The sequence below is a fragment of the Dasypus novemcinctus genome, chromosome 25 (genome assembly GCF_030445035.2).
Source record: "Dasypus novemcinctus isolate mDasNov1 chromosome 25, mDasNov1.1.hap2, whole genome shotgun sequence".
NCBI lineage: Eukaryota > Metazoa > Chordata > Mammalia > Cingulata > Dasypodidae > Dasypus > Dasypus novemcinctus.
Window position 1 is genome coordinate 2,907,778 of NC_080697.1, and position 72,089 is coordinate 2,979,866.

The window sequence follows — 72,089 nt, forward strand, 5'->3', positions numbered from 1 at the left end:
CCCTCCTCACCCCTTACCCTCACGGACGTTCATGTATAGGCTCCTTTGGCCACATGGTACCCTTGGGTTGCTTAGATTGTTTCGCATCATCTTTTCTAGTGCACATCTGGGGCCATGCTAGGCTCAGATGATTACAACAAGCCCCATCCCTTCTTCTCTCCTTCTGCCCCCTGCTTCTCAGAGCTGGATTCAACCCTAAACTCCGGACGCCGACCAGGACTCGCCCTCTTGACTGAGCTAGTTGGTACTGCTCAGGGCTGCATCCAGCTCTAACTTTCTGTGTGACCTTAGACAAATCTGTGACTTCTCTGTTCACTGCTTATGTCTAAAGTGCTGATTTCAATGCTTGCTTTATAAAACTTAGAGAAATGCAATGAGAGTCAAAATAGTCTTAAAACACAACAAAGATAACAGCAACAAAACCCTCGGCACAGCACACTGCTGCTGCCGCCTGAGTGGGGGGGGGCCTTGTCACGTCGGCTCGAGATGAAAGTCACCGCACGTGCTTTGGTGGCGGCTCCCTGAAGGCTCAAGGCCCTGCCTCAAGACTTCCCAGTTTAAGGAAAACAAAAGCAGGAACAAAAACAGACACGGAAACTATCAGCGCTGCAATATGTCTAAGTTTTGATGCTACTTTGCTGCTAAAAAGCATTTCCTTTCTGAGCCTCTGCTGAACTTGTTTTTCTAACAACCTTGCTGGGTACATTTAATACACTCTCTTGCCAGCAGAGAAAACTGAGTCCCAGCAAAACGAAATATATTCCCTGAGTTAATAAGAGGCAAAACCAGGATCTGAACCCAGGGTTTTTTGTTTTTGCTCTTTTCTTGTTTTCTTGTTTTATTTTTATTCTGTTGTTATTGTTAAAGACTTTCTTTTGACCTCTTTTTTTTAAAATTAGAGAAGTTGTGGGTTTACAGAATGATCATGCATGAAATACAGAATTTCCATATTCCACCCTATTCTTAGCACCTTGCCTTGATGTGGAGCATTGGTTACAACTGATAAAAGCACATGTTAATAACTGCACTATTACCATAGTACATGGTTTAAGTTAGGGCTGGTTGAGTAGTCAGGTGCAAGGATTTTTAAAACTGTTTTATTTTGTTACCATGCATGCAACCTAACATTTCCCCTTTTAACCACATTCAGATACAATTTCAGTCCTGTTCCTTACAAGCACAATGTCGTGCTGCCGTCACCATCACCGTCAACAGAACATGTCTATCATTTCAAGGAGAAACTCTGTACTTCCCACCCCCCATCCCCATCCCCTGGTAACTTATATCTTGGACTCTGAGTCTATGAGTTTGCTTAAGCTAAATATGTTCCTGTTTTTCCACATCCTCTCCACAATTTTTAAATTTTCATTTTTAATATTAGTCATTCTAGTACGTGTGAAATTGTTTCCAATTGTGGTTTTGATTTGCATTTCCCTGATAGTTAAAGATGTTGAGCACCTCTTCGTGTATCTTCTGGCTATTGCTATTTGTATGTCTTCTTTGGAGAGATGTCCATTCAAATCTTTTGCCCATCTTTTAATTGATTGTTTTTGAGCCAGAGTCCTTGATGGATGTCTTTTTCCCCTTGGGCCGTTGTGTAGTCGACAAAGCAGCGTTTCTCAGAGCTGTCCGCTCTTGTCCATAAATTTCCTCCATGGTGTTGCCCGCTCTGCAAGCCTTGGTGCTGGTGGTCATTTCTCCAAAGAACGCTATTCACTGGGAGTACGTCCAACTCAAAGACCACATGTAGCCTCAACAGCCACTGCAGCACAGCTGCCAGCACTGGGCCAACAGCACTTGAGAGATGCATACTGATTATAAGATGCCAAAATATAAAAACGTGTGATTTAGAATGGTTATATTTAGAATGTATGGAATATAGAATATCTTTCTTTGCAAGAAATTTGTGTTTCTCTGGCTAACTTGTGATACCTTTTCAAAAATGGAGTCTTACATATCCATACTTGGCAACTAGGAAGCCAAAGAAAGGAAAAGGGAGCTAATATTTGACGTCTGCCATGTGCTGGGTATTGGGCTGCCCATTGTCACATAGGAGGGTTAGTTGAACAATCACAACAACCCAATGGTAAAGAGCACTTTCCACATTTTACAGAAAATGTTTAAAACCTTATTGAGTACATCTAGACTATCTTAAGATCCATAAAACACGCAGTAAATAAATGCTTGGGAAATAAATGAATGTAACTTTGTTACAGTTGGGCAGCTAGTAGGTATTGAATGACAAAGCCTATTCCTGCCTATGGCCCAAAGCGCATGCGGTTGGCAATCTGCTAGACTGGCTCTATGTGTGAGCTCATGGTCGGCCAACTAACAGGAGCCAAAACATTTTACCAAGGAAGTTAGAGAGCTATGTGGAGGGAGGGAGGCAAGGATGGAAAGAAAGGAGAGAAGGAAGGCATAGAGAAGAGAGGAAGAAAGACAAAAAGAAAAGATGAAAGCAAGAACAATAATAAGAAATAAAGGTAGAAATTAAAACAGAGAAAAGGAAGAGAATAAGAAAAGAAGGAGGAAGACATGAAGGCAGGAGGAAGGGAAGAGAGGAAAGAAAGAAAGATAAAGAAAAAGGAGGGTGGGGGAGAAAAGAGAAAGAGAAAGAAGAAAGAAACCAAGCAAGAAAGCTGGCGGTGATGGCTAAATATTAAGGATACAGATTGGAAATATACTGCTTACTGCTTACATTGGCAAGCCTCGCAGGCACAATTTATCCAGCCCACCAAACACACCAGCTCAAGCAGAACCCCATAGAGCAAGTGGGAAAGGTCCATTCAAGAGGAAGTCTACCTCTGGCCATTTTAACCAAGGCCCAGTGCGACAGGGTGGGGCGGGGCTATTGTGCTGGGCAATTTCTCTCTCCTGTACTCTTGTCTGTCTTGGTAATTTCTCTTGTCATTTCAGTTCTGACTGAAGATCCCATTCTTGACATGCCAACAATGGATTGGCAGGTACTGGGAGAGGAGACAGGAGACCTGGTTTCTAGTCCTCCGTTTGTACCTCAGAGTCCACAAGTCCACAAACTGGCAAGCTTGACGGTGCACAGGCTGCTGTGGAGAGTACGTTAGTGTAGGGTTTCTGATTTAACCCATGGCCAATGACAAAGGTCATCTCGTTTTCAAATAGCAAGTGTCAATTGAAAGTAACAGTAATACATGTTCCTCATTGAAAGTTAGAAAAATATGGACAACTATGGAAGAGAAGATGGAAAGGATAACTTGCTTGCAGATAGCCATTCTTGAAATTTTAATAGATTTACTTCCAGAACTTTTATGTACAGACATTTATAAGTATATTGAAGAGCATATTGCATGGGTTTTTTTGGTTGTTTTCATTTATTCGTTAAGCTACCTCCCATGTCATTAAGTTATCTTTGAAAAACCTGAGATTTCATAAGTGACTCATAGAACTCCATCAAATGGATTAACCATAATTTATTAGAACATTTTTCTAATGTCCTAATAAACATTGTTTATTGAAATGTTGTTTATTCAAATGCTATGTGAAATGAAATGTTTCAACGTTTCTTTCAGTTATTTTGATTATTTTGCTATTACAAAAAAAAAGCTGTTATGCACAATTATACACTAGAATATATGTATACATCTATACTTCTCCAAATAATAAACTACAGGTATTAAGATTACTAAGTCACAGGACTGCAATCAATTAAAAATGTCCTGCACAAAAAGTTGTAGCAAGAGTTTCCAAATGGAACAATGTTTGAAAGCTATTGTTTCAATTTCTGTACATCAGCTGCAGCAAATATAATATGAACATGTAAAAAGACCATTGCTGGGGAAAGGACAAAGGGTTTGATGTTGGATATGTAGTAGTACCATATATTGTATATGTGAATTACTGTGATCTAAAACTTATGTGAAGACAAACTTAATAATTAGAGGAAAAAAAAGAAAAGATGTAGACACTGAGGAAGAAATGGAAGAAATTGCTTGCCACTGTACATACAGGGCAACAACTATAGAACTGATGAAAGGCAAATGTCAAAAACGAAGCTTTTTCATTTTTTCATTTTTTGATACCCCAATTTATTTTTCCTTTATTTAATTTTTCTAAATTACTGTATATTCTATTCTAACCTTTAAACCCATCACTATATTCCATTTTACTATTAATGGAACCTGCCAATATATTAGGCTTCCTTTTTAAAGAAGTTTTGGGCTACAGGGAGGTTCAACTATGTCAGGGGAGGAACACTGGTGTGGGGTGTTATTGATAAGGGGCACATGTTTGGAAGGGAGTTCTCCAGGGCATGTATACAGGGTACATAAAAATGTTTGGATATTTTCATAGTGGTTTCAGTTAAAAACGACAACTGAGAGAGTGCTGAGATCCTAGCCAGGAGAGCTCTATCACATTCCCTAATGGAACAGCAACAATCCCCCAAATGCAATGGCAAAGAATAAAGACGGATGGTCCAACAATGAGCCCTTGATACTGATGGCTATTATGAGCCTGTGTGCCTGAAATATGATCTAGGCCTAGAGCTTCAGGGTGCCCAAGAGTTACCTCCTGAGAGCCTCCATTTTGCTCAAATATGGCCACTCTCTAAGCCAAACTCAGCATGTAAATGCATTACCTTTCCCCCAGGGTGGGACATGACTCCTGGGGATGTACCTCCCTGGCACCGAGGGATTACTACCAAGCACCAGCTGATGATGTAACTAGAAAAAGACCTTGAATAAAAGGGTCACATCAGACCATCAGAATATTTCAGCCTACATGTAATATCAGGTGTTAAAAATTGCTTTTTGACTTTGGATAAAAGGGGGAAATGGAAAGGATAAAAGAGTCAGGAGGTCATGAGAGGGGTAATGTTTATGCATGCCTCAGAAGAGTACCAGAGACAGCCAAAGTAAATAGAAACCCAGGTATTGGTTCTCCTGAGGGCTACGGAGACCCATAGGTTCTGTGGTCATGGCAGATGACTCTGAGTTCAGGGTCATGTCAATAGGCCCTACTTTGGAATTTGTGTTCCTGAGTATGATGGAGTTGGATTCAGATATGACCTTTCTACACATGCCTCTTCTGTTACTTTTACTGGACCTATGGTTGGCATTTGTGTTGGTGTACACTCAGGAGACCTGAATCTCTGGACTGTCCATGTGACAGCCAGGCCCTGAGTCTCAGCAGACTTGCAACTCCTACCTTCCGGTTTATTGGATTTACCCTGGCCAGCTAACAGGGAGGTGAAGAAGGTCAACCACCATACCAGGGAATCAAGAATGCCTACAACTGTAAGCAGGAGAATTGCATCCATCATCCATGTGGGATCTAAACCCCCTCCTGATGTAGAGGGGGACTGGACATAACCATCCCAGGGTCCACAGGATGGAGGAATAGAGTATGGATTAGAGTGGATTTACTGGTGTTCTGCTGGGGAATTATTGTGATTAGTAAAGGAAGAAATTGTAGTATTGATGTGGAGAAAGTGGCCACGGTAGCTGCTGATGGTAGGGAGAAGGAAGAAGAGATATGATGTGAGGGCATTTTCAGGATTTGGAGTTGTCCTGGGTGGTGCTGCCGGGTTAGATGCTGGACATTGTGTGTCCTGCCATGGCCCACTGGGTGGACTGGGGGAGAGTGTAGCCTACAATGTAGACCACTGTCTATGTGGGGCAGCAGTGCTCCAAGATGTATTCACCAGGTGCAGTGAATGTGCCATGGTGATGGAAGAGGTTGTTGATGTGGGAGGAGTGGGGTGGGGGGGTGAGGGGTATATGGGGGCCTCATATTTTTTGAGTGTAACATTTAAAAGAAAATAAAGAAGAAGAAGAAGAAGAAAGAGTTTATGAGTTTACAGAGTTCACTTACAACCTGTTTGTAAGAAAAAGTGGAAGCAGGAGTGAAAGCTCCACACTCACTCAGCCTGCTGGGAACAAATTTTGTTTTACTGATGTGTTAATATTCATTTCTTTGGTTGCTAATAAGGTTAATACTTGTCATATTCATTTTCAATTTACAAGTCTTATAAACTGCCTTTTGTATCCTTTGCACATTTTGTTATAGGGGAATGGAGAATGTTCACATTTTTAAATGGAAAGCATATAATACCTCGCCATGTCTGCTGAAAATATATTTTTTGCCATATTTTATTTTTAAGGTGTTTTCTTTTTTATATCTAAAGGTATATATTGAAGAAAGATGTCAAGGTTCCTAAAGACATGGAAAAAACCACTTCCTACCTAAACTACTTCTTTTTTTGGTATTAGCCCAGCACTTTTAAAACAATAACCATGAGATTCACCTCAGAATTGTCTCACGATTTTTTTTTTTTTGCAGTGAGGTTCAACAATAGGAAAACCTGTTGTTTCAGTTCTATAGACATATTTTTTTAATCCAAAGCCTGCAAAGGAGAAGCAGCGATCACCTCAGAAATGCTGTCTCCAGCCCCCCTCCTGTGTCAGTCGCCAAGAAGACAACTTTTCTCCTGGGAGGGAACAGCCCTGCTCGACGCCCAGCAGGACGTCGCCTGAGGGATGGAGTCTTGCCCAAAAGTGGCAGAGGAGGGGCGGGGGCCTCGGCTGAATCCAGGAAGCAGACCCTTCAGTGGTGCGGAGCGAGGGGCCCTGGGAGGGCCGGCAGCGCCGCCTCTGACCCTGCTCCTCCCCCCCCCCCCCCCCCGCTGGGGCGACCGCCAGGGGTGAGGCCACGCGGCCCCCGCTGGAGGCCGCCCCCTGGCCCTGCACCTGCGGCCTGGGATCCTGGAGCGCCGCCCCCCCGCTGCCCGCCCCTGGCTGCCTGCCCCCCCCCCCGCTGCCCACTCCCCCTGCCCGCACCCCTGCTGCCCACTTCTCCTGCCCGTCCCCCTTGTCCGTCCCCCGGCTGCCCGCTCGCCTGCGGCTCCTCTCGGCCACACGAAGCCCCTGATGCGCCGTCGTCCTGCGTCCCCTCGGCCCGTCTGTGTCCAGGTAGAAACACGACATGCTCCTCCGTTCCCACTCTTTCATTTCAAATTATGTTTTCTTCATTTCCCAAACTACGACTTTCAGAGGCTTATATGACAGCCGACGTAACTGGCCTCCGATAGCGACACTCAGGAAGCGTTCTATTCTTCCCTGCTTCTGGAAATGTCCCCTGAACTGCAGCATTCCTAGCCGGCGTTTGCCGCCAGTTACTTCCTTAGAACAAACGCCTAGTAGAAAAGATATGGAACTACACATGTTTTAGTATAAATGTTAAAAAACACAGCAACAGTAAAGGAAATTTTTCTTTAGAGATTTCTGCATTGAGGAGGGAGGCTATTTAGTAAATATAATATTCTGGCTGGTGTCCTTAGAATGTGTATCAGTATTTCCAATTTTTAAAAAGTCATAATTGTTCCATAATTCTTATAACAGGAATTTGAAGGGCAAGCACAGACGGGAGGAGTTGGCACACGTTTAACACAGACGCCCGAGGCTGTGCCTTAGGAGTGGCTCTGTTATTCTCATCCTACACTTCTGGGTCTTTCTGCTCTAGGAAAAGGGCAGGATCCCTCCATCTCCAAAGCGGGGGAGGCAGGCGGGGGTCCAGAGCTCAGGAGCAGTCCCTGTGGGCCCGGAGAGACTGCAGAGGCTGCTCCCGGTGCGAGCTCACGGCCGGCAGGGCGATCCGGGAGCGAAGCCCGGAGCTGGCCAGCTGTTGACTTCCAAGAGGCTTTCGCCTTAGGAGTCCAAACAGAGCATCTCTGCAAGCACTGCCTCCTTAATCCAAAAAATACCAGGACTGGCAAATTCCCCCCTATGAAACGGGCAACTCTGGTGTGAAACATGCAGAGGGCCCCAGCCTGTCACTTCCAGTTTACCCCTCCTCTCCCCGCTGCCTCCGGTTCCCATCCAGACCCTCTGCTCGGCTCAGCATTTCTGGACATGCTGTTCAGGCCTCAGTGCCTTGGTTAAGGCCCGCCCGGGCTGGCTCTCTCCGGGGGAATCCCCACCTTCCCTTCGAGACTCCCAAGTCACTTCCCCTCTTATTTCTCCCCAGGAACTGCTCTCTGATCTCCCGAGGGTGCCAGGCTCCGGCTCCCACCACAGCTGTCTCTCTGTATCGTAGTCTCTCTCGCTGGTATGTGAAGGGCAGATTGCATGATTTAGAATCATCCTTATAATCCCAAGGTCTGGGGCAGCAACCTGGCAACATGGAAAACAATACATAGTTTTTGAAGGAAGGAAAGGAGGATAAATGAAAAGAAAGAAAGAAGGCAGGCAGAGAGAGAAAAAAATGGATGCTAATGAGAGGCAGGCGGGATTGAATTTAAGCTGTTGTCTGTGTTTCGAGTGAAAGCACAGGGGTGGCTGAATTTGGGGTCTGAGACCTGAAGCTGTGCAGACACGTGAGCAATCGCACAGCTGCGGCTCACCCCAGCTCCGAGCAGGGCCCCCGTGAACACACACGGGGGGCACACCCGGCAGGCCCCCACCTCTCACGGCCTCAGACTTCACTTTTTTGCTTCATTTATCTGTCTCCTGCCCTGAGAAGTTAAGAGACAGTGTATTTCCAAGAGTATTGTATTAGTCAGGGCTCCCTTGGGAAGCAGGACTGACAGGAGATATCTGTAAATAGCGTGGGACTATAAAAAGCGTCTCATGCGACTACGGGGTGCACAAAGCCAAATTCCACAGAGCAGGCCACGAGCTGGGAACTCCGGCCAAGGGGTGCTGATGCAAATACCAGAAGCCTGTTGGCTTCTATGACGGGCATTTATTTGGGGTAAAAGCTTACAGTTACCAGGTCCTAAAGAGTCCCACTCAAGGTGACTTTCGCACCAAAGTCAGCGCCACAAACTGAAGCAAGACGGCCGCTGACCTCTGCCTGGGCTCTGCTTCCTGCGCTTCCTCTCCCTCCTGAGCGCTGTGGGCCCAGCTTCTTCTGGAAGTGGCCGCGGGCTGGCCCAGGTTTGTCCCTCAGGGCCTCCTGCATCAGCCCCCACCCTCTTCCCAAGGTCGCCTGCAAACCATCAGGCGAATGACTTCTCTCTCTTCCCAGGGCTTTAGTGGTTGGAGCCTTCTCCTTTCTGTCATGTGGCAGGATCAAAATGGCAAAGTTCTCTCCTCTGTGTGTCTTCTTGAGTGAGTGTCCATTTATATCTGCCCTCCAAGGGGGCAGGCACTCACTCAACCTGAGTTACCGCCTTGCTGACGTAGCCCCATCAGAAGCCCTAAAATTATTTTATCAAGCAAACTTAATCAGAGGCCCCTCACTGAATTTAATACAGTCAAAGGGTATCACACACAGAGGATCAGATTAGTTTACAAACAATCCTTCTCTTTTGGGAATTCATAATATAATTTCAAACTGCCACAAAGGTTTTCAATGAATTCCCTAGGAGAAACCTGGCTGCCTGAAGTGGAGATGGAAATCCTCTCTTCTGACTGCAGAAATCATCACTTCTCCTTTTAAGATTGCAGCTGATAGATGAGATGTCCTTCTTTGCTGAAGGCAACCTGCTTGTTGATTGTAGATGAAATCAGATGCAGTCAACTCACTGATGATTTAAGTCACAGTAACAGTTAGGCCAGTGCTTGCTTGACCCAGCAACTGGGCACTAGTACCTGGCCAAGTTGGCACATACGCCTAACCATCACAAGTCTATATATGTGTGTGTGTGTATGTGTGTGTGTGTGTGTGTGTATATATATATATATTTTAAAGTATTGTTATTTGAATCATTTACATAAAGGAGAGGATAGCATTTCATTTAAGACATGGCACTCCAATTCCCCACATGCTAACAGAGTAAGGCAGATTAAAATTCAGATTTAATACAGCATGCAGCTCCCCATCTGGGAGCACCAAGCTCCCCAAAGCCACCTGTAAATACTCGCTGTAGAGCAACAGGGTTCCGTGGACAGGGATGTGGTGACTCATCCTCCTGAATATTCTGTAGAAATGTCAATTGTTGGTGAGGTTTTCCTGTTGGAACTCCAATCAACAGCGCCACTGTGGATGGAAACCAGATAGCAAGACAAGGTCCACGTAGGCTCTGCACGAAGCCGTAGCCTGACAGCCTGCTCAGGATCCCATCTGCCCTGGGTTTGTGTCACTCACCACTCTGCAAAAATAACTACAAAGCTACATCTGTTCAATGAGGTGGATGTATTGGAGAGGAAGTGAAGAGGTCTAGTTTGGAGTTTGGCCTGCAAATATTTCTCTTTAATCTTAATTTTATTCATTTGTATTTTGAATACATATGAACAAGAGGAGTGAAGGACTACCATTTCTCTTCCCCTGCCACCCAGTTTTTTGTCTCCTATTGTCATCTATTGCTTGTGTGTCTTTTCAGAGATGTTGTATTCTCACACTAGAAAATGCCTATACATATGAATGCATATATGTATATATATATGAGTTTGCTTGTGTCTGTATATTAATTATAGATTTATGCAAATGCAACACATTGTATATAGTGTACATGTATATACAGTATACTTGTCACATGCATGCACAGAACCATGATTTTTTATTACAACACAAATGGTAGACACAGTACATACTCTTCTGTACTTTGCTTTTTTATTTCACAGTATACCTTTGAGGACGTTCCATTTCAGTATGTAATGAAGTTCTTCCTTCTTTGTTCTGGATACAGAGGATTTTCGTGCAAATAATAATCATTTCACTGGACCAATACTGAGGTACATTTAGGTTGTTTATATTTTTCTTTCTCTTGCAAGGTTTACTGCAATGAAAAAAAAGTGAATTTATGCTAGTCTGCACATATGCTGGTTTAGACATAAAGTAAATTTCTAGAGGCAAAATTGTTGAATCAAAAGGTAAGTGCATATGTAAGTTATTTTCATGGAATACATTTTATTTCATTTACTCTTGAATTAGTGATAAATGCACATGACATACAATTCAAAAGGAAAAACTGGGTAAAGATGAAAATAAGTCTCCATCATACCCTTTCCCCAATGACTAGTTGCTTATTCTTTCTCTTTAATTTTTGCATCACTGGTATATTTCCTGTGATAGTCAGTGAATCCATACATGTGTGATTATGTGTGTGTTTGTGTGTGTATACATAATACATATTTCCATGTGTGGGTTCTGAACGCTCTTAGAAAGATACTGGTTAATGATGGGCACTAGACATGAGGACTTTAGCCATTTGTATTAGTCAGCCAAAGGGGTGCTGATGCAAAATACCAAAAACAGGTTGATTTTTATAAAGGGTATTTATTTGGGGTAGGAGCTTACAGATACCAGGTCATGAAGCATAAGTAACTTTCCTCACCAAAGTCTATTTCCATGTGTTGGAGCAAGATGGCTGCCGACATCTGCCAGGGTTTAGGCTTCCTGGTTCCTCTGGGCTCAGCTCCTCTGTTTTCTCCACAAAGTCAGCTGTAGACTATGAGGCTCTCTAGGTTTTGCCTCTCTCCACAAGGTCAGCTGTGGACTATCAGATGAATGGCTCTGTCTCTTTCCCTGGGGCTCCCTCCAACATCAAAACCCTCAAATCTGTCCTTTGTCATGCCTTTTATCTGTGAGTCCCCACCCACCAAGGGGCAGGGTCTCAATGCCCTAATGACATGGCCAATTCAAAGCCCTAATCATAACTCAGTCATGCCCAGGCACAGACCAGGTTACAAACCTAATCCAATATCCATTTCTGGAATTCATAACCATATTAAAGTGCTACATCATTCATCTATGGACCATGTTTCCTTTCATCTCACCTTTCGGTCTCAGCCAAACTTGAGGATATCTAAGGCCCTGAGAGTGTGGGAGATGGATGGCCCACATGTTTTTGGTTGGATAATGGTTTGACAACATGTATCAAGATTTAAAATGCCCTGAGGCTTTGAGTTAGCAATGCCATATTAAGGAATTTACCTAACATTGATATTTGCAAATGCCCATCATGATATGTGTAGAAAAATTTTCATTGCAGTATTGTTTCCAAAAGTAAACAACAAGCAAACAAAAGCTGGAGAAATTAGGATATCAATCACTATAATGCTGCTTATATAAATTAGGGCACGTCTTTGACTATTGCAAATATGTCATAAAGAATGAATTCCAAATGTAATAAGACACCAAGATTTCAGGAATAAAACTATTATGATTAAAAAAGCCAATATGCAGAAGCATGGCCTACTGTGACTCACTGCTGTGGAAATGAAGAAGAATATACATATATGTATGCATGTTCAGGGAGATACACATACATTCATGCAGATATAGAATTTAGTGTTTTTCTTTTTTTCTGCACAGTATCACAAGCATCTTCTAATGGTCATAGCCTTTGGGGAGAGGAAAGGGATGAATTTGGAAAGTCTTTACATGTGGCATTTTCCACCTATCTGTAGAGAGCTATATGCACATATGTATGATTTTTCAAACATGTCAACAGATGTCAGAGATCATTTATCTGGAAGGGAGCTAGTGGAGCATTTTTGGTTTGGTTTTTGCTTCTCTGCATTACAAATATATTTTAAAAAATAAAAGACTCAAAATGGTCAAAGAAAAAGCTACTAGGTCTTTAGCTATAGTGTGACATTGGAGTAAAGAGATGTTCCCTTGGACTCTTCTGCATGGGCTACATCAGAACACCCTGAGAGCTACAAGCTCCTTCCTGGGACTGACACAGTGGACTGAGCTGGAGATCCTTGCGCATTAAAGAAGCACATAGCAACAAATCTTGACACGCAGGTCATTTGGGAACCACCAGCCACATTAAACAGTGTGGCAAGCCATACACTAAATAACTTTCAGACTTGGAGTTGGGACAGCAAGTGCCAAGTATACCCACCTCTGTTTATACCTTTCCAGTCCATGTGCCTTATTTTGGTGTATTTGAAGGATAGTGTTGTACATTGGAAGACGTGTGCTTTGAGGTCAGGAGAAGCTGGGTTTGAATTTTGGCCCTGAAAGGTACTCAGTGAATGAAGTGAGGAGTTATTTAACCTCTCTGATCTGGTATACTTACCGCAAAGGGTCGTATGAGGACTAAAGATATTGCAAGTAAGACATTTAATAAAGTACGTGGGTGAGGGAGTCCTCCTTACCCGCAGTTGCTGGTATTTATAGAGACAGGTGCAACACCAGCTGCTCATCCTTTTGTTATTTCACAGGCTTGAGTGTAACAGGTGTAGGACATAAAATTAGCTACATTTTGAATGCACCAACTAGAGGGGCCTTGGAAATGGCCGTTTGGGGTCAGCCGTGGGCTGGGCCCTGTGCTCTCAGATACCTGCGTCAGGCGAGTTCTCCAGGACCTTGAATCCCATCCGTCCAGGGCCGGGAGCCGGTAACCGAGCACAGCCTCGAGACGCTGGAGAGGGAAAAGGCCCATTCAATGGCTTTCTCCTCCCCTCCTGCTCACCCTTCAGAGACGCTGTCTTTACTACCTCGAAGAACGCCAGGACCCGCGTGTCGACGAGCGCGGACCGGGGGCTGCCCGCCCGCTCCCTCCTTCCAGCCTTCGCCCCCCAGCCCCCGAGGCAAGGACCTGCTGACCGCCTCCCACGGGATCTCCAGGCCTCACCCGTGCCAGTCCTGCTCTTCGCGGCCTCCTCCGGGGAGCTGGCAGCAGGTGCCAGGTCTGTGTGCCCACCGAGCCCTCGACAGCACCTCGCAGGGCCCCTGCCTAGAGCTAGAGCTGTGCCAGCGAGCAGGGGGCCGGCCCAGGGCCTGGGGGCGCAGGGACCCGCGGCCGGAGCCCCGGTGCTGCCCGCTCGGCTGCGGCCTCGGGTGCCTACGAGACGGACCCGCTGTGCGTGGGAGCGGATGGCCCCGGGCTTGCAGGAGGCCCTGCGTCCTTACGGGCCTGTGCTCGATTTCAGTCCTCGCAAGGCAGCTTCGGGGCTCTCCCACCTGCGGCTCCGCTACAGGGCAGGTTGTCCAGGAGGCGGGGCGACCCCTCCTCCCCAGGCTCCCCCAGAGCACGTGCATCGATAGCTGAGAGCGAGCAGGGAGCTCGGGGGCCTCCAGAGGAGACGCAAGCACCGGCAGCGTGGAGAGGCATTGTGACAGCGCGACCGTGACAGCGTGACCGTGTCCCCTTGTGTCCCAGGGCACGGCCAGCACGGCCGTCCCCGCTGAGCCACAGCAGCCAGGTGACGAGGTAAGAGCCAGACTGGGGTGACTCGCGGGCAGGGGGCGCCGGGGTGGACTTTCCGCAGGGAAGGGGCCCAAAAGGGGTCCTGTGGCAGGCTGCCTGGCAGAGCTGCGATGGGCGCGTGTCCACGCTCAGTGCCTCTCCATACCCAGCCCCGCACCCCTGAGCCGCCTCAGCCCCGGGAGAGGAGCCGCGGGCGCTGTGGGGGCTGTCCCCGAGCCGCGGGGGCTGTCCCCGAGCCGCGGGCGCTGTCCCCGAGCCGCGGGCGCTGTCCCCGACAGCAGGCTCTGGCTCCACGTTTAATGGGGAACGCACGGTAGCAAGCCTGGTCCAGGTCTTGGGGTGTCTCTGGGCCAAACGGCTGGCCAGGGACCCGCCGGCACTGCCCCTCCCCTGGGAGCCACAAATGCAAATGGCTCCGGTAGAACCAGAGAGCAATTTCCCAAGCAGGAGACTGGAGGCATTTAAGGAGCTGAGGCCAGCTGGCCGCACAGCTCTGCTGCCCTCCTGGCTATCGAGCTGGCGGCTCCAGGCCTCCTTCAGGGGCCAGAGGCTGTGCGGAGGACGGCGGCTCCACCTGGCACTAAGCGACGCGTGAGCCAGACGGGTGCCTGGAAAGTTTCTCTTCCTTTTCATCCTGGTCCCCCTCTCTCTCTAACTCATGCCTCAAATGTTATAATTGGCCAGTTTTGAATTTTTCTAAGCAAGAAGGATGGGTCACGTGGAGAATGCAACTTTCCTAGTGGGGAAGGACACATTTCAGTCCACCCACCCATCCACCGCCCATTCATTCTTCCCATTGACCTGTAGACTCCATGCTAGAGCGTGGGATACAGAGACAGTTCAGGTGCACCAAGAGTTACCAAGTACTTTTGGAAGTGACCACAAGAAAGTAACAGAGCGAATGCTCTAGATATGTGCTGGGGTCATGAGGGAAGGCTAACTGGACGGGGGCGCTGGGCAGGGGGCCACCAAAGAGATTGTTTTACCAGCAAGATGAGGGAGAGTTAGGGCATTTAAAACGATGCAGCGGGCCTCTCAGAAAGATGGAAGGCTGCAGGCAGATGCTCCATGTTTAAAAAATTCTCAAAGAGTCTGCAGGTGCCTGGGAGGGAGGGAGGGAGACGCCTGAGAGCTTGCTGGAAGCGGAGGCAAGAGGCTGTGGGCTCGCAGGCCCCGAGGGCCGTGGGAGGAAGGGGCAGCCTCCCAGGCTGGAGCCCAAGGGGCCCTGGGAGCCTCTGGGGCTGGCCGCGGTCCTGCCAGACCTCAGGCCACAGGGTCATCCTCCAGGAGGGAGCAATGCAGGTGCAGAGGAGGCAACAGTCAACTGTAAGCTGGTAAACTGGGAAAGTTTTGGAAGCAATAATAAACAAGAGTTTTGAGAGATGACAGCCTTTAAGGGAGAATACACACACACATATCCACACACGACTGATTCATGTCATAGTACTCATGGACTGCATTTTTATTAAATGAAATTATCTCTAAAGAAATGCATTTCTCTGAGGATGTGGAGAAATTATGTTGGAGAAAATATCTGATGTACAATACTTGATTCCATGTAATTGATTCATTAAGCAAACATTACTCATTGTCATTTTCTGATTTCATACTCCTTGTAATTTAAAATTTCTCCTAGACTTGGTCATCAGTGGACAAGAAGAGCTTCACTGTAACCCAGGCAAACAGTAATTTCCTATTTGTCTCTGAGCTTGATTATTCAACATAGGAGGTGTTTTTGTGGAAAGAGTTAAACAGAATTGGTCTCTATGCTTTCCGTACTGTTTCGTTAGACAAATATCCAAGACTCAGGTTGCCATGTGTGAGATAGGATGAAAAATAATAAAAACGCAATTTAAAAAGTGACAACACAACAAGGTGCCATCCAGGTATGGGCAGTCGACTAATGCCATCAGTGACGTTGACGTCTGACATCAAGAAGACCTTCCAGGAATGAAATAATTTTGCTGTTTTCAGAAAAATTTTTTTATTTTATTTTTTAATTATGAAGAAGCTCTTTAAGGGCATTCAAAACAGTTTATCCAGGCTCTGACAATACATTAAAGAAAGGTTTGGGATATTAGATCCCAGTTGGGTCTTCACAGGTTGGTATGGGGAAGAACTCCGACTTTTCTTTCAAATACGATTGGTTGAATCTTAGATCTAAAATTTAATAGCTGTGTATTCTCACACAAGCCATCTCACTCCTCTGGACCTGTTTGCTCATATGGTATATGACATATGTAATAACAAATGATCCATATGTTTGCAAGAGGAAAAAGTAGTGGTGAGATAACTGAAGCCCCGTTTGCAGAGGCTTTGCTCCGGCTCTGTGCCCACAACCCTCCCCGGACAACAAGCCTGAACCCCATTTCTGCTCCCTTATCCAAAGACCCAAGGTCGTTCTCTAAGAATATGGGCCGCATCACGACTGCCAGCAGGCCCTGAGCCCCCTTCCGGCTGGGCAATGTCCTCTTCCCTGGGTTCATGCAGCCCAAGGCTGACCGTGCCCGTGGACTCACCTCCGTGGCTCGAGGGCTGGCAGGTGGTGGAGAGTGTAGACAGAATGTGCACACGCAACTCGGGCCGATAGCCAGGGAGCTGGATTTGTGAAGAGAAGGAGGTGGATTGTGGGTAGGACCAAAGGTGAGCTCTCCTCCCACTTCACCACATTCTGGTGTGGAATTCCAAGGAAGCCTGGAATTGTAAATTGGAACGTAGCCTTCCAGGTCATTATGAAAGATTATTAGCCAAGATAGGAAGTGTGATGCTCAAATAACTATTATTTTCTTGACCAAACTCTTAGTTTGATTCAAAACGTTGAATTATCTATGTATTAGCCAGGGTTCTCCAGGGAAACAGAATCAACAGGATATCTCCATACCTTATAAGTGCTATCAGATTTATTTTAGGAACTGGCTCCCTTGACCGTGGGAATTGGCAAGCCTGAATTCCACAGGCAGGCCTGGGAGTAGGGAGCTACAATGAAGCTTTTGATTAATTCCCTAGGAGAAGTTGGTTGAAATAGAAATGGGAATTCTCCTTTCTGACTTCTGAAATCCTCAGCTCTCCCTTTAAGGCCTTCTTGAAGAGTAGATGAGGCTGCTTCCACCGCTGGAGGCGACCTCCTTGGCTGGGTGCAGATGTAATCAGCCTTCATGCAACAGACCAAGACTTTAAGGCCAAGAAACAGCCTCTCAGTCACCATCAGGCCAGTGCTTGCTTGGCCAAACACCTGGACACCGTCACCTGGCCAAGTTCACACGTGAACGTAGCCATCACACAGGTAAGTGGTACGAGGCCCCTCATTTCTAGATGCTGACAGAGCTAAGCAGGTTGCTTTTTTAATGCACTATGACCTTTTTGTCAGAAGCCCTTTAGCATCCATGTACTTTAGGATATGAGGAGAAAGGAGAAAGGGTTAACATGGGTTCATGGAAATTCTTGGAATACTTAAGCAGACAGGTATAAACATTCATGAGATATTTTTAAATGACAAATTTCCCCTAGAATCGCTAGGATTTTGGTTACCTACCATGCCAGAATGTCATCTTATCTTCATCTTTGTAATCCCCTTACTACATATAGAAGAAAAATGGACTTCAGAACAACATGTGGTTATCGAAAAAGTCTGCCTTTATTCTCTCCTCAAATAAGTATACTTTTAGAGAATTGTGCCAAATATCCCCTACTTCCATACCTGGTTTAGTCTTATAGAGCTCATATGTGAGACCTCATGCTCAAAATCCTTTTGCGGCTTCACAGGTCAGAAAGATAGAGCCAAACATACTTCATCTTCGTCTTCGTCTCAGCCTGCAGAACCTGGCTCCACTCTCCTCCTGTCTGCTCACAGAGCTCTCCTAGCCCCCACACCCCTAGCCCCCAGCCCTGTCAAGCTCCTTCATGCCTCATTATCGTTGCTTATGCCAATCTCGCTTTCTAGAACAAGAGCTCCCTTCTGGGGTCCACGGACCCCCCGCTGGACCTGTAGATGGAAGATCTGTGAACTGGATAGGAAACTATTTTCACTCACATCACACCACAACACACCACAGCAATGCTTTAGCAGTCACCTGTGATTTTGTCACCAGTGGGAACCATAGATTTTTTCATACCACATTATAATTGCTATAGATAAAAGTACGGTCTATGCTATACATTGCTTTGAAAATGTGGTGGTAATTGAACTACCTCTTGATTTGTGTGCTTAATAAGATCTATTAATACATTAATGCACATTGTTCTTAATATTTTACCATTGAATTCCAAATAATTGTTTATTTCTATAGGTCCATGCATATTTTTTAAGATTTATTTATTTCTGGCCCCCCCGCCAGTTGTCTGCTCTTTGTGCCCATTCGCTGTGTGTTCTTCTGTGACCGCTCCTATCCTTATCAGTGGCACTGGGAATCTGTGTTTCTTTTTTGCTGCATCGTCTTGTTGTGTCAGCTCTCCGTGTGTGTGGCACCATTCCTGGGCAGGCTGCGCTTTCTTCAGCACTGGGCGGCTCTCCTTACAGGGCGCACTCCTTGCGCGTGGGGCTCCCCTACACGGGGGACACCCCTGCGTGGCAGGGCACTCTTTGTGCGCATCAGCACTGCGCATGGGCCAGTTCCACACGGGTCAAGGAGGCCTGGGGTTTGAACTGCGGACCTCCCATGTGGTAGGCGGACGCCCTAACCACTGGGCCAAGTCCACTTCCCTGCGTTTGGTTTTATGCATTAAAATATCATTCCTCTGAGATACATCATAAAAGGTTAAGGAAAACCCGGGCTAGAGGACTCATTCGGTTAGGAAACCCTTACACGTCCTCTGAAGACGGGTTCAAGGATGCACTTTCCCTATAGCTTTTGGAGTAAGTGACAGCTTCGCCGTGGCCCGTCGCTCCGTGCTGTAGATTATGAAGGCATCACGTCTATTTCCACGGGCTTGCCCCGTGGACCGGTGCTTCTGCAGGGCAGGAGCCTGGCCTTGCTCACATCAGTGCCCTCGTGGCAGCTCTGGACGTAGGGGCGTGCTTAACTGGGCAGCTGGTGACTCTCCAGACCGAGTGGCCAGGCAGTGCGTGAACATCTGGGGGAAGCGTCAGGACCAGGTGGCTTCCTAGCATCAGAAGTGAGGGTCACTTTAGTGATGTGCTCATGCTGTGATTCTGCAGGGCTTTCCATTGTGGTGACGCTGTGGAAGTGACATTCCCGGAACAGTTCAAAGATACCGTGCTTCTCATGATGTGACACAGAGCTGAGATATTAGAGATATCACAGAGGACCTGCCAGCCATGTCCCGAAGCATCAGCTGAGAGATTAGTAGAAGAGGCCCCACTGCCATTTGGCCAAAGTTAACATCCAGACATCTTTAGAGTTTAGGCCTTAGTTATATGGGTTAAAAAATTTTTTTTAAATTCCCCCTGCCTTTGCAGCTTGCTCGCTATCTGCTCCTGTGTCCATTTGCTGCATGCTCTTCTGTGTTTTTGCTTGTCTCCCTTTTGGTTGTGTCACCTTGCTGAGTTGGCAGCACTCTGTGGAGTTTGCGGGCCGGTGGCACTCCATGGCACCTGGGCCGGCAGTTCTCTGCAGCATGTGGGCGAGCCTGCCTTCACAAGGAGGCCCAGGACGTGAACCCAGGGCCTCCCATATGGTAGGCGGGAGCCCAACTGATGGAGCCACAGCCGCTTCCCAGCTATACGGGTTTTTATGAGGGTTGCTTTTGTGAGTGAGTGCGTGAGATTCATATCACTATTTGTAGATATGTATATTACCCAAACATTTATATATTAACATGTATGTGCATGGGGGAGCAGTTTATACTTCAGAAATGGAATTTCAAAATACTTAAGACCCACTGGGTTATGCTGAGCTGCAAGATGGTTGAACAACACATAGTCAGTTTCTTTAAGTAAATGGCATTTTTTACAAATTTTGACAAGTCAGGTGAGGTGGGAGATATTCTGTTTTAGTATTAATCAGTGTGTGGACATGGCGTTTTTCCAGAAATGTGAGCTGCTACCCTGTTGACCTCTCTCTCTTAGGCCAGCTATGCTACAGTGGAACACAGAGAACAAAAGTGACAATTTCTGGGTGATCTACTCTTAGTAGAAAAAACTCAGAATAACAGATAACCTGTCACCACCCATGACCAGACAAAGCCAGCCTGGCTTGGAGAGAAGAGGAGAGACGGGGAGCTGGGGATGCCCCGAGGAAAGAACCAAGGCGCTGTGAGCAGAGGAAGGTCAGTGCCCCACCGGGAAGGGACGAGGGACAGCAGAGACCCTGGATGCGGAGGCAGGAGGTGGGGGAGCGTGAGGGGAGCCGAGGCGGGAGGAGGACCCACACGGGAGGGTGAGGACCAGAGGGCAAGGGCCGCGGGCAGGATGGGAAGAGGGTCCAGCAGGATGCGGAGAGGCTCATGGGCCAGGACGGCAGGGGCCCCTGGCACACTGAGCCCCAGTGCAGGGCCCTCTTCGGGCAGGGGGCTGATGCTGCCCTCGAGGGGACCGGCCACTCCAGGCCCGGCCATGTTGGCTGGGGACCCTGCATGCGCCTGGAGCTTAGGAGGGGCGTGGCAGCCGACGGCCCTCCCTGGGTCCCCCTGGCAGTGGGCTGGGGTGGGTCCAGATGTGGAGGTATTGCCTGACTGCGTGGCTCCGACTTGCGGTTTCGAACTTGCAGCTTTTGACGTCTGGACGGGATGCTTTTAAGGCACATGTAAGCTCTTTGCTTCCGTGCTACCTTCCAAACAACTCGATTACTGTTTGAGTCTAATTCCTTACCTTGGATCAAACTGCTCATCCTCTCTCATTTCACCTGTCTCATGTAAGTAGGAAGAGAAAGTTTGAACTAAATGGTGTATGAGGTCCTTTTCTACTTTAACATTCTAAAGTCCTGACTCCTTAAGTCAACGCTTCCTAATCTAAATGCATGTATGTTATTAGATTGTATGTAGAAACCAAGAAAACCAGAAGATCCCTGAAAACTCTTCTTTGGTTTAACAGCCCCGCTGACCTCAGTACCAAGGACACAGCACGCGAGCACGGAGGTGACGTCGGAGGGACCTGCTGCTGCTGGACACCTCGTCCTGCCCCTCGAGCTGCGTGGCCGGCCACAGGTTCCTGAGTGAAGGGTACTACGAGCAGACAGCCTTTCATCACGCAGCGCTGCCTGCCTGGACCGTGGGTTCTCCCTCTCCATTTAGTTCACCCAGAAGAGGCGTTTTATCTGATAGAATAGCATCACGCAAAGCTGGTACCTCTTATCCGACATTTTCCTGCTTCCTCATTTATTTGTCTGTTCTTTTTTTACTTACTTATTATAGTTTGTAAATGCCATGAGGCTAGTCTCTCCTCACTCCTGCAATCTCATATTTTGGAATACTGTATGATGCGTGGTAGTCGCACAGTAGATATTTGTTGGCCTAGTTGATAGGAAACCATGTCTCTTAATACTTAAAAATACTAGTGAATGATGGATCCCATCTTATGTATTTCTAAGAAATGTTTGCTGATCCTTAGGCCTTCCCTGCTTCCTTCAAAGACAAGCCTAAGCGCCCCGTCTTGAGTGCCCTGCCTGCTCTCCTGCAATCTGAGATAGAGGCCGGCCTGCACCCAGCTCTGCTAAGGAGGTCAGTCTCCCCGGAAGGGCTCGCATGTTGTGTCCCCTAAGGAAGCTTCTTATCAGCCGCCTGACACTTGGGAAGCTCTTAGCAGAAAGCCAGGCTTGTAGTAGGCGCTGGGCACGTCCCAGCGCCCTCCCCTTGCCGCTCAGAGCCCGTAGGTCAGCACTCGGGAGCTTTTATCAGAGCAGCGTATTTATAGATCCCCACCAAGTTAGAAACAAGCAGCACAATTAGCTCCTGGGAGAAAGACTATGTTTTACACCTTTCAATTTCCCACATAGCCAGCATTTGAAATGCTAATTGGTTGCTGGTAGGAAATGCCTAATTCTTAAGTTGCTAACAGTCCACCTTACCAGATGTTCAGGTGTGATGGTTGGAGCTGGGCAACCTCTGTGTGTCTCACAAGAGGACAGTGAAGAGGGCAGGTGGGCTGTCCTGCATATCTCAAAAGGAAGGGCACGTGGCAAGATAGACAGATAGTAACAGCACATACAACGAGAAGCCTTAGAACAAAACGGGTCTAAACAGCAAGGCCATCCTCAGAAATTAAAATCACGCACTCAAACCAATGACACACGCAGTGTACACAGACATACAGACATAAAAATTTCACCAGAAAAGACTGTCTCCAACCCTGGAGGGCAAGAGAAAGGGCAGTGGGGATGGGGAGACACGAATCAACCAAACCCACCAACGAGTAAATGAAGACACTAACTGATATATAAATAAATATAGATAAGAGGGGTCCTTGCTCAAATACACACCAGTAATAAAGCAGGGACTGAGAAATATGGTGAACTCAGACTTCTGCTTTTGCTCCTCAGACAAGGAAGAGCACAAAATCCAAAGAATCAACCCAAAATAGGCTCTCCAGGATTGACGCTCTGGTTCTCCTGCTCTACCAGGCTTGGGTGGTGCTTATTCTCTTTAGAATTCCCTGTTTACATTTACCACGGAGCCTGTCTCACAAAATCCAATCTTCTTCTCATTTGTTTGTGTAAACTTTGGCAGAAAATGCCTGTCTTCATCTACTTTATATTTCCAGCAACTCGCACAGCACTAGGTGTGTAGAAGTGTTTGGCAAACGTGTGCTGAACACGATAATTACTGATAGAGGAAAACTGGGTGTGTTGGGAGGTAAGTTGCCAAGACTCACCCGTCTTGGCCCAGCAGGGCCCCTGCTGCCTGTCCCTGGCTGATTATATACCACCACTCTAGTGGTGCGTGCATTTTACAGCTTTCACCACTAGAAAACTCCATCCACGTGACTTCCTCAAACAAACAAGCCGTGTTTCTGTCTCCTTCCTCTAAAGTCTAGTTTCCAGGAACCAAACCAGAGCCCCAGACTGACGTTGGAATCTGCCTCTCCGTGACGAAAGGCAGGTCAAGGCTGACATTGAGAGGGTGAGAAGGAAAGTGGGGGGGTTTCATCTGGATAAGCCCGCCCCATACACGTTCCTGAACTTTGAGTCCTTTATTTTTTTTCCTCTAATTTAAGCATGCACTAAGTAGGACCACTTGGAAACAGGTGTATTGCTAGCCTGTGTCTGCAGATGTCAGATGGAGTTGCAGTTTGCTTGATGGTAGGCGGGAAGTTGCTGAGCAGGTCAGAGGCAGTTTGCTTCCTGACCACGGCTGTGCCTGTGTGCCCCTGCTGTGACTGCAGGCGCACTGACCACTGACACAAGTGCATTTGCGTTCACCGTGGAGCCTGAAAAGACTTGGCGAAGCAGCAGAGCGGCGCTGGACCTGGCAACTGAGTCAGGCGCTGGCTGATGGACAATGGTTTCAGAAAGGCGTGGAGACCATTCTGTCCTGTGGGGAGGACACACCTCTCGGCGAGAGGCACCCTCTCATATCCCAGAGGCCCCTCAATCATGCCTTCTAAAAACTGCCCGACTTTTGAGAAATCAAATAGCTCACCAAGTCTGAGGTTATCATAAACAGCTTCAATGGCAAGGGTGCCCCTTCTGAACATGCCTATTTATTTCAAATGTGCAGTTCTGCTGTCCTTCTATTTTTGGGGAAAGATGCCCAGCAATTATAAAAACTTGACTCGGGATTCCAGCATGCAGGCAGCCAAGCCCTTTCTAGTTCAGGCTGTGCAGCTGACGAAGTTCCCAGGGTTCCCGGGGTCAGCACGGCGCTGATTTCAAGGCCGTCAGGATGCTCCCAAGCAGCCTGGAAGGCCGCGCGGCTGCTCCCGCACTCCTGCAGCCAGCCGCCGTGGGGGCCGCTGCGCCAGCCGTGTGTAAGAGGCCGACGGTGTTCAGAAGGCTCCCAGAGACCAGGCTCCCACGGGGGCATAAAGAAGTGGTCGCTTACAGAGTTATTAATACATTAGTCATGCGTGGAATTATTGTCCTAGTGGCTCTTAGCAAAACAGCAGGAAGCAGGCAAGAAATGGGTAATTACTGGATGAGATAGCGAGAAGACTTTTTCTTTTATATCCAAAAAGCTGTCTATCAGTTTATTAACACCAAGTAGCTGGGACTTGTCCTGAAGTGCATTAACCAGATGATGTGGTTATTTCAGGCACTTATTTAGCTAGCTCTATTCATCAAATACGAGGGCAAACCAGATTTCCCGAGTAGAAACTGTCCCCCTTTCCAACAAGTAGACCCAGCATCTAAGTGCGTCATTGCCTCAGTGATGCCTTTCCCTCAAGGGAAAAATCTACCTTTCTATCCATCCATCAGTCTAATTTCCTATGTTTTTCCAAAATGGATCTGAGTCGGCTGGAAACAGCACCTTAAATACCCTAAGGTTAAGAAATCTAGTGAAGGAAAGATGCGGGGAACAGGCGCAGGAGCGTGGCCCTGGCGGCATCCACGTGGGGGGCATGCCCCGGTGCTCCCCTGAGGTGAGGGCGGTCCTCCACAGGCGAAGGAGAGGCACACTGCGCTCGCCACCCCCGTAAGCTAAGCCTGCCATCGAGGCAAAACCACACCAGCGGCTAAGGGGCAGCACGCCGTTCTGTTTTCTGAAAACTGGCACGTCGTCCACCCCAGGTCCTGCTCTCAGAGGGCTCTGAGATGCTGAAACGTCCTTCTCCACCCCATCCCCTCCGTCGACAGCGGAGCACGTTTCCTGTGGCTCGCTCTTCTAATGGCCCTCAGGGCAAGCCGGTAGCTGGACACCAATGTGAAAACTGCGAAGGAAAACTGATGGAAGACCAAAATAGTGGGTCCCCTAGCACTCTTGATTATAGCAGTTTTTCAACTGTTGCATGTTTTACAACATCTCATTTAGTTACCTATCTCCCCATAAAAGTCAATTCCTTGAAATAAGGAACAGGGTTTCATTCAATTGAGAATCTGCAGGGACAGACAGTATCTGGAAGAGCTAGTATATTTTTCATTGAATACCTAACATAGTTATTTTTTTTCTTCCAGAAATTTCTTTCTCACAGTAACCTTGGGAGGTTGGCAGTTTGGTTTAAAACGATCTCAGAGAAGCCCTGGCGGGGTGATCCTCGCGTCTGCTGGCTGTGTTGAGTAGTGCCACTCACGTAAAGACTTGGTCCATCTGTTGGTCAACTGCGAGAGGCTCACACTCGAGGGTCTTCTCTTGCCCGACCCCCCACGGGGTCCATCTGGCGACCCTTATTTGGAAATGTGGCCAGGCACTCAGCTGGGCGTTGGCGACCATTCACCCAGAAATCCCAGCTCTGTTGCCGTGCTTTGCAGAGGGCGTGGGAGCAGCCGACTGGACGGGGCCTGGCAGGGCTCTGCTGGCCAGTGACATGGGCACTGAGTGCCTTTCAGGACAGGTAACCAGGGCACGGTACGTGGGGTTGAGATGAACGTCCAAGGGACATGGGGTTTCCCTCTGAGCGCATCAGGTACTTGCTTAGAGCCTGGAAAACAGGCGATCCCTGGGATTTTCAGTCTCTTGATGAAATTAAGTGTGCACTACCCAGCAAATTAAAGGCTTGAAGTGAAAATCAAGGGTGTTTATAGAAAATAAAGTTACCCTTTTTGCGAACTTGAATTTTTATTTTCGAGATTTGTATCTGCTGTAAAACTTAGTGTTCTATAGTCGATGGTGCTATACCTATTGCTAAGTAGTTTACGCATATATTGAAATAGTTTTTGGAATAGTATAGTAAGATAATGTGCTTTGTTATAATGGAAAATGAAACAATGGCTCAAGGCTTTAGGCTGATTGATGGTGACGTAGAAACCCCTGGACTTGTATTTGCACAGAACTGGATTTGAATCCCATATTCATGACTTGCTTAGGGAACTTTCGTCAGATACTGGCATTTTCTTAGGTAATATTCTTTCCAGTTAAATGCAAGAAAATCTTTTGAGCAAATGTGGAGGATATTTGTCAGAAATAAATGTGATTTTGAATATAAATCATTGATCCCAGCTTCTAAACAAGCAGTGCTCCACAAACGGCGCTTCTTTTCCTGCGGCGCAGCAGGGACCAGGCGTGAAGCAAATACGCAAACACAAAAACACTTGTTTTGGGGTGATGAAATTACGGTGATTCATTTTTCTCTTGTCAAAATTTTCTGTAATGTTGCATCATCTTTTCAATAGAAAAAAAAAAGTATCTTAGGAAGATTTCCACCCCCTGCCTCAGGGCTTGCAGTCCACCAGGTAAACAACGGATGTGTCAGCGGAGCCAGGCCTCCCTGTCCCTCCCGCCAAGCATGGGGATGGGGGCGGGCCCCAGGCCAGGCCACTTCCTTCTTGAGTCATCTCAGCCCAGCTGACCGATTGCAACACCCCAAAGCCTCTTGGTCTCTCCCAGCCTTTGAATATCCTGCTGGACTGCTGTCCAAGGACAAACTGTCAAATAGACCTGAAAGGTTGCTCGGCACATACGAGGGAAAAGAGAGACCCAGGTTACTCAATACTTGTTTTGCAAAGTCTGCTTTTAAAAACTTGCCTCCCACCCCATCTGCTGATTGTGCAATGAATGCCGGGTGGAGAGTGGATTCCTAAGCAGAAAGTCAAGCAAGTCTGAGATCAGGCACCTTCACAATCAGACACCCGTTCATACTCAAGGGGAAAGCATTCAGCTGTTCTCAGTTTGAAAAAAGAGCTATTTGGAGCACCGCAGCATCCCTTGCACCCATGATATGACATGCCATTTCTTTTTCAGGTATTTGGTGCATTGCAATTGGTGATGAGTGTAAATTGGTTAGTCCTTGGTCCTCGAGAAGCTAAGCGCTTCGGAACCCTGGCACAGTCCTCAGGGCTGCCTGTCAGCACAGCCCAGTCTGGGTTCAACCCTGGCCAGGTCAAGGTCACTGCTTAGGTGACCTTAGGAAACGACTTCAGCTTCCCGAGCATGATTTCCTTCATTTTTAAGATGCTCATGATAATAGTCAGGTCAGGAATTAATGGACGGTAACTGGAAAGGGCAGGGGTCACAGCCTGTCATGCAAGGAGGTCAGAACATGTTAGTTGCCTTCCAACTCAACTGTTCCATTCTTAAATTGCTCTCCATAAACAGCTCCATCCCTCCCTCTCTCACTGAGCACCACATTCCAGGGCCTGGACTTGGAGCTGGGGTGGGAGCTATAGGCAAAGTGAGGAATCAAGCTTCAAGGTGCTCGGCTTACCCGGGAAAAGGCACGTTCCTCAGGTCTCAAATGGGTCCCACGGAAGGCAGATTGCCGTGCACGCTGAGGTGAAGGTTCATGCGTTGGTGGGGGAGAAGGGAAGGGAGGGGTTCTTCCTAAGTGATATTCCAGAAATCTCTCTGCAAGAGCTGTGTCCCCAAAACCAAAACAATCAGCTCATAATCTACGTGCATGCGTACCTCTCTCCTTACTGCTTCCCTAATCTTAGGGTACCATTTACCCTCTCTTAGCTCCCATTTCCTCAATCTACAAAATCAAGCCAATATTTCCTGCCTTTTCAATTATGGAAAGGAAAATAGTATCATTTGATATTTTTGAATGAATGAATGACTGATGATGATAAAAGTATCTTATCCTCCTTTTTCCATAATCTCCATTATGCTCCCCTACTGTTGACCCTTAGGGCTGATGTAGTGCTTTCTGTGCTATTGATACAAAAATATTATAATGTCACTGTTAACAATAGTCACTAAGTTACATTAGTTGTATTTTTCCATGCATCACCATTTCTTAATATTGATGTACGTTTGTTCTACTTCACAGATAACATTCTTGTATTTGTACTATTAACCACAAACCTCATCCATCACCAAGTTCACTGTGTTACACAGCCCCTCGATTATTCTTCAGTTTTGTTTCTATTGACAATTATACCCTAACCTACCCCTTTTAGCCACAATCCCATTTATAAACCAGTTGTGTTAGTAACACTCATTATAATGTGTTACCATCTATTCTATCCATTACCACACTTTTACAGTCAAGCGAATTGAAAATTCTACATACACTAAGCATCAGCTCCTCCTTCTCAATTCTTATTCTATCTCCTAGTAACCTATATTCTAGATTTTAACTCCATGAATTTACTCATTGTATTTAGTTCGTAGTAGTGAGACCATGCAATATTTGTCCTTTTGTGTCAGTCTTATTTCACTTAAAATAATGTCCTCAAGGTTCATGTATGTTGTCATATGTATCCTGATTTCATTTCTTCTCATAGGTGAATAGTATTCCACTGAATGTATATACCATATTTTGTTTATCCAACAGCTGAAGGAGACTTGGCTTGTTTCCATCCTTTGGCAATTGTGAATAATGCTGCTATGAACGTTGGTGTGCAAATGGCACTTCATGTTCTTATTTCAGTTCTTCTGAATTATTCCTAGTAGCAGGATTGCTGGATCATACTGCAGTTCTATATTTAGCTTCCCGAGGAACTGCCAAACTGACTTCCACAGAGGCTGCAGTGTTCTACATTCCCACCAACAGTGAAGGAGTGCTCCTATTTTTTTACATCCTCTTCAGCATCTGTACTTTTTTGTTTTTATTTTTAATTATTTTTAAATAACTTTATTTCAAGTTAAAAACAACAACAACAACAACAGAAAATGGTAGCTCAACAAGCTATGGAAGCACTACTCCTAAAAAGTTCCGTCTAGACCCTTTGATCTCATCTCATTCCAACTACTAACTCAATTCCTGGTTTGTTTGTTTGTTTGTTTTGTTGTTGTTTTAAGCAATGGCCATTCTATAAGGTGTGAAATGACACTCATTATAATTTTGATTTACATTTCCTCAGTAGCTAGTGATATTGAAAATCTTTTCATGTACTTTTTGGTCATTTGTAATTCCACTTTGGAAAAATGTCTATTCAAGTCTTCTGCTAATTTTTTAATTGGGGTGGCTTGATTCTTATCATTGAGCTGTATGCTCTCTTTATATAATGTGGAAATCAAACCATTATCTAATATGTGTTTCCCAAATATTTTTTACAATTGAGGAGGCTTCCTCTTTACTTTCTTACAAATCATTTGCAGCACAAAAGTATTTAATTTTAAGGAAGTCCCATTTATCTATTTTTTATTTCATTGTTTGTTCTTTGGATGTAGGGTTTAATAAACTATCACCTACCACAAGATCTTGAAGATGTTTCCCTACATTTTCTTTTACGAGTTTTATGATTCTAGCTTTTATGTTTAGGTCTTTGATCCCTTTATAAATTTTTAATAAGATGTGAAATAGGGGCCCTCTTTCTTTCCTTTGGATATGAATATCCAGTACTCCTAGCACAATTTAATAGACTGTTCAGACCTAGCTGGGTGGACTTGACAGCTTTGTCAAACATCACTTGATCCAGGTGTGAGGGTCTATTTTGGAACAATCAGTTTGGATCCATTGGTCTACACATCTATCTTTATGACAGTACTTTGCTGTTTTTCCCACTATAGCTATGTAATATGATTTAGTCAGGAAGTAAAAGTCCACTGACATCATTATTCCTTTGAAAATATATTTTTTACTACTTGGGGCCCATTACTCTTCCAAATAAAACTGATAATTGGCTTTTCCTTTTCTGGAAAATAGGCAGTTGGAATTTTTATCAAGATTGCATAGAATCTATAATCTATAATCTATAACTTTGGGTAGAATTGACAATGATACTTAGTCTTCCAATCCATGAACATGGAATGTCCATCTATCTATTTAGGTCTTCTTTGACTTATTTTAGCAATGTTTTGAAGTTTTCAGAATACAGGTCCTTGATTAAGTTTATTCCTAAATATATAGTTATTTTAGTCAATATTGTAAATGGAATTTTTTTCCTGACTTAGCCCTCAGATTGGTCATTACTAGTGTATAGAAACACTACTGATTTTACATATTAATCTTGCATCATTACTGAACAAGTTTTTTAGCACTAGTAGCTTTGCTGTAGGTTTTCAGGACTTTTATGTATAGGATCTTATCATTTAGGAATAGCAAAAGTTTTACTTCTTCCTTTCCAGTTAGGGTACCTTTTCTTTCTTTTTCTTGTCTAATTGCTTTTACTGGAACTTCTAGCACAACACTGAAGAACAGTGATGACAGTGGCCATCTTGTCTTGTTCCCAATTTCAGTGGGAAAGTTTTCAGTCTTTCACAATTGAGTACAATGTTAGCTATGGATTTTTCATATATGCATTTTACCATGTTGAGAAAAGTTTCTTCTATTTCTATCTTAAGTGTCTTTTCTGCATCAATCAAGATGATCAAGTGATTTTTTTTCCTCTTCAATTTCTTACAGTAGTATATTATACTGATTGATTTTCTTTATTTGAACCACAGTTGCATACCTGGGATAAAACCCAATTGATCATAGTGTATAATTCTTTTAATGTGCTTTTGGATTTGATTAACAAGTATTTTGTTAAGTATTTTGTATCTATATTGGTTTCTTTTTTGCATCTTTATGTGCTTTGGTATTAGGATGATGTTGACTTCATAGAATGAGTTTGGTAGTATCCCCTACTGTTCAAATTTTTTGGAAGAGTTTGAGTAAGATTCATATTAAATCTTCTTTGAATAATAAATAGAATTCAGCTATGAAACCATCCATCCCAGGATTTTCATTTTGGGAGGGGTTTTGATGACAGTTTCAATCTCTTTACTTCTGATTGGTTTGTTAAGGTCTTTTATTTCTTTTAAGGTCAGTGTAAGTTGTTTGTATGTTTTAGGAATTTGTCCATTTAACTGATGTTGTCTAGTTTGTTGGTGTACAGGTATTCATAGTATCCTCTTATGATCTATTTTATTTCTGTGGGGTTAGTAGTATAAACCCCCTCTCATTCTGATTTTATTTATTTTCTCTTTTTTTATTGTCAGTTTAGCTAAGGGTTTGTCAATGTTGTTGATCTTCTCAAAGAACCAACTTTCGGTTTTGTCAAATCCATTGAATGTTTTCTTTTAGCAAATTTTGTCTTCTTTTTCTTTTAAAGATACATAGATCACAAAATGCTACATTAAAAAAATATAAGAGGTTAACCTATACCCCACTCCTCACTCCCTGCCACATTCTTCCTACATGTACAACCTCTTTCATCATTGTGGCACATTCACTGCATTTGATGAATGCATTTGGGAGCACTGCTACACCTCATGGATTAGAGTTTGCATTGTAGTTTACACTCTCCCCCAGTCCATTCAGTGGATTATGGCAGGATATATAAAGTCCTGCATCTGCTTTTAATATTGTTTTCCAGTCATTCACTTTCAACCTCCTTGAATTCCTGGGTCTAAGATGTGTTTCTTGTAGACAGCATATAGATGGGTCATATTTCCTTATCCAATCTTCCAGTCTGAGTCTCTTGACAGGTGAGTTTAATCCATTGACATTCAGTATTATTACTTTCAAGGAATTACTTATATTAGCCATATTTTCTTTGTATTTGTATTTGTCATTTTGTTTGATTTTCTTTTTCTGTTTTTGTCTTTTTAGTTGCTCTTACTCTTTCCTCCAACTCTGCCTCTCTTGTTTTTTTCTTTCTTCCTATGGAGCTCCCTTTAGTATTTCTTGAAGAGCAGGATTCTTCTTGGCATACTTTCTTAATTTCTGTTTACTTGTGAATATTTTGAACACTCCATCATATTTGAATGCTAGCTTTGCTGGATAGAGTATTCTTGGTTGGAAATTTTTTCTTTTAGTACCTTGACTATGTCATACCACTGCCTTCTTGCCTCCATGGTTTCAGATGAGAAATCAGCACTTAATCTTATGGAGCCTCCTTTGTATATGATGGTTCTCTTTTCTCTTGCTGCTTTTAGTATTTTCTCTTTGTCTTGGGCATTGGATAATTTGACAAGTATATGTCTTGGGATAGTCTGCTGGGATTTATGCTGTTTGGGGTGTGTTGTGCTTCCTGGACATGTACATCCATTTCCCTCAATAGGTTTGGGAAGTTTTCAACCATTATTTCCTCCAACACGCCTGCTGTTCCCTTTCCCTTCTCTTCTCCTTCTGGGATGCCTATAATGCATATGTTTGCATGTTTTGCATTGTCATTCAGGTCCCTAAGTCCCCGCTGGATTTTTTCTATCATTTTACCGTTCAGTTCTACTATCTGTTTGATTTCAGATGTACTGTCTTCCATATCACTAATGCTTTCCTCTGCCTCTTCAAGTCTGCTGTTATTTTCTGAGAGCGTATTTTTTGATTTCTTGAATTGTGCTGTTCATCACCATCATATCCATTATCTTTTTGTGTATGATTGTAATTTCTTCTATATTCTCTCCAAGTGTTTTCTTCATATTCTTAATCGCTTCCTTCACTTCATCAAATTTGTCCCTAATATATGTTTTGAGAGCTTTGATTACTTGTTTGATGTTCTGCTCCTCTTCCTGGTTTTCAGTTTGTTCATTGGATTGGGACATGTTTGCCTGATTATTAGTTTGGTTTGTAGTTTCGGGTTTTTTTTGTTACTGTCTGGTTATCATTTTATCTTGATGGGTTTAATCAGTTGCTTAGCTTCTTTGTCTAGTGTGGGTTTTAATTAGTTGTTGTTTTTGCATTTGTGTTAAGTCTTCTCTTTGTCACCTTGTTCTTCTTATTCTATTTCCTTGTTGTTGGCTCAGTTCACTTGGAGGAAAATATTAGGGCCAGAGAAAACAACAGGAGTAAGAAAATAAAATGAATAACAGTAGTTTTGATAGTAAATATTAACAGAGGAACCATGTGAGATTTTGGAGAATGGATATTAGACTCAATTAAGGTATGTAGAGTTATAACAGTAAGAAAAGTAGAATACATATAATGAGACAGTAAACTGAATATGTGGAGGAATATAGTGTGAATTAAAAGGCCAGTGTGTTCAGGAAAGAGGGAAAGAGAAAAGAAAGTACAGTAATATAAGAAGTGAAAATAAGACAGAATACAGAATAAAGGTATTCGAAATAGAAAGTCAGAAAAATAGGAAGGCAAATAAAGAGAGGTGTAATGTAAGAGAAACAATATATGATGGAGAATAGAAAGATGTAGAGGAAAGGGGATAGTATTTGTGGCCAAAATCAATACACACAGAAAAGAGGAAATGGAGGATGAGGAAATACAGCAAATGTGAAGCGCTCCCTGCAGCACCTAATATAAAAAGAAGAAAAAAGAAAAAAAAGAAAGAAAGAAAAGTGGGTCCTTGTTGAACCAGCTTTGCAAAGAAAACAATAACTCTTAATTTCCAGAGAGAGAGCAACCATACCTCACCAGGAACCCCAAGTATGCTACTGGAAGCTTGGAAAGCATCTCCTACAGTCCTTCTCCTTTAGATGTGCTACCAGAGGGCTAGTTGATTTTCTGACTCCACCTTCTCCCAGACCAAGTTTCCTATCCCAGGGTATTTAGGAGAATTGGGCTCTCTCAGTAGATTCACCACTCCTTTCTTCCCAGGCTCTCCCCAATCCAGCTTGTGTGCTCCTCCAAGCACAAAAAAAAGGGGGGGGGGGACAGAAAATTGAATCCACACTTGACCAGCTCCTGTGCTGCACCTCCCATCTAATCCCTCCCACCCATGGATTCAGTCCAAAACTGGAGGGCTAGGGCAATTCCAGACTTCTGGGAGTGCTGGACTCTGGAAAGGGAAGTCCAGGACACTGCAGACTCAGGGTATGTAGGTCTGTCAAACATGGGCTATGGGGGCTTAGGGAACATGGACCTGGGGACTATGCATCTGGGGATCATGGGGCCCAGGAATGCCACTGCACAACCGACAGTTCTCAGGGAACATTGCGGCCAAAGGCCCTAGGGGGAAGGGTCCTGCCTTCCCACAGCTTCTGACCTCTGTACTTGTAACCTGCAATTCTACCTTTAGCAAGCACTACTTCTGTCACTGTCTCTCCAAATACACCTCCTGCCTTGCAAGCCCCCAAATCAACCCACTCCGGCAAGACTCCAAGCCCACTCGGCTGCTGCTTTGCAGTAGAAACTGTGAGGTGTACTCACTCAGATGCCATCTTGCCTTTCACATCTCACTAATCCATATTTTATTCTGCCATCCTGAGGACCTTGGGATGGCAATGTCCACTCCACCTCTAAATTGAGAGGGGGCTTAGATCCCACATGCCTAATGGATGCAATTATCCTGCTTGCAGATATAGACTCTCTCAGTTCCCTGTTGTGGTGGTTGACCATTCTCACCTTCCTGTTAGCTGACCTGGGTAAGTCCAATGAATTGGAGAGTGTTGTTGCAACTCTGCAGAGGCTCACAGACCAGCTGGCACATGGAGAGTCCAGAGATTCGAGTTTCCAGAGCATATACTATCCCAGCACCAACCACAGGTTCAGTAAAAGTGATAGAAGAGGCGTGTGTAAGAGGTCATAGTTGAGTCCAACTTCATCACACTTAGGAGCACAAATTCCAAAGCAGGGCACACTGGCAAGGCACTGAACTCAAGGGCCATCTTCCATAACCATAGGACCTGGGTGTCTCTGTAGCCCTCAGGAGTGCCACTACCTGGGGTTGTATGTCCTTTGACTGTCTCTGAGATCCTGCTGAGATGTGCATAAGTGCAACCCCTTTGATGACCTCCTGACTCATTTTGAAGTCTCTTAGCCATATAAACTCATTTGTCTTTACCATTTTCCCCTTTTAGCAAGGTATTTTTCTAGTTGCATTTGCTATCTGGTGCTTGGTACTAATCCCTTGGCACCAGGGAAGCTCATCCCTGGGAGTCATGCCCCATGCTGGAAAGAAGGTAATGTATTTACATGCTGAATTTGGCTTAGAGAATGGCCACATTTGAGCAATATGGAGGCTCTCAGGAGGTCACTCTTAGGCACCCTGCAGCTCTAGACCTAGTTGAAATTTCAAGCACACAGGCTTATAAGCATAGTTATCAGTATCAAGGGCCCATCATTGGACCATCCTTCTTCACTGGTCTTTGCCCTTGAACTTGGGAGATTGTTGCTGTTTCATTGGGGAATGTAACAGAGCTCCCCTGGTTGGGAACTTAGCACTCCTCAGTTGTGTGAAACTCTATCTATTATGTCAATACCCAACTAACATCTGAACATAACTATATACCCTATATGCATGCCCTGGAGAACTTCCTTCCATTCATGCATCCCCAATCAATGACACCCCACACCAGTGCTCCTTCCCTGCCATAGTTGAACCCATCTGTGATCCAAAACTTCTTAAATAATGAAGCCTAATATATTACCAGATTCAATTAGTAGGAAAATGAAATAGTAATGATAGGTTTAAAGATTAGAAATAGAATACATAATAATTTAGAAAAACTAAAATAAGTAAAAAATAAATTTGGAGTATTAAAAAATGGAAAATATCATAAACCTTTGTTTTTGACATTTTGCCTTTCATCACTGTAATAGGTGTTTCCCAGTATGTACATTAGCAAGGCAATCTCTTCCACTCCTTTCTCAGGGTCTACATCCTTTTTTTAAAAAAAAATTATTATGTCTTCAAAAAAGTATTAGATCACAATAAGGATATATAAGATCACATAGACTATAGGGGGCTGCCATATACTCAACATCAAACACTTTTCCCCCTCCCCCAGCAATGATCTTTTTCATGTGGGTGTTGTATTTGCTACAGCTGATGTACAGATATTGAAATATAGTACACTTTTATAAATTTTGGGGGAAATTTAACATGGCTTATATCCATTCATGCATGATCTTGTGGAACACTTTCATTGCCCCCTGGCTACCCCCTCTACATCTATTCTATTCCTCTTCCCCCCTCCCCTCAGGGCCCACAGTGACAACCAAGTTTCACTGCTTTAAGGACCAGATTCACAGGTGCTTGCAGGAATGCTGAGGTCTTGATGCACTAGTCTGTGCTCCCCCAGTGGGAGCCACTCATGCTCTCAAGAGACACGCTCCCCTCTGTTTGAGAGCATCAAGCCTCCCCAGGATGGGGTACAACACCTTCCCACTCATTGTATGGGTCTCCACCCACTGATATAAAACACTAGAACAAGATGAACATTCACATACTCCCTAGAAGTTTGCCCCAGGTGTTCCCTGTGCCAGATGCCCCCCACCAAACACCTTAAACCAGTAACCCTTCCTTATTATATTTTCTAAAGAGTTTTTTCAACATTATAGTTTCAACCACGTACCTGACAATCTCCTGTGTTCACCTGCTTCCCCTAGCCTTCCCCCCAATTCCATGGACCATCTCACCCATCCTCCCAACCCTAGTCCCCCTTAAGCCTACAAAGCAACACTGAATAGTATCCCTATGTCCCCATATCATCCCTTCACTACACAGCTACTTATCTCCACTTTATCATAGATTTTGCCTGTGTGCAACACACTTTTAGATAAACAGTTGGTCAAGGAGGAAATTTCATAAGAAATCAGAAACTACCTTGAAACCAATGAAAATGACAACACAACAAATTAAAAACTTGGGATGCAGCAAAAGCTGTTCTGATAGAGAAATTCATTGCCATAAATTCATACCTCAAAAAAGAAGAGCTAATACTGAAGTGTTAACTGCACACTTGGAGGAATTAGTAAAAAACAGCAAACAAACAAAGAAAAAACTAACTCCAAAGGAGGAATAAAGAAATAACAAAGATCAGAGCAGAACTAAGTGAAATAGAAAATAAGAAATTACTAGAAAAAAATAAACAGAGCTGATTTTTTTCTAAATTTCATTCATTCTCTAAAATTTGCTATTTCTTTCCTTCTTCTTGCTTTGTGATGAGTTTGCTATTTTGTTTTTTTTTTCCTTCTCATTCCTCTAGATGTGTAGTCAGGTTTTTAATTTTAGCTTTTCCTTCCTTTTTAATGTAGGTATTTAGAGCTATTAATTTCCCTTTTAGCACTACTTTTCTATGTCCTATAAGTTTTGATATGTTATGTTCTCTTTTTCATTTGTCTCGTTGTACTTACTGATTTTCCTTGTAATTTCTTCTTTGACCCACTGGTTGTTTAAAAGTGTATTATTTAACCTACATACATTTGTGAATTTTCTTGTTTTCTCCCTTTTATTAACTTCCTGCATCATGCCAGTGGGATCAGAGAAAGTGCTTTGCATAATTTCAATTTTTAAAAATTAAAAGACATATTCTATCTATTTATTTGAGCAGTGCATTGAAGTCTTCAACTATTACTGTAGAGACATATGTTTTCTCCTTCAGCCATGGCAGCATTTGTGTCATGTATCTTGGGACCCCCAGGTTAGGTGTATAAATATTTATCCTTGTTATTTCTTCTTGGTGGATTGTCCTTTTTATTAATATATAATGTCCTTCTTTGTCTCATATAACAGCTTTTCATTTGAATTTGAGTTTGTCCAATATTAATATAGCCACCAAAATTTTTGTTGTTGTTTGTGTATGCATGGAATAACCTTTCCAAACTTTCACTTTCAACCTCTTTGTATCTTTGCAACTAAGGTGAGTCTCTCATAGATAGGTATATAGATGGCTCATATTTTTTATCCATTCTGCTAATTTGTGTCTTTTGATTGGGCACTTTTATCCATTAACATTCAATATTATTACCATAAAGGCTGTATTTATTTCACCAATTTTTCTTTTGTCTACAATATGTCATATTTATTTTTCATCTCTCTTTTTACACTTTTAATTACTTTTACTGATAATCTTTATTTCTTGGCTCTCTTCCAAGCCTTTCTCTCCTGTCTTTTCATTTCAGGTTGCAGCACTACATTCCATATTTCTTGTAATATTGGTGATAAACTCTCTCAGTTTCTGTTTATCTGTGAATACTATAGACCCATCCTGAGTTTTGAAAGCTGCTTTTTCCAGATAAAGACTTTTTGGCTGGCAGTTTTGCTTTTTTATCTTAAGTATATTTTACAATTGCCTTCTCATTTCTATGTTTTCTGATGAGAAATCAGCACTTTATCTTATTGAGAATTGCCTGTATGTGATGAATCCCTTTTCTCTTGCTACTTTCAGAATTCTCCCTTTATATTTAACATTTGACTTTCTGATTAGTCTTAGAGTAGGTCTATTCATATTTATTTGGATTGGAGCATGCTGTATTTCTTGGACACAGACATTTATGTCTTTCATAAGAGTTGGGAAATTTTTGACTATTATTTCCTCAAATATTCCTTCTGCTCCTTTACCTTTCTCTTCTCCTTCTGGGAAACCCACGCTGCATATATTTATGTACCTCATGTTGTCATTCAGTTCCCTGAGACCCTGTTACACTTTTTCCCATTCTTTTATTTATCTGTTCTTCCATGTGTTTGATTTTGGAAGCCCTGTCTTCTAGATCACTGATCCTTTCTTCTGCCTCTTCAAATCTGCTGTTGTATATCTCCAGTGTATTTTTAATTTCATTTATTTTGTGTTTCCTTCTCATAAGATCTATTATTTTTCCTTGCAAGCTTTCAAGTTCTTTGTGCTCACCTAGTTTCTTATTTGATATCCTTAATCTCTTTAGCCATCTCATTGAATTTATTAAAGAGATTTGTTTGAACATTTGTGATTAGTTGTCTCAAGTTCTGTGTGTTTTCTGTAGGTTGAATTTGTTCTTTTAACTGGACCATATCTTCCTGTTTCATAGTATGGCTTGTAATTTTTTGCTGGTGTATTGACATCTGATTTTCTTGATGTGTTTATTGTGGGCTCAGGTTGTCTCTTTAGCCTAGGGCTTTTTTATTTATTGACTCTGTGCTAAAGCTTCTCTTTGACACTTGTTAAACTTATTCTGGAACTTCATAATAGCTCATATTTAACAAATTAGATTTTTTTCAGTCCTTATTCATCTAATTCTTTTTCTGAATCTATGGTACAATTTTTGAGATGGAATTGTTTGTGAACTTATTTCATCCAAAGGAGAAATCTTTATTCCTTTGTTACTCTACCAGGAATGTTAATCCTTTTTGTTTTTTATTAATTTCTTTATACTTTTTACCTCTCCTTTCATTTTCTCTAGCTTCTATTACCTGTTAGGCTAATTTTGGTAGGGGCATCCCTGTAGAGACACCCTTCCCACATCAGATTTCCCAGCCAACACAGGCCCAGGGACCCACAAAGGGGTGTAGATCATTTCCAATGTTCTCAGGGAAGGAGACCTGAAACGCTGCCAAACTTCTCTTTGGTGACTTTATGAATTTACACTTTCCTGATGTACCCTGCAGATGATTTCTCTTCAACCAGCTCTTCCATGAAGCACTAAAGTAATGCTGTGCCTTTAATTCTCAGGTGACTTAGTCCCTGTCAAAAGTGTAATTGAGAATGAGGCTGCCAACCTGCACCAGGAAGAAACTGTCACAAAGGTCCCAGACCCTGCGACCTGAGATCTTTATTTGAGTGCCACAACCAGTAATGGACCTTGCTCTCCCTTTACTTGAGAAAGAGTCAACCTTCAACAAGGTATTCTCTGCCACTCCAAGAGGGCTCTGTGTGTCTAAATTACCTCCAGTCCCTCCCCTGCCAGAGGTGGGGTTGAGACATAGACTATGGATTGCTTTCTGAGCTGATCAGTTTGTAACTGTGGTTGCCCCCAGAAACCTACCAAACTCCATTCACCTTTCTTCCCAGCTGTGGCAGGGCAGGAGCCAAGGGTGAATTTGGTACTCTAGGCTGTGCATGCTGAACCTGCCCACACTTTCCCAGAAACAAATGAAGCTCTGCCACCTTTCTCCACTGCCAGGGGCAGGGTTAGAGCCAATGGTGAGGGCAGTAATTAAGCCATACGGGCTGAAATTGTCTGTTGCCCAGAGAGATTGATGAAGCTCCACCCACCTTCATCCCCTGATAGGAGTGGGGAGGTAGTTAAGGCTGTGGGAGTAATCTAAGCTGTACTGGCTGAAACTGTTTGCAAATGCCCAACACTGATGGAGATATGCCCGCCTTTTTCTTCTGCCAGGGGCAGGGTGGGAGACCAGGCTGCAGGCTGTAGCCTGATCTGTGCAGAATGAAGCTGATCTCTACCATCCAGGAAGTCACTGTGATTTTCAACCAGCCCCACTTCTAGTCCTGCCTGCGGTAGAGTTAAAATGGAGGTTGCCAGCTTCTTTCTGACTTGGAAGGATTCAAATTTTAGCTGTACTTATTATTGGAATCTAGGTAGATGAATTTGCTAATCAACAGCCATAGTTGGTGCCCAGTTAACACCTCCTCCCCTGTTTTTGGGAAAGGAACTTCCATTTCCAGCCAGGGAGTGGCTCCAAGGTGGGGGATGGACACCAACCTCCACAACATGGAGGGATCTACTCAACAATCTTCACCACAGATGGCTAGTTCCTTCCTTCTGCTCTTTCTTGGATGATGTACAGTATTCCTCTGGTCTCAAGCCCCCTAAACAGGTGATTGATATAGATCCCAGCTGGTTACTAGCTTCCCTGTATGACAAACTGACTCTTAGAGTTCCCTACTCTGCTGCCATCTTCCTTTTTTGTGTCCTTTTGACATTGCTCCATCACTGTGTTCTTTTTTTTGTTTTAATGCATTTCTTTACTTTATGGTATTACAAGATGCTCTAACCCTATCTTGTATATTCCATGTTTCAGTTCTAGATTCAACCATTTCTTCAAAGAGTCCTGGTTCATTTTATTGAAGAATGAATGGTATTAGAAACCAAAATCTGAGCCTGTGTTTACTTGTTTTAACTGGGATGTCATTACCTCTGGATCTTCTCATTTGAGAGAGAAAGGAAATAAACACATGCATGCTAACCTGTTTATGTACACATATCTATAAATATTTCTATATGTAAACATCTGCATCTATATGAAGCTCAACATGAATTCATACTAATGTTTCTAGCTCTAATCCATTGCCAGATGGGTCATTCTAACCTTCTTCCCTTGCTTGTCTGTAAGCTCCTGCTCCAACAGTGAGAAACCTGGCATTCACCATCTACCTATTTTACTTAATTGCACAAATCCAGTGTACATGTGTGGTAGTTACAAAATTGTTTTCAACCCCCATGAGAAACAACTATATCAACTAGAATACAGGATTTATGTGCACCTCCTTTGGCATTTAGTCTGCAATTTCTACTAATTTTCAAAGTTAATTAGGTCAGCACCTTTTCTCTCACCCCCTTTAAGGAGGTTATTTCATACCTTTCAAATATAACCAGATTTTTTCCATCACAGTCTGCATCACAAACTATAATCCTTAACCTCCTCAGTTTATTAAATTTGTATATATTAAGGTGCAATTTTACCAAAAAATTCAGTTTTTTTGACAAGCGCAGTTTTACATATCCACTTTCAGACTATCGTAGAGAATAGTTCCATTAGCCTAAAACTTTCCTTGCTTCACTTACCCATACCTTCTTCCCTGCCCAAACTCCTGAAACCATTGATCTGTTTATCTCTATAGTTATGCCTTTCCAGAATGTCAATCATAGAATATTAGTTTTTTTGAGTTTTTTTTTCATTTAGCAATATATGTTGAAGATTCACCCATGTTGCACCAAAATATATCTCTGAACATATTTAAAAGGGAAAATGTTAGATTGTATATAGGGTGACAATAATTTTTTAAGAAATCTATGGAACCATACTACACAAACAGTAAGCCATTAAGTTAAACCATGGACTTTAATTAATAGTATAATTATTTTAAAAACCTATCACCAATTGTAAAAAGAAAATATTCCACACCAAATGGATGATGTGTGGTGGTGTATTCCACACCAGTGCATGGTGGTGGACGGTAAATGGGAATCCTCTATTTTTATGCAGGATTGTTCCATAAACCCACAAATCTCTAAAAAGGAAAAAAGAGATTCACCCATGTTTTTGCATGGCTTGATAGTTCATTACCTTTTGTCAGTGATGTATTTCTTTGTATGGATGTACCAAAGTTTGTATGTCCATTCCTCTGTTTATAGACATGTTGCTATCTTCCAGTTTTTGGTGATCATGAATAAAGCTGCTATAAACATTCACATACAGACTTTTATGGGGACATAAAAGTTTTCAAATAAGTTGTGTAAATGATGTGGGCTATGAGTGGGAGGCTCTTTGTCTCTTCTGAGATAACCTTAACCTAAGCTGTCTGTACTGACTTGTGGGTGTGGGATGATGAGAGGCGCAGCCCTGCCCTTGGTAATCATGGCAATGACTCCAGTCCCAGGAAACAGTTTATCAGTGCAAACTCTATAGACTTTGAATATTCAGGGGAAATGCAAACCAAATGTGCTAAAAGCTTATCTAGAATGTATGAAGTCCATGCTAAAAGTTTACCTAGGATGTGGAAGATATATGCTAATTCAAGCCTATTGAGAACTGAAACAAAAGAAACCATTTGACCTTTCCTCACTGTATAAAAGGGACTCAAAAGTCTTGTTTGGGGCTCGGGTTTGCAACAGAAAGCTCCCGAGTCCAGCCAGCCATCAATAAAACATTTTTCCTTCTCAAAATCATTCCTGAGTCCTGGCCTTTCTATATGCAAATAATTGAACCTCTCTCAAATTCTACAACATAACTACCAGGGATCACAAATGAAGAAATGTATGGTAAGACTATTTTTAGCTTTTTAAGAAATCGCTGGAATAGACTTCCAGGATGATTGAGAAAGGGACTTGGGAAATCCCTTACTCCATAAAAGCATTGAGCAAAAATTGCCAAATTTAACCTTTTCAGGACCCTGTACAAAAAAGCCTTGCAACAATTTAAAGAGCATTTATTCAAGAGAAATTGCTAAATCTTGGTAAAAATATTAAACATTTTGGTATTTTAAATTGACTTATTCCCACCCCTTCTCTCCAATTACATGATCTCTGTGAAAACCAACATAACTGCAATAGCTATGCAAATCAGCAGCCTCAGCCACTAGCAGGTGCAGAATGGTCTGGAGCTCCCCAGAAGCTGCTTTTACAGAGAGTTACCACTATTTGCCCTATCCAGAACCTCCCTGAATAGATAACTCATCAGAGCTAGTATTCATTAGGCCTGACTGAGAGCTCATTCAATGGAAACAATCCTATCCCTCGGGCATTTATTGATAACAATCAGTAGCAGCTGCTTAACATTATAGTTGTATAAGCCAGTGATGTCAATAAGAGTTAAAAATAAGTTGACCAAAATCTCAAAAGGAAAATCTAGGGAACAAAGTGTCCACAAGAGAGTTTGAAAAGCAAAAGAAGGCCACATGTATGTGCAAAGGTATGCACACATTCAAGAAAAACCTACAAAGGCCCCCATAGCTCACTTCTGGCTGAAATTGAGGATTTGCACAATCACAAAATGAAGTGTATAGCAGAGTTATAAATTGCCTATCATGCATTACAACCAAGCTGCTTCTCCCTTACACACACACACATGCAGCCACTCAACAAAGGCTGGTAGATAGATTAATTCAAGGCATTTTAAAAAGTAAAATATAATCATTAGATGACCACTAAGCTATCCAATAAAGAGACTTCAGTGCCCATACAGGATGAAGAATAAAGACATTACAGAATTAGTCTAGAAATGTCACTAAACAAGCAAACATCAACAGAAACATAAACAACATACAGCACCAAAAAACAAACCTTTGGAATGGGTGTGGGAATCTGATTTCTTTAAAATGTCCAATTTCCATGACAATATATTAGATGAGACATGGAAGGAAATAGGAAAGTTTGACTCAAACACAGGAAACTATCCCTGAGAAAACTGAGATATTGGGCTTATTAGTCAAAGACTTTAAATCAGCTATTAAATTATGTTAAAAAATAAAACCATGTCTAAAGAATTAAACAAAAGTATGAAAATGAAAATGATATCTCATCAAAAAGAATCAATAGAGACAGAAAGTATAAAAAACACCAAATAGGGAAACGGACTTTGGCCCAGTGTTTAGGGCATCCGTCTACCACATGGGAGGTCCGTGGTTCAAACCCTGGGCCTCCTTGATCCATGTAGAGCTGGCCCATGCACAGTGCAGATGCGTGCAAAGGAGTGCTGTGCCACACAGGGGTGTCCCCTGTGCATAAGGGAGCCCCACGCGCAAGGAGTGCACCCATAAGGAGAGCCGCCCAGCGCGAAAGAAGAAGTGCAGCCTGCAGAGGAATGGCGCTGCCCAAACTTCCTGTGCCACTGACGACAACAGAAGCGGACAAAGAAACAAGACGCAATAAAAAGACACAGAAAACAGACAACCGGGGTAGGGGAGGGGAATTAAATAAATAAAAATAAATCTTTAAAAAAAAAAAACAAAAACACCAAATAGAACTTCTGGAGTTGAAAAGTACAATAACTGAAATGAAAACATCAGCAACAGTGCTCAGCAACAGATTCAAGCAAGCAGAGAAAAGAACATATGATCTTGAAAATATGTCAATTGAGATATCCAATCCAAGGACTAGAAAAAAAAATTATGAATAAAAATGAAAAGAGTCTCAGAGACCTTCAGGAAACCATAAAGTAAACCAGCCTACACACCATGAAAGTCACAGAAGAAATAGAAGATGGATTGAGAGAAAAGGGCAGAAAGAATATTTGAAGAAATAATGGTCCAATTCTTTTCTCAAAATTGATGAAACAATCTGAAAATTGAAGAGGTTCCATGAACTCCAGAAAGAATAAACTCAATCCAGAGCTAGACATAGTCAAACTCTTAAATACTAAAGACAAAGATTCTTGAAAACAGCAAAAGAAATGTGACACATAACATATGAGTGCTACTCAATAGGACTGGCAGTTGACTTCTCATTAGAAATCATAGAGGCCAGAAGGTGATGTAATTGCAGTTTCAAAGTGTTGAAAAAAAAGAATGTCAATAAAAAAACCACTATATATCTAGCAAAACTATCATTCAAAAACTAAGGAAAAGTTAATTTATTCACAAATTCAAAAAACTGAGAGGATTGGAAAAAAATACTGAAGGGACTGCTTGAGGATGAACTGAAAGGATACTAGACCATAACTTGCGTCTACATGAGGAAATAAAGAACAAAGTTAAAGGTAATTAAATAGGAAACACAAAAGAAAATGATTTTTTAAATAACTTTTTCCTATCACTATTGCTTTAAATGACAATGCTTATAGTGATAATTATAAAACTGTGTCAATGGGATTATAGGGGATAAAGACATAATTATATGCCAATAATAATCCAAAGTGGGTAGAGGGAAAAGAGCTATGCTGGAGAAAATATTTGAGTATAGAATTGAAAATAAGTTGTTACTCTTCCAAACTATACTTTTTAAAGTTAAGATATTAATTATAACCCCCTAGGCAACAACTAAATAAAAACTATGCTATATCTGTACATATGACATCTATGTATATATGTATTTTTGAAATGTCACAGAAAGACATTTTATAATGACAAAAGGGTCTCTCCTCTGAAACATATAACTATAAACACATGTAAACTTAATAGAGTCCAAACTACTTAAGGCAAAAACTGACAGAATTCAAGGGAGAGAGAAACAATTTAAAAGTAGTTGGAGGCTTCAATACCCTACTTTCAATAATGGATAGAACAAGTAGGTGGAAGACACGAGGAAATAAAGGACGTGAACAAATCTATAAATCACCAGACATAGCAGGCATCAATTGAACACTCCTCCCAATGGCAGTGGACTGCGTATTCTTCTCTAATGAGCATGGAACATTCTCCAGGGTTGATCATGTGTTAGGTCATTCAATAAACCTCAATAAATTATAAATGATTGAAATCATAGACAGTATATGCTCCCTAACCACAATGGAATAAAATTAGAAATCAATAACAGTACGAAATTTGGGATATTCTGAAAGATCTAGAAATTAAACAATAGACTTTTTAAATACACAATGGGTAAAAGAAGAAAATGACAAGGGACATTAAAACATACTTTGAAATGAAGGAAACCACCTACCAATCTTACGAGATGCAACTAAAATAATGTTGTAAACATCTATATTAAAAATAGGGGAAAATCTCAAGTCAATTACTTAACATTCCATCTTAAGAAACAGAATAAAGAAGAGCAAACTTAACCCATAGCAAGCAGAAGAGACAAATAGTGAAGATTAGAGTGTAAATGAATGAAAGCAAGAATAGAAAAAAAAAAAAAAAAAGAAATGAACAAAACCCAAAGCATATTCTTGGAAAGAATTAAAGAAAAAAAAAAGATAAACTTTTAGATAGACCAAGTAAAAAAGAGAGTAGGCTCAAATCATTAAAATCAGGAATGAAATAAAGGACATCTCCATTTACCATGGAGAAATAAAAATTATTGCAGAGGGATATTACAGAAAATTGTATGCCAACATATTAGATAACCTCTATGAAATAAACAAATTCCTAGGAAGACAGAAACCACTGAAACTACCTTTAGAGAAGCTGATGTGGCTCAAGCAGTTAAAGTGCCTTTCTCTCACATGGGAGATCCCAGGTTCAGTTCAGGGTGCCTCCTAAAGAAGACAAACAATAAGCAGACAATGAGCAGACATCAAGCAAAAACAATGAGCAAAATCAATGAGCAGACAGTGAACAAAAACAATGAACAGAAAATGAGGAAAAAAACAACGACAAATGAGGAGGGAATGGATGTGGCAAGCAGTTGAGCACCTGCTTCCTCCAGGTTCAGTTCTTGGTGCTTCCTAAAGAAAACAAAAACAGAGAACAAGCAAAGAAACAAAACAAAACACAACACAAGACAACAATCTCTAGAAGAAAAAGAAACCATGAATTGTCCTGTAAGGAGAAAACGATTGTGTGTATTAATAGAAGACAAAATCACATGCTCATCTCAGTAGACAAAGAAAACATTGTAATACATTTGAATACCTTTTTTTTGGTTATAAACACTCAACAAACTAGAAATAGAAGAGAGATTTCCTCAGCCTGATAATGTCCATCCATGAGTAGCCCACAATTAACATCGTATTTAATGTGGGAGAATCAATACTTTCTCCCAAAGAACAACAAGTCAGGATGTTCTCGCTCACTACATCCGTTCAACACTGAACTGGAGCAATTAGGGAGGATAAGGGAATGAAAGGCATCCAGGCTGGAAAAGAAGAAGTAAAATCTCTCTATTTGCAGATTACATGAAAACACTATTAGAACTAATAAACAAGTTCAGCAAGGTTGCAGGATATAGGATCAATATGCAAAATCAGTTGTATATCTATATTCTAGCAATGAACAATCCAGAACTGAAATTAAGGAAATTAAGGAAACAGTTCTATACAAAAGAAGTGCAAGACATATACCCTGAAATGTACAAGAAATGTTTAAAGACTTGGACAACTGCAATGAAGAGAAAATATTACAATCAGCCAGAGAAGGGAAGAAGGAGGGGACAGGATGATTACCTTCAAACAGGCAAATATTAAGCTGAAATTAATTTCTCAAAACAGTGAAATCCTGAATATAATCAAACAATATTCAAATACTAAAATAAAATTAATATCAACCTAGAATTGTATATACAGAAAAAATAATCTTTCCTGCATAAATGTAATATGAAGACATTTTTTAGTTTAACAATTATTACTATAGGAAAATTGAAATGTTGTTCTTTAGGAAAGTAAATTCCAGATAGAAAATAAAGTGGTGGAGGACAAAGAAAGTGGGAAATGAATATGGGCATGCATCCAAATGAACTATAACTATTTCAAATGACAATAAATTAATGTCTTAAGAGAAATTCAAAAGAAGGCAAGAAAAAAGAAAATAAGAAACAGAAAACCTGGGTTGAACAAAAAGGAAAAGATAAGATGATGAAAACAAATCAAATATGAGTAATTTTAACATATGTAAAGGGGCCCCATAGGGTGTTTTTAATAGTGGTATATCAAAAGTAGATGTTAAATACATGCCAAAAATAAAACAATGGGAAAGAAACATAGCTGCCAAATGAGAATCAAAATAAAGGTAGATTAGCTCTACCAATGCCAAATAAAAATAGACTTTAAGGATAAAAAACATCATTAAAGATAAAGAGAGTCACTCTCTTTATCAAATAACTACTCTATCTCAAATAATTACTTCTGAACTTCTTCACACTATAATATCCTCACAAAAATTGACAGCACTACATCAACAAATCCAAAATTGCATCATTATAGTTTCAGATTTTAGTAAATGTCTCTCAGTGGTTGATTGATTCAGGCTGTTGAAAAATAGGACTTTTGTAGAAAATTCAAATGCAAATAAACAAGGTTATATGATTAATATAAGCAAAATGCTGCATCCAATAGCTGCAGAAAACAATTTCCTATGCACACAGCATTTAGGAAAATGAATCATGCTGAGCTATAGATAAATCTCAAGCACGATTCATAGCACCGTTTTCACACAGAGCATGTACACAGAGCATGTTCACTGGCTGCAGTCTAAAGAAATTGCAAGCAAAACCCTGATGTTTAGAGAAAAAGCACTTCTATATAACTCATCATTCAAAGAAGAAATCGTAATGGGAATTAGAAATACTTTAGAACTAAATGAAAATGAATGCTACATGATGAGAGCAAAAAGTAGTATTCAGATAGAAAAGAATAACTTAATAGGTGTGTTTGAAATATAGACAGATGAAAAATAGTGCACTAATCATCCATCTTGAAATATTGAAAAAAGAAAGTAAGACCCAAAAATATTGATAGGGAGGGAAAGATAACTATCAGGAGATAATGACATTATGTATAAAAAACAAAAGAACATCAACAGGAAAAAAGTTGGTTCTTTGAAAAAAAATAATAAAACAAATATCCCTGTGGAGATACTGGTAAGAAAGGAAGAGAATATCAACATAAACTGTATTAGGAATGACAGGAAATAAACAAAACTGGCACAGACTCTAATATGAACAGCAGTATGATTCCAAACTTGAAAACGTAAATGAAATTGAGAAATTTCTGAAAAACATAACACATTACTATGTATTAATTCTCTCTGAACTTCCATTAAAGTGGGGAAACTGCACTGAAAGGAATTTGAAATGTTAAAAATATGTTCATAGAAGACAGAAACTTTCAGACCTGGTATTCAGAGTTTTAGGTGACTCCCAGAGTTGTCTTAATTATTCTCACGAACTGTTTGCAACTACAGAATGTTTCTCTTCACATTAGCCTTACTGTAATTGTTTGCTGTGTGAATGCAGAAATATGTAGATTTATGGTCTAAATGGCCTATCAGAAGATAGAACATCCATTTTACAGATAAAGAAACTAAGGCAAGGAGAGGCTGGAGGATCTACCCAAGGCCACTTGGCTTGTGACCTGTGGGCTCTATTCTAAACTGGGCATCTCCAATCCAAGCCAGGAAAAGGTGTCTTTCCATTCACTTCATTTGGAAATTTGGGTCATTTATCTAAAAACAAATGATTTTATTTCCCTAGTAACAGGAGGGCAGTTCTTACCACCTAAGGAGAATAACTGTCCGGAGAATTCTGTTAATTAACAATGTCCTAATCATGCATTAATGCAAATGCTAGTACTAAAGTTACCTAAGATACAGTTCAGACCTTGTTTCCATTAAAGTGTATACTTTTATTATATTAAAATGCATGTGCCAAAAATTTTCCAAGCCAAGCAAAATGTGTGAAAGATAGAGCAGACAAGGGACTGTCACCCTTTCTTTATAAACACTTTATACAAATCAATAAGAAAACGTCTAAACTCCAAGGATCAAAAGGTAGATCTTTGAAGTTTTTTATAAAGAAAAGGAATCTAAAAACTTCTAATCTGTCTTTACCTCTCAGATTAACAATAACTCTTTTTTAATTATAAAACCACATTCATAAATTGCTAATCAGAATGTTAATTGTTCTTTGACAGAGCTTGAGAGCTCTTAAATAATATGTACCGAAAGACTTATAGATATTTAAATCCTCTGACCTGTAATTTCACTCTGGGGCTCTATTTTAAGAAAGTTCTCCAGGTTTCAGAAGAGATATAAAAAGAATGGTGCTCACTCTTGCATCACTGCAGCTCAGTCAAGCAGCACATGAAAAAATGGATACAAATCGTATCTCTCATTACATCTTAATGTATACTGAGGAGGTTCTTAAACTTTATTTTGAAATAATTTTAGACTTACAGAAAAGTTGCATGGAGAGTATGGAGAATTCCCATGCACCTGTCAGCCAAGGTCCTGTAGAGTTAACAGGCTACATAGTCATAGACCAACGATCAAAACCTGAACCTGCAGCCCTTAGTCGAATTTCATTTGTTTTTCCAAAAAGGTCTTTTTTTTGTTCCCAGGTGCTGTCCAGAATCTGGCTTCGCATACAGCTATGACCTTTCCTTAGTTTCCTCCAGTGAGTAAAAGCTCCTCAGTCTTTCCCTGTCCTTAACGATAAGGGAAAATACCCATGGTTTGATGCTGAGGGAGGAAAACAGAATACAAAACTGCACACAACCACGTGACATACCACTGACACACCACATGACACACCCACGGCACACCCACATGGCACGCCCATGTGACACCCATGGTGTTACTCATGTACACACTCACATGACACACCCACACGACACACCCACATGGCACACACGTGGGTGCACACCCATGTGCAACCCACCCACGTGACACACCCACATGATGGCCATATCCCTGTGTACACACCCACGGCACGCCCATATGCATGCACACACGGGCACACAGGTTACGATCTCCACGACACAGTGAGATTCGGGACTCAGAGGAACACCCAAAACATTCGCTGTCCTCATCTGCTCTCTGGGCAAGGAAATATGGTAATTACTTCCCTACTACTTTTTACATCCTCTATTTTTTTTTTTAATGTATTTTCGAAAGGAGCTATCTTCTATTTAAAACCAGAGAAAAAACAGAAAATAAAACAAAACTTGCAAAATCCCCCGAACTCTGCTAATTCAGACAGTCGGCTCTGCTTTGATCTGAGGAAAGGGCTCACCGAGTTGGAGGTGACGGCGCGGTCCCCTCCCTCAGTCCTGACACTAAAATCCTCTGCCGGTGCCTTTTTTTTCCTAACATCTAAATTCACCAAATAAGAGGAACTATCAAAAAAGCATCATTTTGGGCCTTAAAGTAGCCTTTGTTGCCTTATCTGAAAGTGTCACTGGAGCCAACGAGGCCCTCTCCCCCTCCCCGGGGGTGCCATCGTCCAGCCCCCAGGCCCCCTGGAGGCCTGAGGGGCGCCTGCCCGAGCCGTGCAGAAAGGGGCTCCACGTCTGTCCAGGAGCAGCTGTGGGACCAGGCCTCCTGACCCTGGACGGCAGGGCCGCTTTCCTTCTGTTAGAGAGGGCTTGGGTTCACAGAGCAAGCAGGCCGGGAGGCAGGATCCCCCCTCCACACGCCGCCACCGCCGGGCTCCGTGTGGAACGTCTGCCACAGTGTGCTTCTTAATGACTGAGCTAGGACTCAGTCCATGGCTTAGCTTAGGGCCCACTGTGTAGCGCAGTGCCATGCAGTTAAACCATTTTTTTATTCTGCTATCCTATACACAGTCTAACATCTCCCCTTTTAGTTGCATTCAGATTTGTATTTTGGTGCTGTTAGTTGCATTCACAGTGGTGTGCTGCCATCGCCACCCGCGTTACCCACACTTCCATCGTCCCCTGCAGGAGCCTTGCGTACAGTAAGCCTTCGCCGCCCACTCCCGATGCCCACCCCCTGGTGTAAGGGCCCATGCTCTAACCCGGCGCTCTCGACCTCTCCACCCTCTGGGCTGTTTCGGCCACCTGCTGGCGCTCAACCTGTGTCAGTGACAGCAAAGTCCTGAAGGAGGAAGGCCTCGTCTCTGTGGGCAGAAAGGAGGAAGAGCTCCCCTGCTGGGGACACACCGGCTGTCCCCAAGGGGCCGACTGTCCCCAAGGCCGGGGAGAAGCTGCTGCTTCCTGCGGTGCTGGAGCACAGGCAGTGCAGCAAGCTGCTGGCTGGCCCAGTCGGGTGTGGGAACTGGATCGAATCCACAGTGGCGATGCAGGGAAGCTTGCGTCTGAATCCCACTTTAGCCGCAAGTAATAAACCTGTCACTTACTGAGCACCAACTGCGTTGCTGACGTCAGTGGTTGGTAGGTGACAGCTCTGCAGGACGGGCTACCGAAAACCATGCACCCACAGAGAAGCCCAGACTCTTCCTGTGTGTGCAGCCAAGGGCCGAGGTCCCGGGATCCCATTTCCTCCTGTGTTGGGAACCTTCCCCCTGAAGCTGGGAGGACGAAATGAGCCACTCAGAAAGAGCACTGGAACCCTTCCCTGAAACAGAGGGGCTGGCTGACAAGAATCCGGGGAGACACTGTCCCTGGAAGTGCCTGCCCAGACTGGGCTGTGGTTTGGATTTTTGATTTAAGCCTAGAATCCCAAGGACCTGCCAGGGCCAGAGACTTGCTGGAATCTTACTGAAAAGCAAACACGTTAAAGGTCAGGGAGCTTCCTCCAGTGTGTATTTATATTTGCCTCGTAAACTCCCGAGGACAATTTTCCAGGAGACAGTGGCGTCTCACAAGACTTGCTGAGGCTCCGTAGCTCATTTTATGTTTGTTTTGGCCTCTGCCTCCCGAAAGGAAAAAGGAACTCAGTGGAAAACGTTATTTAAAATGCACTTAATCAAGGAGCATTTGAAAGTGCAGCTTCAGGGGAGTTCTCAGCCACCGGTGCCAAGCGAGGGTGCTGCAGGGGCCCCCGCGCACCCAGGGAGCTCTGTTTCCTCACAGCGTGGGGGGGGGGGGGCGGACACACCCTGCGAGTTCTGTGAATTACGGGCAAGCAGGTGAGCGCTGGGGCCCCTTTTCGCTTCTCCTCCAGTCAGGGGACAGGAAGAGGCAAAGGCTGATTCTCAGAGTGTGATGGAGAGCCCCCTCTTACCAGCTGCTTGTTTGCTTTTTCTTATGTACAGAATAAAATTAACTTTTTTTTGGTACAGAGTTCTATGAAATTTAATGCAGCTTATAGGTTCAGATAACCACCACCAAAATCAAAACACAGAACACTTCATCACCCCGAGAAAGCCCTTCATGCTCCCCTACCCAAACCCCCTGACCCGTTCTCCATCACTGCAGGGTTATCTGGGAAAACGTCACACAAATGGAAGCACACAAAATAGGACAATTTAAAGCTGGCCTGTTGCCCTCAGCTACATGCATTTGAGGGTTATGTATCAACAGTTGTTCTTCTCGGGACTAAATAGTATTCCACTATATGCACATGTGCTAGATAGAATCAAAGACACTGTGGCTGGTGCTGGGGTTGGTGTATACTCAGGAGACTTTACTCTCTGGACTGTCCATGTGCCAGCTGGGCCCTGAGCCTCAGCAGAGTTGCAACATGTACTCTCTAGTTCGTTGGACTTACCCAGGTCAGCTAACAGGGAGGTGAAGATGGTCAACCACCACACCAGGGAACCGAGAGAGTCTACAGCTGCAAGCAGGAGAATTGCATCCATCATCCATGTGGAATCTAAGCCCCGTCTCAATATAGAGTGGAATGGACATCACCATCCCAGGGTCCACAGGATGGAGGAATAAAATATGGATTAGAATGGATTTACTTGTATTCTACTATAGAATTATCGTGACTACTAATGGAAGAAAATGTAGCATTGATGTGGAGAAAGTGGCCACGGTCATTGCTGAGGGCAGGGAGAGGGAAGAAGAGATGTGATGTGGGAGCACTTTCGGGACTTGGAGTTGTCCTAAATGATACTGCAGGGACAGATGCTGGACATTATGTATCCTGCCATAACCCACTGAATGGACTGGGGGAGAATGTAAACTACAATTAAACTATTATCTATGTGGTACAGCAGAGCTCCAAAATGCATTCACCAAATGCAACAAATGTGCCACGATGATGAAAGAGGTTGTTGACGTGGGAGGAGTGGGGTGGAGGTGTGTGGGGTATATGGGAACATCATATTTTTTAATGTAACTTTTTTTGTGATCTATGTATCTTCAAAAAAATTTAATTAAACAAAATGATGGGGGTGGGGGAGAGTGGGGAATATAAAAACATCTTATGTTTTTTAATGTAACATTTTGTGTGATCTATTAAGTTTAAAAAAAGATAATCAAGAAATAAAATAAAATAAAAAAATAAAGTAACCCAAGTCCTAATTCCAAGACCCAGTGAACATGTTCCATGCTGGGTAGAAGGGACTTGGCAGATGTGATTAAACTAAGGATCTTGACATGTAGAGCTCATCCTGGTTGCCTAGCAGGCCCAGCATCATCGTAAGAGTCGTTAGAAGAGGGAAGCAAGATGGCTAACTCCAGAAAAAGATGTGACAACAGAGGCAGAGGAAGGTATAATGCATCTGAAAGATGGATGAAAGTCCCCCAGGCAAGGAATGCAGGAAGGCTTTGAAGCAGGAAAATGCTTGGAAAGAGATTATCTCCCTAGCTGCCAGAACAAATGCAGTGCCAACACCTTGGGTTTAGCCCCAGAAGACTTATTTTGGACTTCCAACCAACCTCCGGAATTATAAGATGATAAATTTTTTATTTTGTTGAAATCGAATTTATCATGGTTTTCTTTGATGGATTGTACATGCGTTTCTGCCACAGCCCATAAAAGATTTTCTTCTATGTTTTCGTTTGAAGGTTTTATAATTAATATTTATATTTGTGATTTTTTTGAATTAGTTTTTGTATAAGATATAGCTATTTTGGGTCTAGGTTTTTTATTTACATGTGGATGTCCAAATTTTCTAAAATCTTTTTGGATAGACTCTCCTCTTTCCATTGAATTGGCTTTTCACCTTTGTCAAAAATCAGTTGGCGGTGTCTGTGTAGCTGGAGTTCTGAGTTCTCTGTTGCACTCCAGTGGTTTATTATGTGTCTACTCCTCTGCCAATACCACACTGTCCTGGCTTGCCATAGTTTTATAGGAAGTCTTAAAATTGATTAGAGAGATTTCTACCACTTTATTTTTCCTCTCAAAATTGTTTTGGCTACTTCCTTTGCATTTCCACATGAATTTTAGACTCAGATGTCTGCATCAACAAAAACTACTGCTGGAATTTTTATTGGTATTGTGTTTAATCTACATGTCATTTTGGGGGGACCTGATATCTTTATTCTATTGAGAATCCCTTTCCAGGAACATAGAACATTTCTCCACTAGTTGGGATTTTCTTTTATTTCTTTAATTGATATTTTATAGTTTTCAGAAGATATTTCCTATACAAATTGTGCTAGCTTTATGTCTAAGTATTTCATTTATTGAAGCTATTGTAAATAGTTTGAATATTTATCTCTAATTGCTCATTGCTAGTGTATAGAAATTCTTTATCTGTGTTGTTTATATAACCTGTGACTTTATGAAACTGACTTTTTAGTTCTACAAGTTTTTCTATAGACTCCTTGAGATTTTCTACATAGATAATCACGTATTAGGGCTGTTTTATTTATTTCTTTCCAATCTATTTTACTTTCATTTATTTTTCTTGCTTTATTATCCTGAATAGGTCTTCTAGGATGATATTAAATTAGAGGGGAAAGAGTGGAAATCCTTGCATTATTCACCATTTTAGAGAGAAAGAATTCATTCTTTCACTGTTAAATATTATGCTAGTTGCAGGGTTTTTTAGATGCCTTTTATCAGCTTTAGAACATTTCCTTAGTTTGAAGAGAGTTGTTTTTTTTTAAATTATGAAGTGCAATTTTTGTATCAAATTATGTGATCATGGGTTTTTTTCTTTAGATTGTTAACATGGTAGATAACTTCAACTGATTTTTAAATCTTATAATTTTTATTTTTAATGAAGCTTTAGATTACATAATTGTTACATAAAAAATATAGGGGATTCCCATATGCCTTACTCCCTCCGCCTCCCACACTTCCCACATTAACAACATCCTTTATTAGTGTGGTACATTTGCTACAACTGAGGAACACATTTTGAAGCATTGCTACTAACTGTGGACTACAGTTTATACTCCATCCTGTATGGATTTGTAGGTTATGATAAAATAAATAATGGTCTATATGTATCATTGCAATGCCATGCCAGACAATTCCAATGCTGTGGAAATGCCATGAAGTTTCAATTTTGCAAGAAGAAGTTCAAAAGTATAATCATCAATATCAAGGGCCTGGCATAATGGTCTGTGTTCCTTCAGTACGCACTGCCCTTGTACTCAGGGAATTTTTGCCATCCTGTTAGACAATGTAGCAGAACTCCCCAGGAGAGAAGATGCAAATACATAAAATATAAACAAGGAAGGGGATATCAATACTGACCCCACAAAAATAAAGAGTATCATAAGAGGATACTTTGAAAAATTGTATGCCAACAGGGTGGATAACTTAGATGGAACAGAAAAATTTCTAGAAACACAGAAGCACCCTACATTGATGAAAGAACTTGATGAACTCAACAGACCAATCACAAGTAATGAGATAGAATCGGTCTTCAAAAACCTCCCAACTAAGAAGTGCCCAGGACCAGAGGGCTTCCCAGGTGAAATCTACCAAACATTCCAGAAAGAACTAACACCAATCCTGCTTAAACCCTCCCAAAAAATAGAATTGGAGGAAACATTGCCTAACTCATTCTATGATGCCAATATCACCCTAATACCAAAGTTAAACAAAGATGCCACAAGAAAGAAAAACTACAGTCCAATCTCTAATGAAACTGGATATAAAAATCCTCAACAAAATACTTGTTAATCATATTCAACAACACATCAAATGAATTATACACCATGACCAAGTGCATTTCATCCCTGGTATGCAAGGATGGTTCAACATAAGAAAAGCAATCAAGGTAATATACCACATTAACAGACTGAAAGAACAAAATCACATGATCATCTCTGTAGATGCAGAAAAAGTATTCAACAAAATACACACCTTTCCTGATAAAAACACTTAAAAAGGTAGGAATAGAAGGAACCTCCCTCAACATGATAAAGGGTGTATTTGAAAAACCTACAGCTAACATTGTATTCAGTGGTGAAATTCTAAGCATTCCTCTAAGATCTGGAACAAGACAAGGATGAAGGCTGTCACCACTCTTATTTAACAGTGTATTAGAAGTACTTGCTCAAACACTTAGGCAAGAAAAAGATATAAAAGCCATCCAAACTGGAAAGGAAGAAGTAAAAATTTTACTATTTGCAAATGACATGATCCTCTACATAGAAAACCCTGAGAAATCTACAACAAAACTTCGAGAGCTTATAAATGAGTTCAGTAACATGCCGGGATATAAGATCAATGTGCAAATGTCACCGGTATTTCTGTATACCAATAATGAGCAATCTGAGCAGGAAATTAAGAAAAAAATTCCATTTACAATAGCAACTAAGAGAATCAAATACCTAGGAATAAACTTAGGTAAAGACGTAAAGGACTTGTACACAGAAAACTATACAACATTGTTAAAAGAAATCAAAGGAGACTTAAATAAATGGAAGAATATCCTCTTCATGGATAGGAAGACTAAATATCATTAAGATGTCTGTCCTACCCAAACTGATTCACAAGTTTAACACGATCCCAAAGAAAATTACAACAGCATTTTTCACTGAATTGGAAAAGCTAACTATGAAATTTGTTTGGAAGGGCAGGACAACCTGAACAGCCAAAGATATACTGAAAAAGAAAAACAAAATTGGAGGAATCACAACACTTCACTTCAAAATGATTGATTTTTAAGTCATAATTATCTTAATTTCCTAAGGATAAGGATGCCATAGAAAAGCACCACAAACTAGGTGACTTAAAACAACATAAGTTTGTTGTCTCCAAGTTCTGTTATCCAGAAGTCCAGAGCCAGGTTGCCTGGAGGGCTGCGCTCCTGAGGGCGGGAGGGGAGAGTGTTCCCGGCTTCCCCCTGCCTCCGGGGGTGGCTGCCGGCCAACCGTGGGGCTCTCCTCTGGGTGGTCACAGGGCATCCTCGTGTCTGTGCCCAGGTATTCCCTTCTTACCAGAACAACCGTCGCTGTGGTTTAGGGCCCGCCCTGGTGCAAGTAAGGTCATGTGCTCAGGATCCACGGTTTTTAGGCCTTGAGCTTGTCTTTCAGGGGACAAGATTCAATTCCAAGAAGTGGCCTTATATGGTTGTGTTGCATGATTCTTTTTATATATCGATGGATTTGTTTTACTAATATTTATAAATGTGTCTATTTTCATGAGGGAAATTGGCCTAGTTTTCTCTTCTTGTGCTGTCTATGCCTGTCCTTGGAATCAAAGTAGGATTGGCCTCATAACAGCTGAGAAGTCCCCCCTTGCTTTTCTATTTAACGGAAGAGATTTTATAGAATTGCTGCTGTGTTTCTGTCTTTAAATATTTGATAGATTTCTTCAGTTAAATCATCTGGGCTTAGATATTTCCTTTTCAGTATTTTCAAACTTTAACTTCAACTCCTAATGGTATTAGAATGATTTGGATTATCAGTTTCACCTTGACTGAATGTGGGTAGATTGCTGTTTTGGAGGAAATGGTCTGCTTCATCGAGGTTGTCAAATACATGTACATGGAGTTGTCTGTGGCTAATAAGGGATAATTCCTTATTATCCCTTAATTCTGAAGGATTTCCTGATTTTTATCATGGATGTGTTCCCTTTCTCTTTTTCTTTTATGTTTTCTGTCTTGCTGGAGGTTTATCTATTTTAATCTGATCTGTTCCAAGAATACATTTTTGGTGTCAAGGTATCTATTCTTTTATGTTTAAAATTTCATTGGCTTCTGCTTTAAATTTTATTTCCTTCTTTTTGTTTGCCTTGGCTTTATTTTACTCATCCTTTCCCAGCTTCTTATAGTAAAAATTTAGATTATTAATTTAAGTCCTTTCTTCATGTCTTACATAAGCATTTAATACTTTTAATTTTCCTCTTATGCATTGTTTTAACTGCATCCCACAAGGTTGTAGGATATTCTATTTTCATTTTCATTCAGTTTGAAATATTTTCTAATTTATCTTTTATCTACATGCATTGTTTAGTTTCCCCAAGTTTGGCAAATTTATAATCTTTTTTGTTTATTCCTACTTTAATTCCATGTGGTCCAAGAACATTCCTTGTATTATTTAATTCTTTCAACTTTGATTAGGTTTGTTTTATGAGGCAGGATATGGTTTATCTTGCTAAATCTTCCAAGTACACATGAAAAGAATGTGTATTCTGCTCCTCTTTGTGTGGCATGTTCTATAAATGTCAATTAGATCCTGTTGGTTAATGATATTGTTCAATTCTTTTATATCCTTGCTCACTTTCATATCAATTATTGAGAGAAGATTATTTTTGCCACAAACTATAATTATGGGGTTGTGTATTTATTTTTATTTTGTCAGTTTTTGCTCCACGTGTTTTGAAGCTCTGTTGTTAAGAGCAAACCCATTTAGGACTATGGTGACTAATTGAAGGAATGACCCCTTTTATCATTTTGCAGTGCTCTACTTTATTCTTTGTATTTTTCTTTGCTCTGAAGACTACTTTGTTCAATATTAATATAACCCCCGCTTTATTTTGGTTTGTGTTTCCATGCACATCATTTTCCATCCTGTTACTTTGAAATTATCTCTATCATTATATTTAAAATGAGTTTCCCGTAGTCACACGTGGTGTGTTTCTTATACTTGAAGGTTTATATCTGTGCCAATCCTATCCTGAGTTCTTTCCTATCTATTCAGCTGGAGGTCACACAGCTGCAATTCTCACTGTCAGAACCTGTCCCTCAGGCCATTCTTTTACTGTGGGATTGCTTCTAAGCACCTTGATAGTGGGATAGACTTATTACCTCTACTTTTACCTCCGATCCTAGTACAGACCTTTTTTTCCTTTAGTTTTTGATAATAAATTATGTAATTAGATTACCTTGAACCTGTTTGGTAGGATACGGAATGGAGCACAAGAATCCAGTGAGGATCAGACAAGATGGTGCATATTATAGATGGAAAATGATGAAGTGCTCTAGAAAAATTATTCAATATTACATTGGTCAGGGATAATCATAAGCAAAATTTATGGAGAAACTATAAAAGGAAGAGATTTTCAAATATGACTCTTTTATGATGAGTCCTTGTAAAAGCATCATTTGAGCAATTCTATAATTCCCCAAACTTGTTGGGGAAACAGCAGTTGTGAAGAGTGAAGTCCAGGGTTTGCCCCAGGTGTTTGGGTACCTAAAGGTACACAGGGGAGGCTAAAGGTAAGGCAGCTCGAAAGTCGTATTAATTAGGTCTCTGCTTTACATTTTATTTCCCAATTAGAGAATAACTGGCTGGCCTTGTCAGCAGCCTGTTCCCTTAGGAGCCAAACTAATGACCTTGTACTCACATCTAAAGCCCAGACAAAATTCCCCTTCTTCTTCGAAGTCCTCAAGATCTCCCAGGCAACAACATGAATGTTTCAAGCCTTGGTGATTAAACGTCAAGGAATTTAAGCTTCTTTTTAAGACCAGTGTTCTCCAATCAGTAAGACATCCAGGTGGATGTGACGGAAGAGGAAGCCGAGAGTCTGGTGAACAGAACCCAAATCCTACCGCCACCTGAGCTAGGTCCATAACTGCTTTATGTTCCTGCTTTTTCAGATGGAGAGAGCATTTATCTAGCGATGATTTTAGAAGTCCTGATAAAAATATATTTACATATCTAGAATAGTGCCTGAGGGGTATTAGAGATTAATCAATAATTGACAATTAATACAAATAATTAGTATAATACAACTAACGATAATTGTATAATTAGTATTATTTCCCATGGCACAGAAAGGAGCATTTCACATAGCAAGATTTATTATGTTGACTGAATAAACGAATGAAAGAAATTTATCAATAAAGCTCTGGCAATGACTAGATGTTACCTCCTCCTGATCCTTTGAGAGACTCTCAGATGTGCTTTGTATTAATAGTAAGATAATATCCACATCGAGTTTGAATCCCTGTAATATGCCTCATGATTACAGATCATTTACATTTAACGACTATTATTGTTGAGTTTAAGCCTACCATATAGCCATTTTTTTCTACTTGTCTCTTCAGCTTTTGAGTCCTCTGTTGTTTTCTTTCCTGACTTATTTTGGCTTAATCTCATAATCATTAGTATTCCATTTGATTTTTTATAATGACTTTTAGATATATTTATTCATATTATTTATGTACATTGGTTGCTCTGTGGTTATCAATATACATCTTTAATTTATTTAGTTTATCCCTAGTCTTTACACTCTACAATTCATACCTGATAATTCCAAATTCCTATTTTTCTATTTGCTCTTCATATTCCCCAAATGTATACCCTTAAAACAGTATACCATTTACCACCCTTTTTTGTGACATTTGTCATAGCTTTGGCTTTAAGAAGATGGACTATGATGCGCATAAGTAAGGTTCTCTTTCTATTTATACTGCTCCAAGTTTACTGAAATTGTTAGCTCTCTAAGGAATTGAGTTTGTTGTTTTTGTTTCTTATTGGTTTTGTTCTAATTTTGGGCTTAGGAAGTTTTCTGTACAGTTCTTTGAATCTGCTTTTTAGCCCAATCTCCCTTTTTCTCTACTTTGAGGATTCCAATTATATATATATGTGTGTGTGTGTGTGTGTATAAATATGTATATATATATATATTACATATGTTGATATTGTCCCACAGATCTTTGAAATCTTACTTCCTTTCATTTTGCTCTTCTTCTGCTCTTCAACTAGATAAATTGCTCTTGGTAAATCTACAAGTTATTTGATCATTCTGCTATCACAAATGTTAAGCCCTTCTAGTAAGTTTGTTTGTTATTATAGTTTTCATTTCTAATATTTCCATTTGTTTCTTTTTTATAGTTTCCATTTTTCTGGTAAGATTTCCTATTTGGTGACTCCTTGAGACCCTTTATTTTATTCTTTGAACATATTTTCATTAATTTTTTGAATATTTTTATAACAGCTGCTTTTATTTGTTTATGTCAACATCTGAGCCACTGCATGTTTAGTTTCTACTGAATTCTTTTTTCTTAATTGTGAATTATATTTTCTGGTTTCTGTGTATGTCTGGTGATTGTTTTAATAGAATTATAGTAGTTTGAATATAAGCAATAGAGACTGTGGATCTTGTTATCCTTCCTTTAAAAGTATTAATTACTGTTGTAGTAGAAAGCTCAGTTACTGGCTACTTTGTTAGTGAGTATCTGTAGGAAGCATAAGATGAATCTTAAGCCCATCAAATTTGGCAGAACACAACCACCTACCTGTTTTTCCTGCACATCCTTTTGGGACTTTGGTTTAGACTTTTGAGGGTGGCTCTAGAGTAGGTCTTGTACGAGGGTGTGCTCCTTACTCTTAAAGCCTTTTGCTGCCGCACTTAGCACGGTGGGATTCCACTCTCTCTCTTTCTTCGGTGCTGCCTGACCGAGGCTATGTCTCTTCTGCATTCGTTAAGCTTTGGGTGGTCTTGTCCCACATAGGTCTGCCTACATGCCAAATGATGGGAGAAGCCAACCCTGAATTCTGGGGCCAGTCACTGAAGCTTCCCTAATCAGATGCTTCATAGCTCAGTGACAGCTGCTTCAGCGCCCTGGACTCGGATTTCTGACCCCTAAGCTCAGTGAGACCACTGCCTCTGCTCAGACCAGCCTATTGTGCTGTAGTAGAGAAATTGTCCTGAGTGCTTGGTGCCCACTTCGTGAGTTTCTCTTCTCCACTTTTATAGTTATTTATGGCCAAAGGGCTTTCCTGGTGCTAATTACTCATTTTTTATTTCCTTGCTAAATTGAATCATTTTTTTTTTGTTCCTAAGTTTTTACTTATTTATTTATTTATTTATTTATTTATTTTTCTTTATTTTCTTTTAAATGTTACAATAAAAAAATATGAGGTCCCCATATACCCCTCACCCCACCCACCCGCCCCTCCCACATCAACAAACTCTTCCATCATCATGGCACATCCACTGCACCTGGTGAATACATTCTGGAGCACCGCTGCACCACACGGACGATGGTCCACACTGTAGTTCACACTCTCCCCCAGTCCCCAGTGGGCCACGGCAGGACACACAACGTCCAGCATCCGTCCCTGCAGCACCACCCAGGACAACTCCAAATTCTGAAAATGCCCCCACACCATATCTCTTCTTCCTTCTCCCGACCATCTGCAGCCACCGTGGCCACCCTCTCCACATCAATATTACAATTTCTTCCCTTACTAATCACAATAGTTCCACAGCAGAACACCAGTAAGTCCACTCTAATCCATACTCTATTCCTCCATCTGTGGACCCAGCTCAGCACGCTGTGCCTATGATATACTCAATATTTGTATGTTGGTGTACTGGTTTCCTATTACTGGTTTGTAGCAAATTATCACAACCAGTGATTCAGACAACGCATTTAAAATGACAACAAAAGGTGAGGAAGCTTATTAACACTAGACCAGTCTTAGAAGTTGTGCTAAAGTGAGTCCATCTTGCTGAAAGGAAAGGGTGCCGTAGATCAACTTGAAACTGCGTGAAGATAAAAGACCTATAGTATGGGTAACTGCAGGAGTAAGTACAAACACCAGTATTATTGTGTTTTTAATTTGTAGCACTATCTTTTACTTCATATATAGCTTAAAAATAAAATTTGCATAAAGCAACCATAAATCTTAATTACTGAGCACAAAATGTAATTTCTGACAAGAATTTTATAAAGGGGGGGGGCAGAGGGATATAGCAGCAGACAACAGTGTATAGTCTATTGAAGCTAAGATGGTATCGGAACAAAAAGAAGCATAATAAATTTAATACATTCAGTATAGTCCCCAGTGTAACCACAAGGAAAATAAATTAGAAATCTACAATGAAATGAAATGAGAAGTTATTCAAAATGGCTTATTACATAAGAACATTTAAACAAAAACAAAGGTGATAATGGAGAGAAGGAAGGGAAAAAATACCTATAAGACATACAGAGAACAAGTACCAAATGGTCGAGGTAAGTTTTAATTACCTTAATTGTAACATTAAGATTGGATTAAACTTTCCAATCTTAAGGCAGATATTGATAGAACATATAAAGAAGCACGATCTCACATGTAGTCTATAAGAAACTCATCTTGGATTGAAAGACACAACTAAGTTGAAGGAGGAAGCGATGAAAAAATGTATTCCATGCATATAATAACCTAAAGAGGTTTGGAGTAGCTATACTAATATCAGACAAAATAAACTGTAAATCAAAAACTTTTACAACATACAGAGAAGGACATGACATATTGAAAAAAGGTCAATTCAACAAGAAGATACAATTATAAATATATATTCATATAATAATAAGACCTTACAATATATGAAATAAACATTGACATAATTGAAGTGAATTATGGACAAATCTATATTAATAGTTGAAGATTTCAATATACCACTTTCAATAGAACATCTAGACAGAAGATTAATAAGGAAATAGAGGATTTGAAGAACAATATAAACCACTAGCTCTAACAGACATATATAAAACATTTCACTCAACAACTTCAGAATACATATTCTTATCAGGAGCACATACAGGGCATAAAGGACTTCTCCAAAATCCAAAAATATTGAAACTATACAAAGTAACTTCTCTAAACACAATGGAATGAGGCTAGAAATTAGTAACAGAAGGAAAACTGCGTAATTCTTATATATCTGGAATTTAAACAGCACAATCTAAAACAGCCAATGGGTTAAATAAGAAATCATGCACATACAAAAATAGAAGATACTTAGAAATAAATGAAAATGAAAATACAACATATGAAAACTTAGGGAATACAGCCAAGGCTGAGTTCAGAGGTAAATTTATAGCTATGAACTCCCATATTTCAAAAGAAGAAAGATCTCGAATTAATACTGAAACTTTACACCTTGAGGAACTAGAAATGGAAAAGCAAGGTAAACCTGAAGTCAGTAGAAAGGAGGAAGAAGTTTAATACAAAATAGAAAAGTAATTGAGGGAACCAATAAAACTAAAATTGGTTCTCTGAAAAAAATCAATAAAATTGACAAATGTTTAGTTAGGCTGACAAAGAAAAAGAGAGAAAAAATGTGAAAAACTAAAATCAGAAATGAAAAAGGTGGTGTCACAGAGTACTGACATAACAGAAATAAAAAGGATTATAAGAGAATACTATGAACAATGGTAGCTCAACAAGTTATATAATCTAAACAAAATGGAAAAATTCCTAGAAGCATACAAATTACCTAAACTAGCTCAAGAATTGATAGAAAACCTCAAAAGATCTATAATAAGCACAGAAACTGAATTAATAATTTTTAAAAAACTGCAACTTTCCACCAAATGGAAGTATAAGACCAGATAGCTAACTGGTGAAGTCTATGAAACCTTTAAAGAAGCATAAAAGCCATTTCATCTCAAACACATCCGAAGTATTCCAGGACAGGGAAAACTTCAAATTCATTCTATGAGGGCAGAATTACCCTGATAACAAAGTCTGATGAAGACTTCACAAAAAAAGAAAATTACAGACTAATTTCTCCTATGAAAATAGATGCAAAGGAAAAAAAAAAACACAAAACAACAAAACCTCAAGTTATTGGCGAACCAAACCCATCAAGATTAAAATGACTATATACCATGACCAAGTGGGCTCAATCCCTGGAAGACAAGGTGGGTAAATACACAAAAATCAGTTAATGTAACATAACCTTTCTCCAGCTTCATTCCCCATCACTCTCTTCACCTAACACGACACAGAACTTTCTAGCATTTCCAGTATGTATTATGCGTCTTATAAGCACCTAACATCATCTGTGCCTTAGCATTGCTCCCTCCTCATTTTGGTTGTTGTCTTCTTTCTGCCGGATAGCTTCTGTTATCCAGCATGGCTTAGATCAACGCTGCCTCCCGGTCTCCTTCTTTACGCCCACCGTGCTCTGAACTTACTTCTGTCGTAGTGTGATTTTAATGCATTGTCTTGCCTCTGAGGCGATCTCACTCGGTCTGAGAATGAGCTTCTAAAAGTAGGGACTCTGTCATGATGCCGTTTGTGGATTCGGTGTCTTTATCAGTATGCATGAAGTGTTCACGGAGGCTGCATTATTGAGTCAATAAATGCATTCAATTGAACACTCAGTTTTATCTCCTCTTCATTTTCTCAGACAAAGGCTTCTGCTTGCTTTTCACATGATGCTCCCTGTCTGGCATCTTCAACTCAGCTTTTGTCATATTTTCCATAAGTTCATGGGCAGGAGGTTCATATGAAAAAGTATTCATTGGTTTCTGATGCTTTTCTTTCCAAGGCAATTTTTGAGCAAAGTTAAAACAATTTTTCAGATAATATTTAGGGGAAATATTGGAGATCATTTTTAAAAAGCAGTCTTTTTAGCTTTTTTTAAGGGAATATGTCTTACATACGAAATAGTATGTTGTGCATATATCCTCATGGCAGAACCATACAACAGGCATGTTCTCTCCGTACTAGTGAAAAACGTCACCAGTAACTTGAAGTCCTTGCTTTCCTCTTCTACCAAGAATTCCACAGTAGACTCACCAGGATGTCAGTCATTCCTGGTATTTATTTTTATAGTTTTAATCACTACATACTAATTAATCATTAAATGCATTATTTAGTTTTGCTTATATTTGACCTTCATATAAATGACACATACTGCGTATATTCTGCTATTTGTCCCTGAGCATTTAAATCACAGAAGTCTATATACTTTAATGCATATAGCTCTACATTCATCTTTTTTCTCTGATGTACAGCATTTGGTCAAAAATATATTGCACTTTATATAGTCTACTATTGATAGAAATATGTCTTTTTGATGATTTCTGCCATCATGAAAAAATGTGTTTACTACATCTGCTGAATTCATAATATTGCTTTGTCTACTTTAATTTTAAAATATGTAGTTTACATTAATAGATTTAAACAATTTTAAACACCTTTACATTCCTGGGATAAAATCACCCGATCTCTTCATGGTACTGGATTGAGAAATAAAAAATTACTGCTTCTTTCTCCCATGTCCATGTCTAGCTTTCCCCTCTGTCTAGAGCCTCTCTCTTCTTCGTCATTTACTTGACTATGCAACGAAAGTCGCGCGTCTTCTAGATATTCAGGGACGACTGCTGAGAAGCAGGAAGTCATCGGGCCATCGCAGTGATAGTGATAATGTGTGAATGGCAAGCACGGTGGCTGGTGCCTTACAAGTGCTGTTTATTTAATCCTCTGCAAGCCAAATCCATTAGCTAGATACTGGTACTATTGCTTTAATAAAAACATACAATAATGTATAATACAATATGATAGTTTAAACATGGGGAAACCAAGTCTCAGCAGGTTAAAGAACTTGCCCAATGTCACAAAGTTGGTAAGTATCATTGGTGGGATTTGAGGAAGGGTTGTCTGAAACCAGAGCCCATTCTCTCAGCCCCATCCCAGCAAACAGGAACCCACGTTTGCCCTGGACACAAGCCAACATCTCCACTGACAATCGGGCTTTTGCAATAATGCTAGAGGATAAGACCATGGTACGCGCTCAGAAGAATTTCTCACAGAAAATTGGAAATTTTACTCTTTCCTTCTTGAGCTACTTGGCTTCCCAGACTTCAAAGTTGCTAAAATATCTCTGACTCCCCAGTGGGATATGAATCCAGATGGCACAACTCGTCAGTACTCACCTTTCAGCATCAGTGCGCTTTGTTTCATCCGGGGAGCATGGCTGGAGCTCGTCCCGTGGCAGAAGCTGAGTCCAGCACACGGCCCCCGGCCACAGCCCAGCCCACCATAAGGGCCACGGCTGGTCGTATGTCTTGAAAGACTGGCCTTTAAGTGGGGTGCAGTTAGAGCATTAAACAAAATCTGCGTGGTCCCCCGCGCACAGTGAGGGGCACGCGGCAGGCCTGACCAGTCGGTGGGTGCTTTCATTATTGATGGGTGGTCGTGGCTCTCCAGGAGCCTTGCAACTCAGTAAGAGGTAACTGCGACCCTGTGTTTATGCATTCAGCCTTCCCTTGGGCAATCTTCATTGAGCTCTGGTTATATACAAATACAGGTGATGTGCGTCATGGCTCTGGCTCTTAACTGCAGGAGGTTCAAGGAGCTGGACTTCAGACGGCCACTAGAAAACGGCGGAGGGCTGATGTAAAGTCACTCTCCTCTGAAGGAAGGACCGAGCCGCCTTGGCAGCCAGTTCAGGCTGGAGGAGGGGGTCGGGCCGCCTGGAAGAGAGTGAGAAGAGGTAACAGAAAGAACAATGGTCATTTTTCTAGAAGAAGCTGGTGAGTCCAGATTTAGATGCATAATTTTGATGTGACCGTAAAAAAATCTAGACATTTCTACATAACGTTTCCCTTCTTCCATTTGATTTTCCACTGCAAAAATAAACTGAAGTTGTGTAAATAAATAAAAATACTTTATATCTTTAGAGAAATAAATTAAAATAGATTTATTTATCATCCAGTCTAAATGTCCAACAGTGAAAGAATCTCCAAATAAATCCTAGCATATTTTATACACTAGAATTAGGAAATAAAAAACGAGATTAACAAAGTTGCTATAATAACATGGAAAATTGTGAGGTATAATGATAAGTAGAAAGACTAGGATACAAGGTCATATATAGAATATAATCTTATTTTTATGATAAATGCCATAGGGAGGGGAAAATGCAGGACAAACTAAGCCCACAGTTTTTGCTTAAGGTTTGTTGGACTAGAGATGATTGTTCTCCTTACCTTCATGGTTTTCAGTTCTTTTCAAATATTCTATAAAAAGCATAAATTAATTTTCTAATAGGCGAATGGGCAGGAATGCCTATGATATTATGAGGGAAAGTGCCCTATTGTCTGGTAATCATCAGCGAGGGTACACTGATAATTTCTATGGATACAGATGGCTCTTTATTTTTGGAAATTTGATTAGTATATGGGGTACAAAGCACTTCACATTTAGCCAAAGTGCACTAAGAGATTTCACTAAATCCCTCTACTGAAATTAATGAAATGTTAGTTTATTCCATGTTGGCACATCATTTGGCCTGGGGCCCATAGCTTGTCCAAAGAGGTAGACGGTTTCCTTGTTCAGTAACAAAAATGTATATATAAATGTACCTTCCGACAGTTAGTTTGTGAGCATTGTAAATTATTCACTTTGCTGTGCCCCGTTTTCCTTATTGCCACAATGTGGACATTATCTTGAGCATTGAACTGAGCATTGGACACACCTGCCAGCTAAGAGCCTGGACGACAACAACGTGGGTAGACGGGTGGAGGGCAACTGGTGTGGGCCGACTGGAGCCACCTGCACAGCCCGCTGAGCACAAAGGAGAGCGAGGCTTTGGCCGCAGGGACAGCCATCCGGGAAGCATCGAAGGACCAGTGGGAGCAAAGCCTACACGGCCAAAGGCCTCATTTGTGGGACCCCCGGGAGCCCCTGGGCTGGCCTCCCCAGCACTCCCTGCCTCCGCCCTGCCAGGTCCCACTGTGAGTTTTAAGCGTGAGCCGGGTTTTCTCTTACTTGCAACTAAAGTATTCTAAATAATACTCTCATTGGCCTGTGCTTTCCTCACCTTTAAAATGGGGAGAATGATGATTGTGTCCACATAGATTGTATATGCATTATTTGGATCAACCCACTATTGTTATGTTAATTTGTTTAACGAATACCCTCAGCCTCAGTAGCTTCCAGTGGCCAACACCTGCTCTCCTGCTTCTGAGTAGGATACTGCAGGTATCAGTTTGTGTGATCTAAGATAGGTTTGCTGGGGGCAGGGCTGCCTGGAGAGTGTGTGACCGTCCACATTGTGGGGAGAAGACAATGAGGCTGAGGGAGGAAGGGAAGGTCCGGCCATGGGAGCTGTGGTCATGCAGCTGGTCAAGGATGGATCTGGGAAGAGAACCCAGGGCTCCTGTCTCCCAGACCAGAACAAGAGTTCCCGGATCAAGCTCACTTCCAGAGGATGCCATGCTCTCTGAACTGAGAGTTAGGGTTAATGCTATGGAAAAGTGTTGTGGTCCAACACTTAGTGGTGGGGTCGTGGGCTTACAGGAGAAGGATGTTTATCAGCCTCTTTGGCCACTGGAGAACCATGTGGGGGGTGGATGACCACTCGCTTCCTGGCTCCAGCTCCCTGCCTACCAGCCACACCTCTCTGGGCAGAAGGGTGTTAGGTAATGGGAACTGGACCGTCTCTCACATTCATTCAAGATGACTTCTGAAGATGTTTTCATTTGTGCAAGGTCAAAGGTTCTTCTGGCACAGTGGTCTTCAACATTTTTGATCTCAAAAGTTTTACATTAAAAAATTATTGAACACTCTAGAGACTTTTTGCATTGATGGGTTATATCCATTAATATTTACCATACTAGGAATTAAAAATGAAAGAGTTGAGAATATGCATTAATTCATGAAAATATAACAGGAATAATACAGTTACTTATTAACATACATATTTTAATAAAAAATAACTATCTTTAAAATAAAAACATTCTATTTTTTTGCTTTACATTTTTGCCAATCTCTTCAATGTCTGGTTTAATTTAAGTTGGCTGTATTCTCATATCTGCTTTTGAATTCATTCTGATGGGGTGTGGTTTGGTTGAAATACATGAAGAAAATATAGCTTGAAACAGAAATGTAGTTGAACAAAGGAAAAGTATTTTAATATCCATTTCAGGTAACTGGGAATATTTGTGATAGTCTTCTTTGATACATTAAAATGCAAAATGTGTTAATTTATTAAATGTTTGTTGCAATGAGGAATCTGAAGTGAACATTTCATGTTCTATTCCATTATAATCCTTTGGTCTCCCTTGCATTTTGAATAAGTTATTTATCCATACATGATTGTGTAACACCAAGCATTGGTCATTTGGAAAATACTAATTCTTTTACTAATGCAGCTCTCCAAGTTTGAGACATGTCATTATACAACACACAAAAAAAATCACATCCATTAATTTCGTGGATCTGATCACAAAGTCTGTTAGTATCAGGAAACTGACAAGCTCATAGTTCCAGATACAAGGTTCCTAAATTTTATTTTTTGCTTGGGAATGTGAATCTTATTATTGGCCACAAATAATGCCACCTGTTCTTTTGTTGTTGTTGTTGTTGCTTTTCTCCCTTTTTTTGTTGTGTCACCCTGCTGAGCTGGCTCTCTGCAGTGCTCGCGGGCCAGCCAGCACTCCATGGTACCCAGGCCAGCGGATCTTCGCAGCATGCGGGCAAGCCTGCCTTCACAAGGAGGCCCTGGGATGCGAACCCAGGGCCTCCAATATGGTAAATGGGAGCCCAACTGATTGAGCCACAGCCACTTCCCAATGCCAACTGTGTTCTTGGAAGTGACAGACTCACTTAGCTTATTTTTGAGAAAATGTCTGTCAAATATCCGAATCTGAATAAATATTGTCTGTTGGTTGTTCTTTCAAGCAAAAATGTTATTCCATGAAAAGAGTAGATAGTTTAGCTTGTAACTCAAACAAATCTACAGTGTTTGTCCTTGAGCCAACCATCAAATGTCAGTAGATCTCTGAAGAGTTTTGTGAGTACTTCTCAATTTGTCAGGCAGAATATTACAAAGAGATGTGTACTCAAAAATTTCACAGCATCTAGGGCATTCTCATATGAAAATGGTATTTTTGCTTGATTTTTATTTTTTATTTGCTACAAGTATGTGGTGATGAGGAATGCAAAGGCAATTATTCCAATTTGATGCCACACCTTGATCTGTGCTAAGTTGCTGGAAATTTTTTGGGAAATAATGTGCTAGTGTTATTATGGAAATGTTTTTGTCTTCGTGGACCCCCAGACAAGGGATATAAGAGCCATACTTTAGGAACTGATGTTACAGTGCATCCCATTTAGATTTTTAAGTCATTATAATTTGGCAACTGATAGGCATCATTATATCACATCTGTCATACTCTTGTCAAACCGGAAGTCTTTAACTTCAGAGAGAGAAGAGGAGAGACAGAGGGAGAAAGAGATTTCTTTTAAAGGAAAAAAATGAGTAAACAAATTGTTTGCAATCTCTTTTCATGGTTCTATATTATGAAACATGTGAAGCCACCCATGAAGCATGGCTTCTGATTTATATTACACTGCATTTGTGGAACATGAAACAAAGAATAGAGATTGCTGAAGCAGAGTATTGGGAAAAGGACTGGAAAAATATGTGAATGATACTTTTAAAAATCGGACAGTTAGGGATAACACATTTTTATATTGTGCCATCAATTAAAGTCCATGGT

General features: G+C 41.5%; 2 long non-coding RNA genes across 2 annotated transcripts; one reads left to right on the forward strand and one right to left on the reverse strand.

Annotated features, from left to right (window-relative positions):
- Positions 1 to 10,578: 10,578 nt before the first annotated feature.
- LOC131275955 (uncharacterized) lies at positions 10,579 to 46,368 on the reverse strand. The gene is made up of 3 exons (XR_011647424.1): positions 46,317 to 46,368; positions 13,211 to 13,291; positions 10,579 to 10,693 (listed from the first exon to the last, which is right to left on the reverse strand). It is a non-coding gene; the product is annotated as an uncharacterized lncRNA (long non-coding RNA).
- LOC101430056 (uncharacterized) lies at positions 17,049 to 23,417 on the forward strand. The gene is made up of 3 exons (XR_188859.4): positions 17,049 to 17,363; positions 20,106 to 20,305; positions 21,069 to 23,417. It is a non-coding gene; the product is annotated as an uncharacterized lncRNA (long non-coding RNA).
- Positions 46,369 to 72,089: the final 25,721 nt, after the last annotated feature.